The sequence below is a fragment of the Macrotis lagotis genome, chromosome 1, assembly GCF_037893015.1.
Source record: "Macrotis lagotis isolate mMagLag1 chromosome 1, bilby.v1.9.chrom.fasta, whole genome shotgun sequence".
Classification (NCBI taxonomy): Eukaryota; Metazoa; Chordata; class Mammalia; order Peramelemorphia; family Peramelidae; genus Macrotis; species Macrotis lagotis.
Genome location: NC_133658.1, coordinates 719,340,234 through 719,412,322, shown reverse-complemented (window position 1 = coordinate 719,412,322; position 72,089 = coordinate 719,340,234).

Below are 72,089 nucleotides of genomic sequence, written 5' to 3'. Positions count from 1 at the left end.
ACTGAGCCTTATCTTTCAGGGGAAAGGATGGACATTTAACATAATAGGTGATGTTCAAACTTTCCAGATGAAAAGACCAGAGTTGAAAAGAAAATTTGATCTTCAAACAGGAAACCCAAGAGACCCATCAAAAGGTAAATGGGGGAAAAGAAAAAAAAAATCTGTTATCCAATAAGATTAAACTGTTTACATTCCCTACCTTGGATAAAGATTCTCATAACTCTTGAGAATTTAGAGGATATATTCTTAGACTGAAGATTTGTATATTTATGGAATGATTTGAAAAAATTATTTCATTTTAAAATGGGGGGACTGCAAAGAGACAGGAGGAAAGGGGAGGTTTAATGGAGTAAATTACATCACATGAAGAGGTCAAAAGATTCTATTGCAATAGAGAGAAAGAAGAGAGTAGGTAAAAATCATCTGAATCTTACTCTCATCAGAGTGATTAATGCATATATTCAGCTGAGTTTAGACATTTATCTTAACTTGGGGTGGCTAGGTGACTCAGTGGATAGAGCACCGGCCCTAGAGTCAGAAGTACCTGAGTTCAAATCCAACCTCAGACACTTAATAATTACCTAACCGTGTGGCCTTGGGCAAGCCACTTAACCCCACTGCCTTGAAAAAAACTAAAAAAAAATCTTATCTTTCAAGTATTAGGAGGTAAAAGGGGAAGCAGGGAAGGGGGAGACTGATAGAAGGGAGGAAAGAAAAAAGGGAAAAGGAAAAGGAGAAAGAAAAGGGATGATGATGGCTGTGACCATGAATGGGATGAACTATCCCATAGAAGGGAAGTAAATAGCAGAGTGGATTAAAAACTAGAATCTTACAACATGCTGCTAACAAGAAACACATATGAAGCAGAGAGATATACACAGAGTAAAGGTAAAAGGCTAGAACTGAATATATCATCCTTCAGCTGAAGTTGAAAAAAGCAAGGGTAGCAATCCTTATCTCAGACAAAGTAGTAGCAAAAGTAGATTTCACTGAAAGAGATAAGGTAGGAAACTATATCCTCCTAAAAGCTATTATAGACAATGAAGTCATTTCAATACTTAAAACGTATGCACCAAGCTGTATGGAATGTAAATTCTTAGAGGAGAGTCTTCTGGTAAGTTATCTCAACCTCCCTCTCTCATAATTGGATAAATGCAACCATAAAATAAACAAGAAGGAACTTAAGGAGATGAAAAGAAATAGAATGTTAGAAAATTTAGATATCATAGACCTCTATAGAAGTTTGAATGGGGATTGCAAAGAATATATCAATTTTGTCCTGTGGTACATGGCACCTGTACAAAAACTGATCATGTATTAGGGAATGCAGATCTCATTATCAAATGCAGAAATGCAGAAATATTGAATGCATCCTTTTCAGATCATGATACAATAAAAAAAATCACATGCTAAAAGGTACAAGGAGAAATAGACTGAAAATTAATTGGAAACAATAATTTAATTTTAAAAAATGAGTGGATCCAACAACAAATCATAGAAAGAATTAATGATTTTCATCCAAGACAATGATAATAATGAGACAACATACCAAAACTTATCGTGAAAGCAGTTTTTAGAAGAAATATTCTATCTCTAAATGTTTACATGAATAACATAGAGACAGAGGAAATCAATGAACTAAGCAAGCAACTAAAAAAAGTTAGAGAAAGAACAAATTAAAAATCCCCAAGTAAATACCAAAATAGAAATTCTGAAAATTAAAGTTGAAATTAATAAAATTGAAAGTAAGAAAACTTTTGAACTAATAAATAAAATACAAAAACTTTTGGTTAATTTGCATAAAATCAAGTGGGGAAAAAACAAATTACTAGTATCAAAAATGAGAAATGATGAGTTTGCCACCAATAAGGAGAAAATTAAAATAATAATTCAGAATTATTTTGTCCAAATGTTCGCAAATAAATTTGATCATTATAAATGAAATGGATGAATATTTACAAAAGTATAAATTGAAAAAGATTGAACAAATCATCAATGATCTCCCTAAAATATCTCCAGGGTCTGATGGATTCACAAGTGAATACTTCCAAACCTTCAAGGAACAATTAGTTCTAATTCTATATAAACTATTTGAAAAAATAGGTGAAGAAAGAGATCTATCAAATTCCTTCTATGATAACAATATGGCACTGATACCTAAACCAGGAAAAGTCAAAACAAAGAAAGAAAATTATTTACCAATTTCCCTAATGAATATGGAGGCAAAAATTTTAGATAAACTATTAGCTAAGTGATTACAGCAAATTATCACTAGGATAATACACTATAATCAAGCAGGATTTACACCAGGATTGCAGGTTTGGTTCAATATTAGGAAAACTATTATCATAATTGACCCTATCAGTAACAAACTTAATAGGAATCATATGATTATTTCAATAGATGCTGAAAAAGCTGTATTTAGATAAAATACAACACCTATGAGAACAGCTTGTTGAATTATAGAGGTAAACTTCCCTGTTGATGAAAGGGTAGAAAAAGAAACTGGGTAAATTTCTTCTTGACTTCAGAAACCAGGCCATTGGGTTCTGCACAAACTCAGTTTTTTGTTAAGTCTGCAAATTACCAATGGTCTGCCTGATAACTTGGGGCCTGCAACTGCAAATGGTTTTAATAATGATTTGGAAAACACTAGAAAGAATAGGAATAAGTGGAATGTTCCCTAAAATGCTAAGCAGTATATATTTAAAAACCATCAACAAGCATTATATATATATATGTATATATATATATATATATACATATATATATATACAAAATATAAAATGGGGTTAAGTTAGAAACATTCACAATAAGATTAGGGACAAAATAAGGATGCCTGTTATCACTTCTATTGTTAAATATGGAATTAGAAATGTAAGATTTAGTAATAAGAGAATAAAAAGAAATTGAAGGAATTAGAATCAGTAATGAAGATACAAAACTCTCACTCTTTGCAGATGAGAACTTAGAGAACCTTAGAAAATCATCTAAAAAATAACTACTGAAAACAATTAGCAACTTTAGCAAAGTCACAGGATATTAAAAAAACCCTCAGCATTTCCATATATTTCTAATAAGTTACAGCAGCAAGAAATACAAAGAGAAATCCCATTTAAAACAGCTTCAGACAACTTAAAATACTTGGGAGTCTACCTGCCAAGGCAGACTCAGAAACTTTATAAAAACAACTATAAAACACTTTTCACACAAATCAATCAGATCTAAATACCTGGGTAATTGCCATTTGCTCATGGGGTAGGCTCAGCTAATATAATAAAAATGATAATTCTACCTAAATTGATTAGTTATTTAGTGACATACTAGTAACTAAATCCATGTGGGTGAACAAAAGGACAGGAAAATGAAAAAAAAATGGTTGGTTGGTTTTTCTCCTACATTATGTAAGAAGACCAAAATGACATCAGTAAGTTTGAGACAAATCCTACACTGTATCCAATTATGGTTGTTCAGATCAATATAAGCTAGGAATTCTCTACACAGGTTGGGCACAAATAGTCCATGGAAACACCTAGGGTGGATACTGTAAACTTACGTATGTCATGTTTCCTTTGAACTGCTTCAATTCTGTCTTCCTCATTAAGTGCAGCACCCTCAGGTCAGGCCATGCTAGGCAGTCCTGTGCCAGTCTCTCCCAAGCTGTACAATCAATTTTGAAGTTCTTCAATGTGATCTTCAGAATGTCTCAGCATACTTCTGACCCCCTTGTGAGCACTTGCCCTTTGTGAGTTCTCTATAAAATAGCTTTTTTTTTGGCAAGCATATGCCTGGCATTCTGACACTGTGTCCAGCCCATCGTAGCTGCATGCTCTTTTTCAAAGCAATAGGGTTAAGTGACTTGCCCAAGTTCATTTAACTATGTATTATATGTCTGAGGCTGGATTTTGAACTCAGGTCTTCCTGACTCCAGGGCTGGTGTTCTATCCACTGCACCATCTAATAGTTTCAGGATTTAGAATTAATATCATAAAACAATTAGGAAAACAAGGAATAATCTACTATCAGATCTTTTCAAGAGGAGCAGTTTATGACCAAAGAAAAGATAGAGGACATTATATAAAAGAAACTGGGTAATTTTGATCATATTATATTAAATAGCTTTTTCACAAACAAAACCACTGCATCCAAGATTAAAAAGAATGTAGTAAGTAAGGAAACTGTTTACCACTAGTATTTCTGACAAAGGACTGATATTTTTTTTGTGAGGTTCTTTTTTGTTTTATTGATTTATTTTTAATTTTACAACTTTTCCCCTAATCTTGCTTCCCTTCCCCATCCCCCACCCCAAAGAAGGCTTTCTGTTAGTCTTTACATTGTTTCCATGGTATACATTGACCTAAGTTGAATGTGATGAGAGAGAAATCATATCCTTAAGGGAAAAAAAATGAAGTATAAGAGATAGTAAAATTACATAAGATAATGGTTTTTTTTTTAACTTAAGGGTGATAGTCTTTGGTTGAAATTGAATGTGTTGGGAGAGGAATCAAATCCTTGAGGAGACAATAAATAATTAGAGATAACAAAATTATGTAGTACATATTTTTTATAAAATAAATTGAAGGTAATTGACTTTGGTTTTTGTTTAAACTCTACAATTCTTTCTTTGGGTACAGATGGTATTATCCATCCAAGGTGCTCTAAAATTGTCCCTGATAATTGCATTAATGGAATGAGCAAGTACAATAAGATTGATCATCACCCCTATGTTGCTGTTAGGGTGTACAATGTTCTTCGGGCTCTGTGCATCTCTCTCATCATCATCAGTTCATGCAAGTCTTTCCAGGCTTCTCTGAAATCCCATCCTTCCTGGTTTCTAATAGAACAATAGTGTTACATAATGTACAAATACTACAATTTGTTTAGCTATTCTTCAGTTGATGGACACTCAGTCAATTTCCAATTCTTTGCCACCACAAACAGGGATGCTATGAATACTTTTGTATGAGTGATGTTTTTACCTTTTTTTCATGATCTCTTCAGGGCATAGACCCAGTAGTGGGTCTATAGGATTTGCACATTTTTGTTGCCCAAAGGACTCATTTCTAATATATACATATGGAGAGAGACAGCGAGACAGAGAGAGACAGAGAGACAGAAAGAGAGAGAGGGGGGGAGGAGAGAGAGAGAGAGAGAGAGAGAGAGAGAGAGAGAGAGAGAGAGAGAGAGAGAGAGAACTGAGTCAAATTAATTTAAAAAGTCATTCCTCAATTGATAAATGGTCATAGGATATGGAAAGACAATTCTCAGATGAAGAAATCAAAACTATCTATAGTCTTATGAAAAATTGCTCTAAATCATGATAAGAGAAAATCCAAATTAAAATATCTTTGAGGTACCATCTCACAGCTCTCAGATTGTCCAATATATTTGGAAAGGAAAATAATCCATGTTGTAAGGGATGTGGGAAAACTGGGAAACTAATGTTTTTTTGGTGGAATTGTGAACTGATTCAGCCTTTCTGGAGAGCAATTTGGAATGATGACCAATGGCAATAAAAATGTACTATTACTGGATCTGTATCAAGAAGAGATCATGAAAAAAGGGTAAAAATCCCACATATAATAAAATATTCACTGCAGCTCTGTTCATGGTGGCAAAGAATTGGAACTTGAGGGGATGCCTATCATTTGGTGAATGGCTGAACAAATTGTGGTCTATGTATATGATGGAATACTATTGTACTATAAAAATTCATGAGGAACAGGATTTCAGAAAAGCCTGAAAAGACTTGAATAAAGTGACATGGAGTGAAATGAGTAGAGCCAGAAGAACTTTATATGCACTAACAACAACATGGGGTGATGATCAGCTATGATGGACTTGTTCATTTCAGCAAATCAAAGACAGTTTTAAAAGACTTGTGATGGAAAATATCTTTATCCTGAGAAGAACTTTATGAATAATGAAGACCAAAATTTCTTATCTTCAGTTTTAAAAATTGTCTTATGTATTATGCCTTCTTTCCCTTTCTAATTTTTTCTTTCTGCCATTTGGATTTGAGTCTTCTCTTAAAACATGGTCAATATGTTTTGTGTAGAATACTGCTTTCTGTCCGGGGCGGGGGGGGGGGGGAGGGAAAGGGGGGGAGGGAGAAAAATGTAAGACTCAAAACCTTGCAAAAATGATTGGTAAAAGCTAACATTGCATATAGTTGGAAAAACAAATAAATAAAATATTTTAAAATGACTATGAACTTCATAGAATTTTAGATCTAGAATTGAAGGTGATATTAAGGTCTATGAGTCTAACCTCTTTATTTTATAAATGAAGAAAGTGAGACTAAGAGAGGTTAAGTAAACTTGCTCAGAGTCACATAGCAAGGCAGTATTTGATGTTGTATTTGAACCCGGGTTTTTCTGACTCAATTTGCAATTTACCCTATTGCCTGATTTAGTTATTCATTACCCCATATTATAGTTTGATTGTTTTTTTAGTGTGTATATCATCCCCAACCAGAATGCAAACTCCTTGAGACCTTGAGATCATATTTAGCAATCTGATAATTGGTACTTAATTGATTAATGAAAGACTGCAACTATTTCTTTCCATAAAATATCACTTGCTGCCACAGTCAAAAATAAGATATTAGGCTAAATGTGACATTGTTTCAGCCCAATATAATAACCTAATTTTTATGATGAATATTAAATAGTAGAAGTAGATCTTAAACAATATTACAGTCATAGATATCAAAGCAATTTAGCACTCAATAAGATCATTTGGAGCAATGGTAGATTATAATATTGTTCATTGGAATATATCAACTATATGATATGTAGAAACAAAAGAACATGGAAATCTAGAGTTTGATATACTCAAAATCTGTCAAAATGGGCAAAAAAAAATCACTAGGTGAAAAAAGATGCTGAGAAAACTGGAGAGTAGTCAGGCAGAAACTAGGCACATGTCAACATCCCACACTAAAGACCAAGATAAGCTCAAAATGGGTACATGATTTAGACATAGAATATTTTAATCACAAAAAAGTAGAGGACAATGAAAGAAATTACCATCAGATCTATGAATAGGGAGAGAATGATAAAAGAAAAAAATTATGGGAGGCAAAATGGATCATTGTTATTATATAAAATTAAAACATTTTCTACCAAAAAAACCCATGTAGTCAAAATTCAATGAAAAACAGGAAAGTGGGGAAAAAATACAGGAAGTTTCAATGATAAAGGCCTTATTTCTCAACTAGATAGAGAACTGAATAATACATACATACACACACAAACACACACACATATGTTACACATTTACAATTATTTATAAAATTAGGAGCCATTCTCCAATTGATAAATGAACAAAAGATATAATTAGTTAGTTTTCAGAAGAAACCAAACTATCAATAGTCAAATAAAAATGTTCTAAATCACCAGTAATTAGAGAAATGTAAATTAATATAGGTCATATGCTGTCTCACACCCCTTAAATGGGCTAAAAAGAAAAGGAAAATGACAAGTGCTTGAAAGAAATAGGTATACGAATGCATTTTTGATGGAGCTATGAAATAGTTTAACCTTTCTGGAAAACAATTTGGAATTGTGCCCAATAGGCTATAAAAGTGGGCATATCCTTTGACCCAGAAATATTGCTAATACAGATCTAAGAAAGTACCTCAAGGAGAGCAGAGGAAAAAAAGAAAAAGATCCATATGTATAAAAAATTATAGCAATATTTTTGTGATGGCAAAATTGGAAACTGAATGAATGTTCATCAGTTAGGAATGGATGAACAAGTTATGGTATATGAAATTTGATGGAATACTTTTGTGCTATAAGAAATTATATAGGAGATGGTCTCAGAAAAATCTGATAGGATTTCTATGAGCTGATACAAAGTGAAGTGATCAGAAACTTACCCAGTCACAGAAATACTGTAAAGATAATTAACCAAAAAAGACTCAGGAATTCTGATCAATATTATAATCTACCATAGCTCCAAATATTCATACTAAAAAATATCTACCTCCAGATAGAGATAATATAGACTGAAGCATATTTTTTCCTTTCATTGTTTTTCTTCCTTCTTTCTACCTCCCCAATCTGACTAGTGGAGAAATATGTTTTATGTAGCTGTGTAAGCATAATGGGTATTTATATTTATATTTTATATTTTATATTTATATTTATATAAAAGATTATTTCAATGGGTGGGGCAAAAAGGTAGAGAAAGGTAGAAAATTTGAAAACAAAAAAATACCAAAAACCTCCCCACCACCACCAAAAAAAAATTTAAAACTCAGAAAGATTAGATATTATTCCCATAATTAAAAAGCTAGTCACTACCAGCCTAAGAACACAAATCTCTTGACTCTTAAATCAATACTCTTTGGGAAGAAATACAAGGAAAATATTATGGCAGGTATCTAAGGACGTGGATTTAATTATAATTCTGCCACCAAACTGATCCTTGACTAGAAAGAAATGCATAAAATTTCTACATTTCAGTTTTTCCTTTAATAAAATAAAGACTAGTTCCTACTGGATTAATGATTTAATGTTTGCAAGTCACTTTGAAGTCAGCATATGAAAAACATTAAATATAGGCCATCAAATGACAAAAATATTAATAGTTTATATTTGTGTTATATAAATAGTTAGCCTTTATATTAAAATATTAGAGATGAATATACAAATACTAAATGCAATAAAGCCAATAAAGGTTACTTCACTGCCAATTATAACTGACCCACATATTAGTAGCTCAAAAAAAAGATATAAAAATAAACAAAATTGACCCAGACATGGACATCATCTTTCCCTAGTCCAGGCCAACTGGCTAGAAATCTATTGGCAAAATTTTCAAATGTAAAATATTTTGAATCTCAAAAGCATACAAGTCCCAGATGGTGTGGTTGGCTGATTATCCATTTATGATTATGTTGTCTATGCAGACACCTTAGAGTGTAACTTCCATAGCTCTGTTATTCCTTTCCAAAAGTATCCCAAAGTGATTGAGTCAAAAGGACTAATAAAGCTGCACATTTGTGTTTTTATTATGAAATGTAAAACGATCCAGATATTTTAGTGAAGTTTCATGTCCAGAAACAACTTACATGGCAGTGAAATGTAGACAGAGATTCAATTTTGTCCAAAAAGTATTGGCTTCAAGACGGGACAGAGATGATCCAGATGCTCATTGGCTTTCAAATGTATATTATAGAACTATTTGTACTTAAGGGGAAAAAATTCAAAAGATTATCCATTTTTCCCAGCCTACTTGGAAGGCCCCAAGTTTTTAGTCTCAAAGCAAAATTCAGAGTTCCAGTGATAATAGGAAATTAGAAGAAGGAAAAAAAACTGCTCTGAAATATCAACTTTTAGACAAATCTTATGGTATCAATATTTCCACTGTTTTAAAGCAATTTCTTTTTTGTTTCTTTTAGTTTTTTTTGCAAGGCAATGGGGTTAAGTGGCTTGCCCAAGGCCACATGACTAGGTAATTATTAATGTCTGAGGCCGGATTTGAACTCAGGTTACCCCTGACTCCAAGGCCGGTACTCTATCCACTGTGCCACCATCTGCCCCCTAAAGCAATTTCTTTTACTTGGATAAGAGGCAAAATGTTTAAAAGAGATCCTTAATTTAAAAAAAAAATCACAATTCTGCAAAGCTCAAAGACACCATGCTTATTTGTATGTTGTTCTTCCCTTAGTACTTAAGGATCATTAATTGAATTAATTTAATGAGCATTTATTAAATTCTTAGCTGTGCATCAAGCTCTGTGCTAGATGCCACAGATTAGAAGACAAAAAAATGAACCAAATAGTTCCTTTCCCTTAGAAAGTTGGTGTTCTAAGGAGAGGAGAACTAGGGAGGGGAAAGTCACAAATTGGGAAACAACATGTATAGAAAAAGTAGATAAAAAGAAATTGTGGGTGGGGGATTACTAACCAATAAGAGGCATCTGAAAGATTTTATCATAGGTTATATTTGAGCTGTCTTAAATGGATGTGCCATTCCAAGAGTGGAGGTGAGCCTGCTCAGCATCCTAGGTGAAGGAAAGAGATAGTATATAGGTATGGGGGGAGATGTCATCTTGAGTGCCTGTTTAGCTGCAGAATAGAATGAGATGGGGATCAATGTGAAATAAGCCTAGAGAGATAGGTTGAAACCATATTGTGATGAACTTTAACTGCTAAAAAGAGCAATCATAAAGATACCCTGGAAGCATAGGGAGGCGATGAGACTAGAAGCAGAGAAGGGATGACATAATGAGAGTTGGCTTTAAAAATATAAATTGAGTAACTGTGAGAAGGAGAGGTGAGAAAGGGGAGAGAACCGATAACTGGAAAAACCAATTAGATTGTTATTACAATAGTCTGGGTGAAATTCTTAGCCATTCCCTTCTTCATTCAGCTACCTTCATAATTAACATCTTTATCATTTCTCTTCTAAGCTATTATGAAAGCTTCCTAATTGTTTTCCATCTCTCCTCTATAATCTTTCCTCCATAAACTACTGAACTGATTCTTTTATAAATACAATACGTATCACTGAGAGAAAGGAGGGAGAGAAAGAAAAGAAAGAGGAAAGAAAGGAACAGAGGAATGAAGGAGGAAGGAAGAAGGAAAAGTAGGAAGGGAGAAAGGAAAAAAAAATAATGCCTTCCCCATGGCCTCATTGCCAAAAAGAGTTCAGGGAAATATGTGATGGTGGATCTCAATCTCTCAAAGACCAACATTCTTTCCACTTGACCATACCAACCTCTCACAAACACAAAACAAATAACAAGGCATCCAACAAAGATTTGAAAAAATTAGTTTTGATAAGAGACTCTCCAGCTAATAATGCTATAATTTGTTATTTGAAAAGGAGAGAGAGAGAGAAATACTAATGTAATATACTTATAGATTTCATTCAGTTCAGGCCAAATGTTACAGAAGACAGGAATAGTAGAAATAAAAAGACATAACAATTGTCAGAAGAAAGTTAAAGAGAATAGGATGAGGAGTAACATTTGAGGACTTAAGTGGCCTAATATGAACACACAAATTATGGGTAAGAAACAATATGTGAATTTAAAAATTTAACATGAGGTAAATATTAACTCATAAGTAGTCATACAAATTTCACAGAGAAGGAAATTGAGAGCAGTCAAGGGGGAAACATCTGAAAGACAGGAAATGTTTAACACAAAACTTGACTGTGGACTCATATAGACTTTTTTTTTAGGTTTTTTGGGGGGAAGGCAAATGGTGTTAAGTGGCTTGCCCAAGGCCACACAGCTAGGCAATTATTAAGTGTCTGAGACCTGATTTGAACCCAGGTACTCCTGACTCCAAGGGCCAGTGCTTTATCCACAATCTTTCCCATTTTCCCAAATATCTTAGTAAAATTTTTAAGTTATGTATGTTTATGAAATGCTTTTTTTTTCACCAAAAATCATGCACATAGATAATTTTAATTTTTGTTTTTGTTGTTTAGAAATTTTCAGTGGCAGCTAATTCTTTGAGACCCCTTTTAGGACTTCCTTGGCAGAGACACCACAGTAGTTTGCCATTTCCTTATGGAACTCATAAGATGAGGAAAGTGAAGCAAACACGGTTAAGTGACTTGCCCAGGATCAAACAGTAAGTTTTATGGCTGTATTTGAACTTAGGTCCTTCTGACTCTAGGGTCAGCACTCAATCCACAGTGTCACCTAGATGGCCCCTGAATAGATAATGCAACTATCATTTTCTATGTTTGACCTAAGAGGAAACTGAGATTCAGAGCTTAAATCACTTCTCTGAGGTCATGCAATCAGTATGTATCAACCCCAGATGTCTTCTAAATTTAGAGGGTTTTTTCCTCTTTACTAAATCAGGTTGCAGCCTATTTCCTCCTATCACCATTGTTTGATAGATGGTACTCAACTAAAAATTAGAAGGTGAACATTGCATAGAATAAACAGATCTGATAGACTCAAATTTCCATTTTTTTTCAATAGTGGAAGAATATCATTACATAAAGTTAGTTAAGTGACATCATAACTAGGAGTGCTGGACTTGGAGTCAGGAAATTCAAGTTCAAATCACTCCCCAGATGAGTGACCATGGGTAAGTTACTTGATCTCTCTTAGTTGTTCTGTAAAAAAAGTGATAACAATAGAAACAAGTCATCTTCCCTGGTTATCTTCTTTTGTTCTTTCTCCATGTGTCAATCCCTTTCTTTATCCCTCTCCAGACAAACTTTTTTGTTTCTTAGGAACCCTAATCAAATCAATTGTAACAGAACTTCTGGAAAGGACAAGTCAATAAGCTCCACTCTGGGCTCTACTCACCATTCCTGGGACTTTTCAGACCAAAATAAACTTTCCTGGTCACCACTCCCCAGTATGTGTTGTTCTCCACTCCCTTCTATCATCAAGTTTCAGTTGTTTCATTTATGGTAAAGGAATTCTAGAGTACTTCAACATTTAATCCTCTAGCTCATTTCATAGATATGGAAACAGAGACAAATAGGAGTTAATTGATTTTCCCAGGGTCACATAGCTAAAATGAACATGCCAGAGATTCTTCTTGACCAAAGCTATAAAACTATAGAACTACTATAAAACATTATTTGTCATGCATTAAGAAAGTCTAGTTGTGATTAGGACAATTAGATGATGCAGTGAATAGAGCACTAGCTCACAAGTCAGGAGGACATCAATTCAAATCCAAACTTAGACACTTACTAGTTGTGTGATCCTGAGTAGATCACTTAACCTTGGTTACCTCAGGTTTTGCATCTATAAACTGAGCAGAAGAAGGAAATGGAAAACCATTCCAGTAATTTTTGCCAAGAAAACCCCTCAGGGCTCATGAACAGGACACAACTGAAATACAATGACAAATTCTGATTAGTCTCTTTGCTGCTGCTCTTTAGTTTATTCCATCAACAGGTTGATTTCTGTTTATATTTAATGGTTGTTGAGTTATTTCTCCTCTATCCTCATGAATAGCCTAGAGCTAAACAACTAAAACATGTCGACAGGTTCGGAAGGTCTCACAGAATTGTTTATGAAGTATAAGGGGAAAAGCAAATAACTCTCTTAAAAGTGCAGATCTCCAGAAAACAACAGAGAAGCTACATGTTTGTTCTGTAAACTGTCTTGGGAACAGCAGGATGATTTTTTTAAAGAAAAAAATACAAAAAACAAAAAGGAAAAAACACTAAAAATTCTTGACATTGACTGTTTTGCAAAACCATAGCCTAATGTTTCCTTAGAATAAAATGTAAAACTAGGCAGAGACATGAAGAAAAATTGTCTTTTCATTGGGTTAGAAAATGCTTCCTTGCTGAGCAAAGATAAGGTAGCAAGCTCCCAAACTTGCTTCAGAATTTGTCTAGGAATGGAAATAATGGGGAAAAAATGACTATGGATGGATCAGAGGTAAAATTTTCAGAAGAGACCACAAAAGTTTTGGGCTGAAAAAATTTTCTTTTCTTAAGTCTCCATTGAGGGAGAGAGGCAGGGAAGAACAAAGAAAAAAGAAGAGAAGAAAGGAGGAGGAAGACAAAGGAGAAAGTGGAGGAGAAGGAATAAGAAAGGGAGAAGAGAATAGAGAAGGGAGAGAGAGAGAGAGAATTTTAAAAGAGAGTTTAAAACATACTTCAAGCTCAAAATAATTTTAGAAAATGAACTTTTGGATTATAGAATATTTGTTAGTTGGGGGAGTTAGGAACTAGAAGTTTACTATTAAATGGGATAAGTTATTGTATCTTAGTTTAAATGAAATAACCATTCCTAAAAATAATTGGGGGAGAGTGGAAAGGTGAATACAGTACTTTATTTGTAGTATTTGAATAAAAATTAAAGAGAACAGGAGTTAATAGCTCATTAGAAGATCATGTTAGGAAAAAAGACTAAAACACATCAGATAAAGAGATATAAAAACTGTGATTGAAGATGCTAAAAACAAACCACTTATTTTATAATAAATAGATGCTTAACTTAAATTTCACAGTATAATTTATAGGATGACTAATTTATCCTGTCTTCCACATCTTTGACAATCTGTCTCTATACCTTTCCAATCTTTTATTTATTTTATTATTCACTCATTCAATCATTTAACTATTTCTCTATTTATTTATTGGTATGACTACCTTTTTTTTTGCATTCATTGCTCTACCTCTACCAGCTTTCCCCCCCAAAAAAAACAACATTTTATTTCCTCCCTCTCTCTCTCTCGCTCTCTTTTCACAATCCATCCTCCCTGTCTGGAATCTATTTTCAAAACTTTGCCTCTTAGAATCAGTGTCCTGCAAAGTTCAGTTACTTATTAAGAAATCAATGCATCCCATGGGAACGATGTAAAGACTAACAGATTGCCTTCTGTGGGGAGTGGGGGGGGAGCAAGATTGGGTGGGGAGGAATTGTAAAATTCAAAATAAATAAAATATTTCTAAAAAAGAGAATTTTCTGATCTATATAGATATTAGTGCTGTCTCATCAAATTACCTTATCGTCTTCTGTAGAACCTTGTTACAATAATAAGCTCATTTTAAGTCTAGAAGTGGACACCACTAAGGTTCATGTCATTCCCTTCTCTTCAACTTTAAGCTTTTTTTAAAGGAGTTATAAATTCAGTCACAATTGTTCTAAGTTCCCACTTAGAGATCAGGTTTTGGGCCTAACTTTGTATTTATAACTATCTCAAGATAACCCCTTGCCTCATCGTGCTTGAGTCAAAAGTCAACTTACTGGAAACATTTGGAGACAACAGAATATATTATAATTTCTGTATAGATAGATAGATAGATAGATAGATAGATAGATAGATAGATAAGAACCAGCTCTATGGTATATGAAGAACTGATATCCTTCTTCAACATCTCCCTCTTTTCAACAGCTCATTCCTATCTTTTTTCTCAAAGATAAGCTGGAAAGTTATACTATATACTATATCCTTATATGCATATGGGCTAGTATCATAATTCCTTCTTCTTCTCTACTTGTAGAATAAGTTACAGATGATCCAAGGAAACATAACCAAATTTCTATTTTTCCATGGAACAGAATTCCATTTCACTTTATCTATTGACTCTCAGAGACTTCATCTACTTTGGTCAAGGATGACAACAGGCTACAATCATGAGTACCACATTTAATGACAAAATAACATGTGGCTGAGGATTTGTAGTTTCAGAACAGAAGTCCTAACTTATATGCATTTTAACTAACTTTATATGTATTTTTAAAACTATTTCAGTATATTTTATGGCAAAGGAAGAATACATGTCTTTAAGAGGACTCAAGATCTTATGGGGAAAGCATGGTATCATGGAAAGAGGGCTCGGTTTAAAGTAAGGGATTTAGGTTTGACTTCTGGTTTTGCCACATGGATGACCTTATGCAACTGATTTGTTCTCTCTGGGCCTCATTCTCTCCAAATATATAAGTTGGAAAGGTTGAATTAGTTGACCTCCCAGCTTTATGTTTATGATCTGAAAGTATTAGTGTTTCTCAAAAAAGGAGATTAGGGTATTTCTTTTCATAACTATGTTTTGACTTTATATACATAGATATATAATATACACATATACATGTAGCTAAAACACATATATATATGAGAGGCAGCATGACATAGTGGATAGAAGAGTAACTTTATAGTTAAGAAGAACAATTATCGTCTTCTGAATGACCAGGGGTGTGATACTCAATCAATGATCTGGAAAACTACGACAATTATGTTGGAGAACAGCTACCAAACCTTGGTGAAGAGGAATTTTCTTTCTGATAGGTCCCTATTTTGAATGACTCTTTTTCTATTCTTCCTTTTTTTCTTTTCTTTCCATTTAAAAAGGATTTTATTTTCATTCTTATAGGGGTATACCCTATTCCTATCTCATTCTTGACCTCCCATACATATTTCCCCTGCTCCATGCCAAAAAAGGGAAAAAAGAAATTACTGGTTGGAATATATTCATATTTGTGTCTGTGTATATTTATATATCTATAGATAGATAGATAGATATATGGACAATATACCAATTTGTATATACATATAAAGATACACTAATGCGTGCTATATTTTTATATATGTATATACTAATTTTATATATTTCACATATGTAAAACACAAACATACCTAATATGTATATATAATACACACATTCATGTGAGTTACCCTAGTTTTTATTCTTTCACGATTTTACTTTCTGAATATTCAGTCAATCTAACCCTTCAATTAACATTTTATAAATGAGTCCAGTATAAAAAATGCTAAAATCCTTTCTACTACCTCCCACTTGCTCTTCTGCCTTTAAGGACACTTCCAGGAGCTAAAATGTCAAAAAATGCTGGGAAATCCCACCTCCTTTGCAGAAGCATGTTTAGCATTGTGTGGGTGGCAACTAAGAAATATGTTCTCTTAATTATATAGCCAGTGATTCTGTTTTGCCCAAGCCATCTCGAACCTTTCTGAATTCTCATCAAAACATTACACTAAGTGGAAAGATTTCACTAGCATCAGGGGAACCAATAAAAATAGCTTTCATCTTTCTTCTGTCTACAGTGATCCTAATGAAGAGCCATTGGAGGAAATATTCAAATCCGTCATGGAAGGCATGGCCTGATTAATCAACTATAACCATAGCACAAAAGACTTTATAGAACTTTACAAATTAAAACATAAACAATATTTATAGAATATATATTTGCATACATATATACATATATATATATATGGAAACAACAAGGGTAAGCAATCTCAAAGAATGCTATTTATTCTGAGAATATGGTTTGGGCCCAAATCCTAAATGTACTTTGGAGAGACCTAACTAAATAATTTTGAGAAGGTTGCTTATAGTCTTAGCTAAGTCTATCTCATCACATTATAGGTCTGATGAAAAATAGGCTACTATAGTGCACATAACAATTTTTCTTTTACATTTAACTTATTTCCACATTACTACAATAGTCTTGTTCTTTTTTTGTGTGAATTCTTTTTTTTAATTTATTTTTTATTCTCATTTTGTACAAATGTTTTTTTTTACACTAATAAAATATTCTTGTTTACAAGTAAACAAAATAGCCCTCCACCCCCATGAATATAGATAGACTTGCTTGGGCGAAAAAAGTAAAGAGGAGAGAAAAAAATTAAAATAAAAAAATAATAGTAATAATTGTAGGTATGGCCAGGTGGCACAATGGGCGAAGCACCAGCCCTGGAGCACCCGAGTCCATATCCAGCCTCATAAATGCAACAATCACCCAGCCGTGTGACATGCAACCCACCTGATCCCCACTGCTCTGCAAAAACCAAAAAAAAAAAAAAAAAGAAAGGGAAAAAAAAGACCCAAAATAAAATAAAATAGTAATAATAATAGGGGTGGCTGGATGACAGATAGAGCATTGGCCCTTGAGCCAGGAGCACCTGGGTCCAAATCCGGCCCCAGCCACCCAAAGATCACCCTGCTATGTGGCCCCAGGCAGGCCATCCAGCCCCACTTGCCCTGCACCCTCCCTGCAAATAATAATAACAAAAAATATGCTTGAGTCTTTGTTCCAACACCAACAACTCTGTCATGGGTGGATCTCATTCTTTATGATAAGTCCATCACAAAAGTTACTTCCATATTTTTCCAACGTTGCCATTGCTGATCACAACTCCCTCCTTTCTTATTTCTCCACTACCATGTACTCTATTTTCTCTCTCCTTTCACTCTGACTCTGCTGTAGGGTCACTGAGTGGTGCAGCAGACAGATCCCTGGTCCTGGGGCCAAGAAGCCCTGAGCCCCCATACCACCCCTTAGGCCCAGAATCCACCTGGCCCCATGGTCCTGGGCAGGCCTTACAATCCCAGCCCCTTGCAAGAAATAAGAAAGAAAATGTGTTATATCTGGCCACTCTCCCACCATGGTCCATCCTCTCCTCCTTTATTCACATCCCCACCCCTTCCCCCTGCTCCCCATTCCTTCTTACTCCAGATGTCTATACCCCATTGAGTATATATGCTGTTTCCTCTCCTAGCCATCTCTGATGAGAGCAAAGGTTCCCTCATTCCCCCTTGCCTTCCCACTTCCATATCATGGCAATAGCTCATTCTAATAAAAAAAATCTTATGTGAAATATCTTGGCCTATTCCCCCCTCTTTTTTCTTTCTCCAATTCCATTTCCCTTTTTTTCTATTAACTCCATTTTTACACCATATTTTATCTTCGAATTCAGCTTTCTCCTGTGCTTCAACTATAAAAGCTCTCTGTACCTGCTCTATTAACTGAGAAGGTTCATATGAGTATTATCAGTGTCATTTTTCTATGCAGGAATACATGCGGTTCATCCTCATTAAGTCCCTCATATTTCCCCCCTCTCCTCCAATCTCCATGCTTCACCTGAGTCCTGCATCTGAAGATCAAACCTTCTGTTCAGCTCTGGCCATTCCAAAAGGAACCTTTGAAATTCCCCTGGTTCATTGAAAGTCCATCTTTTTCCCCTGGAAGAGGACATTCAGCCTTGCTGGGTAGTTCATTCTTGGCTGCATTCTAAGCTCTTTTGCCTTCCTGTATATTGTATTCCAAGCCCTATGAGCTTCCAATGTAGCTGCTGCTAAGTCCTGTGTGATCCTGACTGCAGCTCCACGATATTTGAACTGTGTCTTTCTGGCTGCTTGTAATATTTTCTCTTTGACTTGGGAGTTCTGGAACTTGGCTATAATATTCCTAGGGGTTGGTTTTTTTGGGATCTCTTTCTCTGGGGGATTGGTGCATTCTCTCCATTTCTATTTTGCCCCCTACTTCTAGAATATTAGGGCAATTTTCCTGTAGTAATTCTTTGAAAATGATGTCAAGGCTCTTTTCCTGATCATGACTTTCAGTTATTCCAATAATTTTAAAATTATCTTTCCTAAGTCTGTTTTCCATATCAGTTGTTTTTTTCAATGAGATATTTCACATTTTCTTCTAATTTTTCATTTTTTTTTGTTTTGAAGTATTGATTCCTGATTTCTGGTAAATTCATCAATCTCCCTGAATTCTATTCTTTGTCCGAAGGATTTGTTCTCCTCAGAGAGTTTTCTTATCTCTTTTTCCATCTGGCCAATTTTGCTTTTTAAAGCATTCTTCTCCCCAATAACTTTTTGAACTCTTTTATCCATTTGACCTAAGCTGGTTTTTAGCATGCTATTTTCTTCAGCATTTTTTTGGATTTCCTTGACTAAGCTGCTGACTTCATTTTCATGTTTTCCCTGCATCTCTCTCCTTTCTTTTCCCAGTTTTTCGTCCAACTCCCTCATTTGATTTTCGAAGTCTTGTTTGAGCTCTATCATAGCCTGAGCCCAATTTCTGTTTTTCTTGGAGTCTTTAGATACAGGAGCTTGTGCTTCCTCATCTTCAGACTGAGTATTTTGATCCTTCTTGGGCTCATTTGCAAAATATTTCTCAATAGTCTTCCTTTTGTTTCTTTGCTTGCTCATTTTCCCAGCCTGGGCCTGGTTTGGGGGTGCTTCCCGAGCTTTTGGGACATTCCCACAAGGGTCTCAGTGTGTGAGGCTCTGTCCTCCTTCCTGGTCTGTGAATGACCATAAGTGCCCCCCTCTGCCATGGGGCTGAGGTGGGGGGGGGGGGCTGCTTTTCTATTGGGGGCCTAGACTGCTATCAGGATCTGAATGTGGTCAGAGCCCCAGAGTCCTGTTCCAGAGGCAGAGGACAGAGCTCTGCAGTCTCTCTTCACTCCCCTCCCTCAGCTCAATGGGCTCATGCCCTGGGGGCTCCTGCTTACTGGCTCAGCCTGCTTCTGTTTCCTGGATCAGGGGCTGGGGAAAGACCATGCCTGGCTGGCTGCGTGCCCTGAGGGCTGGGCTCCACGTGCTGGTCTCTGGCAGAGGTCCCCTGCTGTTCCCCCACTTTGTGCCCGGTGCTCCTCAGGGTGCAGCTCAGGAGACTCCCCCACTGCTGTGAGCTGAGACTCCCAGCGCCCAGGGGCTGCCTCCAGGAGGCTGAAGTTCTTTGGCTCTGGCGGGCCACCCCTCTGGCGGGCCGCCTCTCCAATCCCGGGGAGCAGAGACTTTCTGCTCTTTTCCAGGTTACCTTGAATAGGAGAACTGCCTCACTGGGTCCCTTTGTGGATTCTGTCTCTCGGAAGTTTAGTTAGAGTCCTTAGCTGATGAATTTTATCAGAGAGCTCCCAAGACTCAATCCCTTCTTGTGGCCAACTTGGCTCCACTCCCCAATAGTCTTGTTCTAAAAATTAACATAATTCCCCCTCCCCTCACAGACAGATAAACTTTAGAAAAATAAAGTGAGAGAAAAAAAGTGTATTTCAGTCTGTGTTCAGATATCATTGTCTCTGTTTTCTGGGATGGATTGCAATCTTTATCATAAATCCAGCAGAAAAGTTTCACATATCAATTTTAGTCAGTCAGAAAGACAGAGAAGCAGTTCATTGTGTTCATTCAAATCAATTTAATTCAATAAACATATTGTATTTTCTTGTCATCTGCCAGTCATTTTACTACATGCTAGAGGTGCAAAGACTGAACAAACTAGTACCTGCCTTCAAGAACCTTACATTCTACTAGAATCATCCTGTGAATGTTCACAATTAGGTGTTTCTATCACATTGAGAACTTGCTTTCCTTAAACACTACTCACTTTAAAATATTAGCATGGATTTTAATTTTTTTTTAAATTTACTCCTAATGATTTTATAGCATTTTTTTAAGATTTTACTTTGAGTTTTACAATTTTTCCTTCCCTCCCTCCCGCCAAGGCAGTCTGATAGTTAATTTTTAATCATGATCTTAACAAATGCAAACTAAAAATGGTTATTTGAATATACAAAGTAGAATAGAAAAAGAGCATTGTGTTGAAAATGCAGGTGTGTATGATGTTGAGGGGTTTTTTTTCTTGTTTAGGATAATATTCAACCTTAGCTTTCAAAGTTATCTTTTTTGACTTCCTTACTGATGATCCTTCTGTTTTTCAGCTCCATTTTTTATTTTGACAGAATTTTACCTATTCTTATTTCTTGCTTGACCTCCCTTTCAAAATTCAAGGGGAAAGGGGGGAAAATTCAAAAGTCTAGTAACAAATATGATTAAGAATATCAACTTTCATAATGACTTTTTCCAAATATATAGATATCATCCTACATCTTAAGTTCATATACTCTCTATCAAGAACTGGGTAACAAGTTTCATCATCAGACCTCTGAAATCAAAATAGGTCATTTGGTTTGATCATCTGAAATCTCATTTAAAACTAAAAATTAAGTCATAATATCAGCCATGAATTTTAAATTTAAAGATTTTTTTAAAATTTTGTTGTAACATTTATGAATAACCACCAGTCTCATGATTTGTATTAGATTTACATCAATCATTATTATTATTATGCAGCTGCTCAGCGTAAAAAAATATATAGCATTTACTGCAGTATAATTTACCAGGTTCATTATGGCATAAAAAGTTCTGTTATATTACCTCTTTTCCATTTTCATTTACTGAATAATAGATAAATGTTTAGTGAAAATGAAATTAAGTTATTTATTATGTTTGTCACTCATTTTTGATATTACTTTACTTGACAAGGAAATCAGAATATAATGTTGAGAAACAGGGAAAAAAAATGGACATTTAGACAAGCTTTCTCTGAATAAGAATGAGACAAATGCTGCATTGCCATCCATTCAAAAGAAGATTGCTTACAAAATGGGGTGGATATGGCAGCTAGGTGGTGCAGTGAATAGAGCACCAGCCCAGGAGTCAGGAGAACCTGAGTTCAAATGTGGCCTCAGACACTTAATAATTACCTAGCTGTGTGAGTCACTTTAACCCCATTGCCTTGCAAAAAAAAAAAAAAAAAAAATGAGGTGGATGCCATACACTGAGAGTCAATGACAAGGAGCTACAGTTTACAACTTGCCTTTGGTGCAAGGATAGGAAAAACTCAATTGTTTATGTTTTACACCAGAGGGCTAGTGAGAAAATGTTGCCCCACTTAGAAAGTCATGTCTGGTTTCCTAGTCAAACTGTTGTGCCTACACACAGAATCTATAGAGTCCTAGAGAAAAATAGAATTCATTTTGGACTATATAGACTTACATTTAATTAGCATCATATTTGAATGTGTTTTATAAAAAAAGAATGCTCTATATTCAGCTGAGGGGAACTATCCTATGCAATATAAATCTTGAGAAAAAATAAATTAGAGTCTAATTCTTTGTAATCCTTGTGAAAGTCACAGTCTAATTCTACTTCATCTGTCAATTCCCTTTATTATTTCATTCTTCAATGAAATTTAAGTGATCATAAGATATTCACAAATCTTGGCATACATTCTTTTCCCAAGAAAATCAATTATTTTTCAATTTAGTACCACTAGAGGCATGTAAATGTTCCTGTACACTAGAGAAAGGAATACAAGACTTTGGTCTCATTATCTGCTGGGGCTCTGATGGCAAAGGTATTAAGAACAGAAAAAAAAGACAAATGCTATATAGAGTGATGGACTAACCTAGAGTGTAATGCAGCTCTGAATGATCAAGAATTTAGGGAAATAGATCGGAGAAGAATGTACAGCATAGTGGATAGAGCATGAAACTGGGAGACCTATACTTGAATTCTGCTTCTATTACTAACTCTGACTCAGTTTCCTTATTTGAAAAAATGAGAATAAAAATAATACTAATCTCACAAAGGGTATATTGTGATGGTCACTTGAGACAAAGCATAAGTAAGCTGTTTTGCAAACCATAAAGTGTTTTGAAAACTTCATAGTGCATAGAAAACACCTAGCTATGTAATTTCTCCAAGGATGATCTACCAATCATGTTGATTCTTTAAAAAAGGTTCCTTCTATAAATTAAATGCAGATTTTGGAAAAAATAATAAACACAACCACATTTTTGGTTACTTTTCAAATATCACAAGATTAGAGGAACTTCTTCCATATGTGCTCCTGACATTGTTGGAAAGTACCATTCAGCTTAACCCATTCCTTTCTCAAAAGAGAGGGCACAAGCAATTAATTCTCTGGATGAGTAAAGAGTGAGGAGATTTTGAGGCTGCCAGGCACTGCTTGGCCACCCTGAGAAGCAGCTGGCCACCACCATAGCTATATTTTTTCCTAGCTAGCAATGATCTGTGAATCAGCACTGATGTGAAGTGAGGTCAAGGAAGGGACAGGAATAAGAAGCCAATTTGTCTGTGAGCAGAACTTTCTTAGCCACATACTCCTTGGATATCAGTCTAAAAGATAATTTCCCTAGATAGGGAATCTCCTTCAATTTATCATTTTTCTAATACTCGTCCCCATGACTAGTGCTTGGATAGAATCACTCACAGCTTGGGTTTCCAATTTTGATATACGCAAAGGTCGACATGAAGATTTCTTTAAAAATAAATTCTTAAGTGGGTCTTTCTAATAGATAGAAATCTACATTTTTTGAAAGGGCTAAATTCCCTCTGAGATTTTTTTTCATTAAATATTCTTTGTTCCATAGAATATCCATTGTGACTGCTTTTTTATTATTAATACCTTTAGACAACTCAGCTGTCATTTTATACTGTCTTTCTTTAAGTAGAGTAAATACCAGTATGGCATTATAACTATTTTCCCTCTAAAATACATTTAGCTACAGTAGTCATATTTGTACTTTTCTCTATAAGGGCTTTGAATTTTGTATGACAGGCTAGTGTGATCCCATTTTTTGATTACTTGTTGCAGTTGAGAATATAAAATCCTACATGGTTCTAACCCAATAATGTGAACTGTATAACTAATTGAATGTGTGATGAGAGAATAAGATGTCAAAGAAGTGAGCAAGAGAGGCCATTTATAATCCAATTTAAAATTTATTTAATGTCCACTATCTGTTTAAAACATGGGTGGCAATGCTCTCAGACTAACTGTTGAACCCTTTTCAGCATGTAGGAGGCAGCTAGGTGGATAGAGTACCAGGGCTGGAGTCAGGAAGACTCATCTTACCAAGTTCGAATCTGACTCTAGGATTTTACTAGTTCTATCTGGTATTGGACATTCCATAATGTGATGTATGCCACCACTCTGCTTCTGACATAGTAGACAACCTTCTGTTGGTCACTTCTGCCTCTCTCTTCAGGGTAGTTCAATTCACTATAGAGATAATATGTATTATGGTGGATTTACTCAATCAGAAATACCTCTCCTGCCCACATATTTATCAGACTCCACTTTTCTGATATAAGAAGGAAAAGGAATGTAGACAGTAGAACATAGCTTACAACTGATTTTCAACACATTCATTCAATAAGCACTGGAGTTACAAATAAAGGTAAAAAACAGTTCTTGCTCTCTTGCAAGAGATCCAATTATATATGTATGGGATAAATCAGAAATTATCAACAGAAGGAAGACTTCCCATAGAAGGTTAAGAAATTGCCTAGAATTTGAAGGAGGCCACAGAAACCAAGAGGTAGAGAAGAGGAGGGAGAATACTCTATGCATGAGGGACAGTGGTGAAAATGTCTAGTCAAGAGATGGAGAATCTTATTTTAAAGAACAGTAAAGAGGCCAATATCACTATATCAAAGGGTATTGGGAAATGAGAGTATTTGAGGTATAAAATACTGAAAAAGTGTGTGGGGGGACTTTGAATGCTAAATAGAATTTATATTTGATATTGGAGGTGACTGGGAACCTCTAGAATTTAATGAGGAGGGAGGAGGAGACAGTAAACTGTGCTTCAGGAAAATATTTTGGCAGCTGAATGATGAGTTAGGGTAGGTAGAATCTCATGTCAGGGAAATCACCACAGGGTTATTGCAGTTCTTCAGGCAAGAGGAGATGAGGGACTACATCAGGGAGATGGTAATTTCAGAGGAGACAAATGCAGGAAGTATGTGAGAGCTGTTACAAAGGCAAAGCCATGGTCAAAGAAGGGAATATTGGAAAATGAAAAGGGTTTCCAATGACTCCTTAAATCATATCACCTAAGCATCTGTTCCATTTATCATACTGCTGATCCTTCCCAAGAAAGAATGCAGAGTTGAAATTATGCTCTAAAATCAAATCAAATGAATTCATTCAGCATGAGATGTTCACTGACATTCTCCTAGCTATTAACATGCTGTGTACAAAGAGGGAACACTAAATACCATTGTCATCAAATCTTATATCACAGGTAAAGAAAAGGAATTATTAAAGATATTCCAGATGTTTATTGGCTTATGACTGCACTATTCTAAATTCATTATAGGTTTCCTGCTTCTCCATAAGACCATGAGACCATGTAATGTTCCTTCCTGGGAAGTATATCTGTTCATAAGAGGGAAGGGGAAGAAGGGATTGGAAGAAGTGGCATAGAAAAATAAATATATCAAATCAAAAACTAGCTATCCAGATTATGCAACCATATGGACTCAGGCTGACTTAGTAACAGGATGCAGATCTGCAGTACACCTGTTGAATCATTTTCTCTGACAGGTAACTTTTCAGTGTTCACATATCTATAGAATTATCAAGATAACATACTGAAACGTGCATTATTTTATGATAATAGTTAAGAACATATATTTTTGAAAACTAGGTACAGATTTCTTGCTTCTATTACATTACTTTGGGTTGGTTGATATAAATATTACTATTACTTTGTGTTTCATTCCTTTCTTCCCCGTTTCACATGTCCTTCTTGAGTCATTTACTTAGTGGACTGATTTAACTGCCTTTCTTTCCTTTTAACTAAGTCCACATGTCAGCAATCTTTTTAGGGCACATTTCTGCTTGTCTTTTTCATATTGTCTTTTTTTTATAATTTATGATGAAATTATTAAATATTCTCCATACTTCACTACCACCCACCTGTTTCTGAAGGATGAATGTACTTTGTCACTATTATTTTAATGCCCATATCAATATAAATTCTGATGAACAAAGAGAAAAAAATCATTGCTTCTTGTTCATGAGTACCCCAATCCTTTACTTAACCCCCCAAAAGTAAAAAATTGAAGACAATATCCTACATGTGACAAAATATTTATATCAATACTTATAAAGGGAAAAGTAGATACACATTGATTAGGAAATAGATGAATGAATCATTTTAGAATAAATAATATACTGTAAGAAATGAATATAATAAATTTGTAAAAAATTATTAAGATCTGCATGATGAACAAATTAAATGGAATCAATAGAACAATTGTCAAATTGACCACAGTACTATAAAGGAAGCAACCCTCAGAAACATTCACACCCAGTTAACAGCTCTGATTGATCATGATTTCAGAGAACTGATGCTTATACATCCATACATTCTCCCAGTAGATGGGTAGTTGAATATAGATACAGAATGAAGTATACTATGTCATATATGATTGGTATGCTTGGTTTTTTTGCATGGCTATACTTTATTGTGATTTAGAAAGATTGGTTTGGGGGACCTGGGGAAAATATTATTGAAAAGTAATAAAAAATATGTTATTTCTCACATCAAGGAAATTTCTAAAAGCATGTATGCCTTATCCATTGCCTCTTACAAAGGGTTTTCTCCATCAAAACCATGAGGTGACAGTGGATGAAGCATTGACCCTAGGGGTCAAGAAGACCCAAGTTTAAATCTGGCTTCAGTCATGATACTTACCAGCTGTGGGATCCTAGACAAGTCACTTCACCTCTACTTTCCTCAACTATAAAAATGGATTTAGTATTAGCATTTACCTCTCAGCATTGTAGTGAGGATCAAAGGTTATAATACTTTGTATTGTGATTTTAATGAGGTTTGGATTCGTTCCTGTAAATGACACTCTCACAGAGTTGAAAATGAAAGTATTTTAATAATGCAAGGAATAGATTGCTTACAATAATATTCTATATAGCAAATAATATATATATATATATATATATATATATGAGAAAGGATTATTAATACTATAACAAAAGTAGAAGAGAAAGATAAAGAAAACCACCAATTCGGAGGGGGGGCACTAACTCTTAATCAGTTTGGCTGGATAATTCTGGTTCAACAGCCATGAGTCCCAAGTGGGAGAGTCAATGGCAGAATGTCTTCTCCATGGGTAGGATTCCCTTTCTTCTGCTTCTTCTCCTTCTTCTTCATTTTCATCTTCATAATAATGAAGGATTGGAGTCTCAGGATATTTATTAGGGAAGAACAAAGGTTTGTTGCCAAATTCAATTGGAAAGGATCCCAGAATTCTTATTATGAACATAGGAAGTCAGTAAGTGTTATGATGTTAGGAAGATGTCATATGGGGCTGCAAGACACAACATAATTAAGGTCAGTACTGTGAGAATAGCCAGTTCTTTCCAGTACTGTTTATGTTCCAAGGAATGGCTAGTTCCTGGGACTCTAAGAACACAGTCAAATCACATAGGACATGTTCCAGGGGGGGAAGGACACATTCTCATACAGGCTCGAGTGAACTTACTCATATAAGAATCTTAATTTCTTATACATACTTGTATAGGGTGTGTTCATGGGAGACTAGTACCTCTGGTGTGAAGGCTGCCAAGTCCTTTTCAGGACTGATTTCCACCTTCAATATCCACCTGTGTCACCTAACTCTCACCTCAAAAAGTGTAGCAAGTACAGTGGCCACACCCCAGTAAACAATTTCAGTAGAAGGGTTAAATCAGGTTGAAGGTAACTTAGGGGTCTTATGTTTGTCAGTGAGTTGGGGGGTATCTATCCCAAACATGTAAAGTCTCCCACTGGTGGAATGAGTAGAATGCCATAAAGACAATTGAAGTAGGCACTCAAAATTATCCATTGCATCTAGAGCTATTACCAGTTGTCTTGATTTTGTCTTGCCACTGCCAAAGACAATGTGATGAGACAGTGACTTTGTACAACTCTACCTCATTTAAATACAATTTAAGCTCAAATCAAAAGATATATTCCCACAGCACTGTACCATTTCTATGGCATCAGGCAAATGATGAAGCAGTAGGAGCTGAAGTCACAATCTTGAATATAGGTGGCCCAGGCCATGGATTATCTCCTCATTGGAAGCAAAAGTGAGGATTGACAGCACCTGGACATCTGAGCATCCTTTTAAGGATCACACTGCTCACCTGATATGAGGAAGGGGCCAGAAAAGGTGTCCTAAAAATTATCTGCTTACTCAATCCTGATCTGATTTTTGTGTCAGAGGAGAATCCCACCCAAAATTTGAAACACAAAAAATGTACAAAAACTTCTTCAAGAAGATTCCACTCACCGTCAGAGCATGGAATGTGCACACACTCACAGACTACACAAGATCCAATAGACCTAAAAGACAAACAATCCTTATTGCAAGTCAACTCAGCAGGTATCACATCCAAATAACAGTTCTGAGTGAAACAAAACTTGCAAATGAAGGTCACCTTACTGAAGCGGGAGCTGGAGATACATTTTTCTGGAGTAGTCACAGTGAAGGTGGGACAAACTTTGTAATCAAAACTAATCTGATCAACAATGGCTCCTGAAAAGAGTGAATGATAGATTCATGCCAATAAGATTACTACTTGCAAGAAAATGCCATGTAACCATCATCAGTGCCTATGCTCCCACTTGATAAACCCTGATGAAATCAAAGAAAAATTTCATGCAGACCTGGAGACCCTCATCATCAATGTACCGAAAGAAAACAATCTTATAATTCTGGGTGATTTAATGCTAGAATAGGCTCAGACTACCATACATGGCAGGGAGTCCTTCAGAGGAATATCACTGGAAACAGCAACATTTTACTACTGAAGACTTGTGTCTCTTATGATCTTCTTGTCACAAACACTGTCTTCCATTTACCTAAACTCAATAAAACCTCCTGGACTCACACTCACAGCAAACATAGGCATCTAATAGGCAATGTGATTGTAAGGAGAAGAGACAGATAGGATGTGAGAGTGACAAAGTTAATGTGTGGTGCAGAGTGCTGGACTGAACACAGACATTCTCTCTAAGCTAAATATTCACATTCAACCAAAGCAGTGGTACCAAGTCAAAATGACTACTAGAAGAATTAATACCAAGAGATTAGTGTGCCTTTTTAAGGGATAACAGTTTATTGCTTACCTGAAGGGAAAGTTGGGTTCCAGTGGAGCAGAAAAAGAATGAGCAGCCTTCATGTGTACATCACTACAGTTGTTCATCTGGGTCAGAACACTTGTAAACATCAAAAAATGATTTGAAAATGATGGGGGAAATACAGATGCTGCTAAATGAAAAACAAGAACTCCATAAAGTTTACCAGCAGGATAGTTTATCCATTTCTGGGAAAACAACATTTAATTCCAACAATTGAAGTTTAGAGAGTTGGAGGATTCTAGGCTCAGTAGGAAGACAGATGAAATTCTGTTTTATGTGTATAGTATCAATCCAAAGTGCTTTTATGATTCCCTGAAGGCTATTTATGAATCAGTGCTAATGGAGCCACATTGTTTAGTGATGGAACTTGATCCTAGAAAGATGAACCGAATACTTCCTTAGTGTCCTTAAGAGACCATCATCAATCAATGCAGGAGCCATTGACTATTTACCTCATTGAAGTCAATCTGTCCCTACCTTAAGTACCAACTGAAGAAGAAATTTAGAATGCCATTAGGGTCCTTTCATGTGGTATGGTGCTAATTCTATTCCAGTTGATATTTACAAGGTGGGGAGTCCATTGTTCATACAAAAGCTGGTTGAAAATTTCCAGGTTATATGCCATGAAGAGGTTATACCCCATAAAGGTAAAAGGAATAGCTTGTCCTGTGACCATCACAGAGATGTTTCTCTTCTAGCCATTTCTGACAATTTTCTTGCCAGAGTCCTCCTTTTGGACCTTCTCTTGGAAGATGGTCACCTACCTAAAGAGCCAGTGGGGCTTTAGAAAGGGCCAAGAAATCATTAATGTTGTATTTGCTGCCCAACAAATCCAGGAAAAAGGTTGAGAAAAGAATAGAGGTCTGTATACAATGTTTGTAGATCTGGCTAAAGCCTTTTGTACTATCAAAGGGCTTAGGGAAAATTAAGTCAAAATTTGGTTGCCCAGAGAAGTTTATCAGTGTTGTATATCAATTTCATGACAGCATGCTTGCCATCTGCTTCTGAATAGTGGATGAAGGTCTTGTGATTTCTTGGTCACCAATGGAGTCAAATAAGGCTATTTCCTTGCTTTCATGTTTTTAGAAAGATGTTTTCAGGCATGTTATCAAATATCCTCACTGAGGATGAAGATGGCATCAAGGCCAGCTACCACACTGCCAGTAAATTCTTCAACTTGAAAAGGCTACAAGCCAAGATCAAAGTGCAGGGAGTATTAGTGCATAATTTCTGTTTCCAGATGATTGTGACATCAGTGCAGTCTCTGAAAACTGAGATGCAACAAAGTATGGATCAATTTTCTGCTGTTTGTGCTAATTTTGCCCTAACAATCAAAAACAAGAAAACACAGGTGCTCCATCAGCCAGCACCACACCATCATATGTGGAACCCTTGATTACAACAAATGAAGTTTTGAGTACTGAGGACAAGTTCACTTACCTTGCCATGTACTTTCCAGGGAAGTATGCATTGATAATGAGTTTGACACACACAATGTCAAAGCTAGCTCAGTATTTGGGAGGCTCTGAAAGAAAGTGTTGGAGAGAAGAAGCCTTAGTCTGACTACCAAACTGAAGGCCTAGAGAGCCATGCCAGGAAACTGAATAGCTTCTATTTGAATTATTTTAGGACAATTCTGAAGATCACCAGGCAGGAGAAGATACCAGAAACTGAGGTCCTTTCTCAAGCTAAACTGCCAAGCATTCCAACATTAGAATAAAGAGTGCAACTCTGATGGACTAGTCACAATGTTCAAATACCAAATGTATGTTTACCAAAAAAAAGAATATTTATGGAGAACTCACAGAGAGGTAAGCACTTACAAGTCAGTCAGAAGAGTGATCACTCTTAAGAACTTTGGAATTGATTTTACAGCATGGGAGACACTCGCATAGGACCACCCAGCATAATGTGCACTCATCAGAGAGAATGCTGTGCTCTATGAGCAAGGCAGATGGAAGCAGTTCAAAGGAAATATGAGATGTGTAAGTTAAGAGTATCCATCCCAGGTATTAATATGGAATATTTGTGCCTGACCTGAGGGCATTCCAAGCTAATATTAGACTGAAACATTGTATCTTATCTCTAACATAATGATGTAATTTTTGTCTTCTTCTATAACAAAAGACAAGAACTATATACCAAAACATACTATTCTGTATTATAGACTATCCTGGATATTGATGTAGAGTTCTTGATTTAAAGTCATACAGTGAATAACTAATCCCCTAACTTTGAGGGTATATGGGGAATTCCTTTATAAAGTGTGCACTACTTAAACATTAGTTTCTAAAAAAATTTCAAGGGAAAACTTCAGGCATATTTCATCTTTACTACCTTAAAGGATCGTAGATCTGTAGTTATGTTCCTTTGGGGGCAGGGGAATAGTTAGGAAATAAGAGGGAAGCATGCTCACTTCTAAGAAGCACCCTTATTTGTCATTAAATCTATGGAATTTTCTGGCAAAGAAATCATGATCCCTTAGAAAGAACATGGAATCTGAAGTCTCAGTTCTTGAATCATGGCCTACCTGTCACAATTTCTGTAAGACCTCAGAGAAGTTATTTCACCTCCCTAGGCTTCAATTTCTCATCTTTAATGAAGGGGTTGAATCCAGATAGAATGTGAGCTTCTTTTCAACTCTAAATCAAGAATTCTAAGATAAAATGAATTTGGAAAAGAGATTTCCTTTAGCTTTTCCTTGTGGCTCTTAAATCTAGGATACCACAAACCCTGGTCTTGCTAGTATATTCTGATATGAAGAAAAAGCACAATATTTTCCTCAATTATGCCCAAAGAATTGTTAAAAATCTAATGTGACACTAAAGATGAATTTCTTCCATACTTTTAAGGTCAACCCCCCCTTCCATAAGAATCTCTTTTGTAGGAAACTACTCAGTATGGCATAGGAGCTCCAAGGGACCTGTCCCTAGTCCATTTTTCTAGACTGTCCATTCCACTATTGGACACCTCTAATTATTATGTAGCTTTTCTTGACATTAATTTTACATAAATATCTCCAATGTTGTACAATTTACATAAATTTACTCTTTGCAGCTTCCACTTAAGCTCCTGGTTCTGCACTCCAAATCCAAGAAAATAGTTGTAGTTTCTCCTTAACAGGACAACCCTTTGAATATTGATTTCCCTTGAGTAATTTCTTCCTCTAAATTGTTGCAATTCCCTCAACTGATTCTCATGTGACATGGACTCAAGGTCCATCACTCTCCTTGTTATCCTACTCTGGGAACTTTCTGCCTTAAAAATAGTTTTTTAAATGGAAAAACTGAAAACTGAACTTAATAATCTAGATGAAATCTGATGAAGGAAGAGTTCAGTTGGACTATAACCTCCTTTTCCTGGTAAGCTATACCCTTCTTTGGCAGTTAAGTGCTTAGCAGATTGTGTGCCAGAGCTGAAGTCAAGAAAACTCCTTTTCATGAGTTCAAATTTTACCATAGACACTTATTAGTTGCGTGACTCTGGACAAGTTACTTTACTCTGTTTGTCTCAGCTTTCCCATCCATAAAATAAGCTGGAAAAAGAAATGGCTAACTATTATACTATCATTGCCAAGAAAACTACAAATGAGATTATGAAGAATCAGATGTTATTGAAATGACTAAACAGTTGCAACAAAATGCCCCACTTAATGGTGTCAGATATTGCATTTGCTCTTTTGATTACCTCATCACACTATTTACTCATATTGAGTTTACTGTTCATTAATCAATCTTTTTTTTAAAAAAGAAAATTTGATCTATCTATCACTCTCTATAGATCTTTAGACTTAGTAGAGAATATAAGGTATACTTCAGACCAAATTGATGAATTTAGAGAAAGGTTGGTTTGAATGATTCTATTCTACTGTAGCAGCCACTCATGGAATGTCTTAGGGAGGAAGGGGATGAATGGGTGGAAAAATCTTCAAAACTTGTCAATGATGAACAGTATATATTCCTTGCTCTGTTTTCATCGGAAAGGGGTAGATATATCAGATAGAACATGAGCAAAGAGGTGTATATATAATAAATGATACATGGGTTGAGGGCCATCAGTTAGTCTTCCATCCTTCTAGGAAAAAAAGTTTTTTCAACATTCATCCATACACATATGTATATTTTTGTGTTTTAAAATTTCCTTCCACCCTCCCTTCCCACCCCTCTTCCCCTCAGTAGCAAACAGTCAGGTTAGCATTGAACAAACATATTTTTGATAAATACGTTAACAAATTAGTCATTTTCTGTATGAAGAATTAGGATTAAGGCAAAGAGATACATAAGAGATAATTTTTATAAAGTGTTCCTTAGATTCTGAAGGTTTTTTTAGTTTTGTTTTGTTTTTTCTTCCTCTGAATGGGGATAACATTGTCCATAGCTGGTCTAATTCTGCTGTTCCAGCTCTCTAAACTGCTGAGAGGAGTTGCTTCTTTCAAGGTTGATCATCTCACAATGTTGTTGTTAATGTGTACATTGTTCTCTTGGTTCTGCTCCCTTCACTCAGCATCAGATCTTGTAACTCATTCCATGCTTCTCTAAAGTCTGACTATTTATGTTTTCTTATAGAACAATAATATTCCAAAGTACTCATGTGCCATAACTTATTTAGCCATTCCCCAATTAATGGGCATCTCCTCAATTTCCAATTCTTTGCTACTACAAAAAGAGCTGTTATGAATTTTTTGGAATATTTGGAACTTTTCCCATTTTTATGATTTCTTCTGGATAAAGGTATAGAATTGGAATTTTTGAGTCAAAGGGAATGAACAGTTTTATTGCTCTTTAGGTGTAATTCCATATTGTTCTCCAGAATGGTTGGATCCATTCACAACTCCACCAGCAATGCATCAATATCCCAATCCTCCCATAACCTCTCCAACATTGATCATTTTCCCTTTTTCTTTTCTTAATCTCATAAGTTTTTTTTTTAATTTGTTTTCATTAGTTCTTAATGATAAGAAGAGCTCACATTTACAAAATATTTTAAAGATCTGCTTTTCTCAAAACAACTATGTGAGATATGGAATGTGTGTAATATTATACACATTTAAGATGTGAGAAAATTAAACCTCAGAGAAATTAAATAACTTTCCTGTAAGTCACACAACTAGAATATGGGGAGTAAAAATTTCCAAGAGATAGAGTTTCTTGGTAAATTTTAATCAATTTTATTAACAATAGCTAGTAGCAAGTAGTCAATAAAAAAAAACTGGTTCATTTGTCCTCTCCATGATCAAAGAGGCCTAACTTGTGGAACTTTCAATATTTATAAAGCCTTTGGGAAAGAGAGTATATCTGAAGGTGGAAATCAAATTTTTTTTGTTAAATAATAAGAGAATGAACATTATCATAGGAGATGGGATTATAATAATGAGGGCCTGGTGGATGTGACTCTAATCACTCAGTCCTGATCAAAGAGACTTTCTATATAAGCACCTCTAGGGTAAACTGGACCCAGATCTGTCTGAGAAAAATACAATGGGCCAAAATCTATCAATTTACCTAAACTAAAATTTGTTTTCCTTTTGAACAATCTGAGATTTCCCTTTCAAAGGCTGTCCGAATAACTGACAGGGGCTGATTTCTGAATAAGGAAGTAGAAAAGGGGAAAAAAACATAGTCCTAATTCAATAATTGGTTATTATTAAAAGAGAGAACTAACCATTTCTCTCATATCTATTGAAGATGAGACTGAAAGCCAAGTCTTCTCACTCTAAGTTCAGTATCCTGTCCACAAAAATGTGTTGTTTTTCATATCATATGTCATTTTTTTGGTTTTCTTCTCTTATCCTCATTTATCTCCTTATACCAATCTATATTATGAGGAATCCTAGACAGCTGTTGTACCTGTAGAATAAGCTGAAATCTCAGGTGTATGGGAAAATAATGATCTTATGAAACTCTTTAAAGTCTCTTGAAATTATGGGAATATGCTTGGTCTTTCTCTCTCTCTCTCTTTCTCTCTCTCTCTCTCTCTCTCTCTCTCTCTCTCTCTCTCTCTCTCTCTCTCTCTCTCTCTCCCCGTGTGTATGTGTGTGTGTGTGTCTTTGCAAAGAATTATCTCTTTCTGGAAGAATATGAGAGGTGCCACAGGACTGGAGATCAAATGACCCAGTTTTTGAAATGAAAAGAGTTTGAAAAAAATAAAGATCAGTGAATATGGCTTCTATTTCTGGCAAAATTCTAGGGCACATTATTGTGGGACTGATGTGTAAGCTCTTAGAAATGGAGGCAGTGATCACTAAAAGCCAGCATGATTTAGCTAGTACAATGATATCAGACTTACCAGTGCAATAGGTAATTCTATAAGACTAGAACTTGCAAATAAGGTACCACCAACATCATTGGAGGAAGTTTTATTTGTAATAATAATCATAATCATAATGATATATGCTCCTCATCTTGATCCTCTCTAAAAGGTACTCATGGATAGGAGAGAAGTGTTCAGTGGTCCTGAACATGGACTATAACCTGAGACTTTTTTTCATAATGGTTTTGGAGAATTTTCTCATCTCTTCTCTTTCAAGAAATATATTTTTAAAAAACATTTGACTCCTAGGAGGATGGAAAGGTATAAAGGAAAATCTAAATGATATAAAGACAAGAGATTTTTTTAAAAAAGGAACTTAATAAAATTTATCAAATTAATAAATAATTAGCAATAATGTAGTACCTTATATTTAAAAGGAAATATAACTTTTACTATGTTTGATGCTTACAATAAGTATCAATAACAATAAACATGGTTACTATTTTCCTCATTTTACAGATTAATAAATTAAGGTTCAGAGTAGATAAAAACGGCTTGTCTGTAGTTCTAGAGCTTGTAATAGAAGTAGGATTTAAAGCTGTCTCTTGATAGTGGGTTGAGGTATCTTTTTCCTAAATCATTTTACCTCTTATTTGGCTATTTAAAAAGCATGTGAAAGCTTACAAAGTGCTTTATATTTATTATCTAGTCTGATACACACAATAGCCTTGTGATATCAACAGTAGAAGCAGCATGGGGGGGCCAGCTCCTCTCATTATTCATTATCATACAGTATATCTGTAATTGTTGACAACTTTTTATCCTCACTGGAAAAAATACACTTTCAAAAAAGAGACACCTTCATAATAGAAAAAATTATACATATTGACCGCAGGTAGTTGATTAGTCTTTAAAACTCTTCTTCTTATTTAACAGGAGCAAAGTCTCTGTCCCAATGCTCTGATTGACCTAGGGTTAGAAAATCCTTGCTACTCCTTAACTCTCCTATGATGATTTTATGCTCCAGACTAATTATTTTTGAAGAGTGAAGTATCTGCCTAAGAAGCTCCTCAAGTGTTATGAGAGTCAGAAAATCAATTTCCCAATTCTTGTGGAGGCACTATATGATCTACATTTTTTAATAATATATCTTTTCTAGACCAGAAAGATTAATCACTGACATAGAATACTCTCATACTAATTGAATGACCCATTAAGGACATTTTCCCCCATCCCATAACTGAGCAGGAATTTCCTTTCACAAAATCTTTGTGCAGAATAGTTGCAGAATAAGGAATTGATTTTTTCCCAGTTTTTCATTCTACTTATTTTAATTTTATTTTGAATTTTAAATGTCAAAGTGTCTTTTACCTTTCAATTTCTCCTCTACCCATTGAGAAAGTCAGAACTTCAAATGCATATATACATATGCGCACACACACACACACACACAGGTGCATGTACATATATATTCAGGCAAAACATATTTCCACATTACTCATGTTACATTTCAAAAGCAAGAAAAACAAAGAAAACAATAAAATATGCTTCAAACTGGACTTAGAATTCATCAGTTTTCTCACTCTAGGTGGATGTATTTTTTTATCATGAGTCCTTTGAAAGTGTAGTGGATCATTGTATTAATCAAAGTAGCTAAATCTTTCTGGTCATCAACTAGATATCATATAGTAGTGCTATTACAACGCACAGTATTCTCTTAATTCTTCTTTCATTTGCATTACCTCCTATATAAATCTTCATGTAATTTTCTGAAACTATTCTACTCCCTATTTCTCATGCCACAATTGTATTCCATTTTAATCATATACCACAACATCATCAGTCAATACCCAATTGATGGGTATTTCATTGTCCAATTCTTTGCTACCAAAAAAAAGAGATGCTACAAATATGTTTTGTACATAAGGATACTTTCCCTTTACCTTTGATTTTTTGAGATGTAGACCTAGAAGTACTGTTACTGAGACAAAGGATATGCCCAGTTTCACAGTCCCCTGGGAAAGATTCTAAATTGTTCTTCAGAATGGTATAATGAGTTTATAGTTCCATCAACAGGGCATTAGTAGAAATTTTTTCACATTCCCACCAGCATTTGTCATGTTCCTTTTCTTTCATCTCAATCAATTTGAGGGGTGTGGTAGTAAAAATCAGAATTGTTTCATTTTGCATTTCTTTAATTATTAAGGATTGAGAATTTTTTCATATGATTATTGACATATTTTATTTCTTCCTCTGAAAGTTTTCTGTTTATATTTTTGTACATTTTTCAGTTGTCAGTGGTGGCTATTTTTAACATTTTGGTTCTCTATAATTTATAATTTAGTTCTCTACATATTAGAGAAATGAGACCCATATTAGAAAATTTATTGCAATTATTTCCTGGGTTCCTGTTTATCTTCTAAATTTGGCTATATTGGTTCTGTTTATTCAACTTTTTAAAAAAACTTCTGTAATTAAAATTGTCCATTTTACCTCCTGTGATCCTCTTTATTTCTTGTTTGATCATATACTTTTCCTTTATCCATATATCTGATTATTTTTCCATAGTGCATTAATTTATCATAATATTATCTTTCATGTGTAAATCACATACTCATTTTGAACTTATCTTGGAATAGTGTGAGATGTTAGTCTATGAATAGTTTCTGCAAAACTGCTTTCTAATTTAATGGCAGTTTTTGCATAACAATGGATTTTTAGGAAGTTTTTCCCACTTTCTAACCAAAAGTCACAAAAACAATTAAATTGTTATCTTCAGTTGCAAAATTGTACAAAAGTCATGTAAGATCAGTAAATTAATCAATTAATAAAGTTTCATTTAAGACTGGCGTATTTTTATTTATATAAAATATTTCCCAGCTGTACCTGGACCTTCATCTAATTTGAAATCCTACAGGCCTCACATGTATGAGTTTTAATTTTTATGAGTCATTTTAATCTTTTTCTTGTTAATGTGATCATTTTTCTACATGAAATCTCTGTACATTGAGAGGGTAAAAAAGTTAATGACTATGGAACCAGTACAATAAATTTATAGAATACTGGAGTTGGAAGGAATCTTGAAGATCATCTATGAGAAGCCCATCATTTTATAGATTAAGAAAATGAAATGGACATGGTGGTACACATATGTAATTCCTCCAACTAGAGGAGGCTGAAGGAAGGAAGGAAGGAGGGGAGGAAGGAAGGAAGGAGGGGAGGAAGGAAGGAAGGAGGGGAAGAAGGAAGGAAGGGAGGGAGAGAGGGAAGAAGGAGGGATGGAAGAAAAAAGAAAAGAATAAAAGAAAATGAAGACAGGTAAGATCATTTTCTGAAGGTCACAGAACTGTTTAATAGCATAGCCAGAGTCTCTAAATGCCTGATTCAGCATATCAGAGACAACTAAAAAATCATCCATTTGCTTAAATTGACCCCATGCTTACATAGGGGAAAGCATTTAACTAGTCTATGTAGAAGTGATTGTTCTTAAATAATCATCACTGTGATTTCATAGAGATCTTACTCGGCAATAACACAGTAGGCACCTCTGAATTCAATTTATCCCTGTGGTACAATTCCTTGAAATGGGTGTGTATCATCATTGCACATTTTCTCTGTCATCTCTAAGCTTCCTCATTTTCTTTTGTTTTCAAGTATTATAACCTACTCACAAAAACTACCTAATATCTAAAACACAAAGAATGTCAGAAGAGAGAAAAGATTTTGATTTATCTAAAATAAAAAAACAGAAACTAGTGCATTTGTAAAGTTCTGTCAAAATGAGTAACAGAGGTTCACAGACCTAGCACATTTTCATGAATTTGAAATAGGATTAAATCATTGGGAATAGAGAAGGTACATGCTCTGATTCTGGGATATCAGTGATAAGTAACTTTATATACCTTGTATTATGATATTATGCTCACATTATATTATGTGCTTTGTATGCATCTTATGTAACATATATGCAAACATACCTGAAAACCTGTCAAGCTATTGTCTTACTTCTTTTTTCCTTTCAAATGTCAAACTTCTCAAAAGAGCAATCCATACTTACAACTTCAATCTCCTGTCTTCACTCTTTATTGGTTTGACATCTGAAGACCATACCTAATCACTCTTCTGAAAACTATCTTCTCCAAATTGCCATTTACTTTTATTCACCAAACCCAAAGAGCTTTTGGTCTGTCCTTATTGTCTTTCACACTTCAGCACACTTTGACTTTTGTTGACCAACCTACCTTCTAAATATACATTCACCCCCTTTTCTACATTGTCCCAACATGGTCTTTTACCTGCCACTCTTACTTTACCTACTTTGATGGCTTCCCTTCTACCACCTCTTCAAAGTCCCTCAAGTAATGTGCCTTTGGCACTCTTTTTTTTTTTCTCATTGGGTAATTCCATTCATTTCCATGGTTTCAATCATTGTTTCCTTACAAATACTTCCCAAATCTACACACTCTCTAAATCATCAGGCTCTTATCTCCTACTGCAAGCTGATATTCATGGAAATAGCATATTTAGATCATGATTCTACATTATTCAAGATAAAAAATTCACCTATATTCATTTCTTGCATTTTTCTCTTAGATTTAGCCTCAAAGAACACAGCATACAAGATTCAAAATGTATCCATTACATGTAACTGTTGTTTTCAGTGGTTAAAAAATAACAAACAGAAACCCAACAGCCGAGAAATTAATCTTTCAACTAAAAGCAATTTTATAAAGCTCTTTAGAGGAAAAATATATTGAATGCTCAGAAAAGAACAGCCCTTCAGAAATAGACTTCTTTCACTGATGGACATATGCTAATAGCTCACATTTGTCTAACATTTCCCTGAAAACAAATAGATGAGGAAGTATAAGTACAAGAATTATTATCTGCTTTTTACATATGAGGAAACTGAAGCTTACAATCACATGGTTAGTGAAGGACAGAACTAAGACCTGCACAACAGGTTATCTAACTTAGGGACCAGTTTTCTTTCAGTTATCTCACCTTTCTTATCACATTATGGAAATACTTGTTGTTAATGCCTCAAGAATTTTCTCAAGTGTTACAGCTAGTTTCTAATGCAGCCATTAAATAGAAAATAAACTCAAGTAAAACAAAGTGTCTAATAATGAAATTAGCATATTTTAATACTATATAGTGAAATTTTATATGCATTAAGTTATACTTTAGAGAGAAAGAACTTCTTAATCATATTAAAGTATACTTCTAACCATGCTTACCAACTTCATGGACTCTGTCATTCAATTGTTAATAAAAACAAGTAGCCATATTATGCAAAGAATGCTCAACAAGAATACAGCATTTCTCCATATGAAGACAAAAGGCCTGGTTAGCACCAAAAGATGTGGTCAATTCTACAGCCTTGGAATAGCCACAAAGTCTAAAGGACCTGAATCTGTATGGATGTGACTTTAAACCAACATTGAAAAATACACTTAAAGAATTTATAATTCAAATGCGTTAAAATAATAATAAACAAATATAAAAGTTTTTATGAGTATATACATAACAACACTGAAGAAATTAATAAATTGGTTAAAGTATTGGCATTTTATAAATTGTCATCACAGTCTTCTCAAATAATCAAGTAATTGCTCTTCCTAAAGTGTAATCTCTATGACAAGATGATACTGGCTATATTACTCAGTCAAGGACCATTGTAAAAAGGGGTCCATTTTCAGAGTTCTATCCAAAAAAGGTAACTCATATAATTCAAAGAAAATAACTAATGAAAGTACAGATATTATTTTTTTTAAATAATAAATTAAGCTACTGAAAAATAGATTATTTCCTTGGAACCCAATACCTATTTTTCATTTACTTCAAATATGCTCTTTAGGAGTTAAAAAAAATCAATGTTTCATTACTTGAAACCTTGTGGAGTGCTCAGAATATTTTTCTATTTTTGACACCTCATTAAGATTATTTAACAACTAGGTAATCTATTTGCTTTCTGGTGCTAAAGTAGAGATATTCTTCAAAATAAAATCTAGTGTTTTCAGAGGAAAAAAACATATAGTGTCAATACCTGTCACTGAAAGGTGTGGAGAAAAATATAAGCATAAATAAGTTTAAGCCAAATCAATAGAAAGTGGTTAAGAACTAAATCGTCATCTTCTAATGTTTCCATTTTGATAGAGTGAAGATATAAACTATTGATTTTTGGAGAATATTACTATTAAAATAATGCTGCATTTTAGTAATTAAATATTGATATTATACATTTTGAGTCATAGCTCAAACTAAAGTTTATTTATTTATTCATACAAACCTATTATCTTTCCTCATCAGATTGACATTATCTAATCTCCTTTAGGCCCTTATACTCAAGGCAATTATCTCTTTCTTTACTAATTAACTCTATAACACTCCCCCCAGTAGTTCTTGTAAATCTAAACATCTTTTTTTTTTCCTCATCAAGACCCTTGAAACTGCTTTTACCTCCTAAAAACCAAGGTCTTTGATTTTTACTTACTCAGATAATTGAGTTCATCTACCATGAGTTCCCTCCAGATCTATAAAACCTCCTATATTATATTTCTCTGATACATAGGTATTCTCCTTGCTTAGGCCAGCTCCCTTCTTAACTATTTATCTTATCTTTTTTTCTAACTGCTAGGACTTTGTCATTTGAATCATTCTTTTTTTCTTTCAATACCTTCAGAATTTTCATATCTACTTCTTCACCTGAGAAAGATATTTCAGTCTTCCTGATCTTTATTAAACCTGCACTTGACCCTCTCTCGTCCTTATAACTCCTTAAATTGACCTTAAGCTTTTTTCCATTTCATAGTCAAACTCTTTTTAAAAAAGAGTGTAATTGTTTATTTTCAAGATTTCCAACTACCCCTTAACTTAAATTTCATGACCATTTATCAGTGCTATTCCAATTTGACCTTTACTGATTATTGGCACCCACTCTTCCTGTAATTTTTCTTCTCTTCATTCTTTTCCTGCATATCAGAGCTCTCCTTTTTTGTCTCATTTTCTGGATCATTATCTATCTGCTGTCAAGGAAGATTTTATGTCCCCCAAGGCTCTTTTCTGGACCCTATTCTTTCTCCAAATTTCTTCTGTTATTTCATGCAACCCTATGGACCCAATTATCATCTGCTCTCAGATGACATTTAAGCTTATCCAACCCTCATGTATCCCCTAAACTTCATGTCCTTATTGCTAAATCTTTTTTAGACACTTAACACTTAGAAGTCCTGTTGGCCTCACAAACTCAGCAAATTAAAGACAAGAGAAAAAAAACCCTCAGAAAACTCATTTTTTCTTTCCCCAAAGAATACTTGACTCTTCAATAAATTTCTTTGACTCTACTTAAGTTGCTATCATCTGTTCAGTTACCCTTTTCTTCAACTTTTCTATCTCTGTCTCTATCTCTGTCTCTGTTTCTCTTTTTCTGTCTCTCTCTTTCTCTGTCTGTCTACCTGTCTCTCATACACACATATACACACAATTCTACTTTTCAAATATCTTTTTTATTCCACTCTCTTTTCTACACAGAATGCCAAAATTCATCTCTGGCCCTCATCACTTCTCACCTGTTATAGTCTCCTAATTGTTATTGCATTATCTAGTCTTTTCCTTCTCATATCTCTTTTCTTTAGCTATCAAAATAATTTGTGTAATGCAAAGATATATATATATATGTGTGTGTGTGTGTGTGTATATCTCAAACCAGGCTCAAGAATCTTCCATGGATCTCTGTTCCCTCTAGGAGTCTGACATGTATTTAGATATTGCATACTACACTGTTAACTTAAATTATTATTAGATTTCACCTATATTCATGATACTCTAAAGCACTAGAAAGTTTATAAAGATGTCTTCCTCAACCTTCAGCAGTTTAATCTAGTATTGAAATTGTTAAATATACAGTATCAACAAAAAATATAACTGGAATAATTGTGTTGTGTTTTTCCAGTGACTCATGGATATTGGACATTGAATATGATCACTTTCTATTTTCTTGACTTATATACTCATTATGACATGAAGATGGCCCACTTCGATTTAACCTCCTCTCGGCTATTGAATTGATCTTCTTAAAATTCAGCTCTAACCATGTCACTCTTCTATCTCATTCAGTAAAGCAAAGTGGCTCCCTAGTACCTCCAGAATTAAATACAAAATCCTGTTTGACATTCAAAACTCTTTACAATCTGATTCCTTCCTTTCAATCTTCTTATAATCTACCCATACTACTCTAGAATCCACTAACAATGACTTCTTCACAGTAAAGACACCAAAACTTCTGTTTGAGCATTTTCACTGATTATTACTCATGCCCAGAATGTTCTTTTACCCCATGTCTGCCTCCTGAATTCTCTTGGTTCCTTCAAGTCCCAGTTAAAAAACCCTTTCTTCTTCAAGAAACATTTTCCAATTCCCCTTAATACTATTGCATTTCCTTCACTGATTATCTGCATTTTATTCTGTGTATAGCTTGATTGTATATAGTAAGCTGCATGTTGTCCCCATTAAATTGTGAGAATAGGGCCTATTTTTAAATTTTTCTTCATATTCTCAGCACAGTAAATTGCATGATGCATAGTAGGTATTTTAAAACAAAACCTTCTGATGGACTTAAAAAAGGTACTTTTGACATTGCCTACCATTTGGCTTTTCCTTTGGGGATGGAAAGGTTTGAAGTCTAATAGCAAACTCATTCTGTTGATAAAAGATAAGCCTCACTAAGTTCAATGGGAGAACATCACCAAAAGGATTGCCATGAAGTATATTTATTTTTACTGCCATTACAATTCATCTAGCTAACTAATAAGACAGGTAGGGGTTGCAATCTGAATATATGGAATGAACATTTGAACTTATGAAAGCTTAGGTCACTAAAGATTTGGAAATACATTCAGTTACATGTGATAGGCAAATTTGTAAATCTAATATCAAATACAAACAGCATAAGACAATTTATTTCAGGAAAAGATGAGATAAGATGGGAGGATGTTGGCTTCCTAGGGGCCTTGGGCACAGTTTCTAGGTCATGCTGAGGCTGAGACTGGATGAGTTCAAAGCCAGGATGTAACCATGGCAATCTGTCTATGGGGAGCAAGTAGAGACAGGCAAGAACTCTGACAAGAGATCTCCAGTGACAAAACAGAAGGAGAATATAAGAATATAAATATAAAGAACTCTTCTCACTCCACTTCCATCTTTCCATATTTATGAGACTGTCACAAAAGCTGTAGCCATTGCACATTTTCAGATACAGTCCCCTCCTTAAAAATTAAGTTGGCATATTCATTATAGAATGAATTACAATTAGATTTGTAGATTTATAGAACACCAGAATCTGGAAGGAACAGTCAGGATGGACACCTGACTCTAATTTACAGAAGATGGCTCAGAGGAATTAAATGGGAGTTGAAGCTGATTGGCTGAGGCTCAAAGCATGACTTGCTCAATGTCAAATCACTAGCAAATGAGAGGAAAAGTAATAGAACCCATTTTAGCTGATCTTCATTCCAGTGCTCTTTCCCTTTACTACTTTTAACGAATTTCTGCCACATACTCGGAGTCCTCAGATGATGTTTCTTTGTATGGTGAGTTTAAGGAAACTTCTGTGAGAGTTGTGATGGCATGGGGCAGAAGTAACTTAGAGAAGCATTGGACCATATGACCATATGTAGACTTTCTGCAGATGGTTCCTAGTCAATTGACCATGTGATAGTGTAAGTTTTTTGAGAGCCTTCAGAGACATTCAAAAAGGCTAGCCATCCTTAGCATTGGACGTTTGACTGCTACACTCACAGTCTGGCTCTCTTACTCAAGGGTCCAGCCAGAGATAATGCTGTAAGGACAAAAGCCTTATGTCATTTTCCCAACAAAGATATTATGCCCCAAGAAACAGACCTTGATCCTTGATCTCTACATTCGTCCTTTAACATTTTAGGTGAAGGAGATTGGAGCATCTGATCTTGTGAGCTCCAAACAATTAATAGTGTGCTCCTGAATCTCAACAGAGTAACAATGTCCCAAGAAACAAAGAGTAACCTCAAAGAGTGACCTTTGAGACCCAGCCAAGTGGTAGGAAAGCAAGGACTTATCTTGTTGCAATAGGTTGTGCATTTGTTGGAACTAGTGGTTTTTTGTCTTTTGATCTTGATGAAAAAAACACTACATCGGGGATGTGATGCCATGACATGCAAGTGAGTTAGATTTAAGTGGAGTGCTGTATAAAGTCACCAACCTCACTCTCTCCTGGAACCATCTGGGTCCAGTGGCCAGATATATTTCAGCATGAATGGAAATGGCCCTGGGTACCAAGGGAGACCTTGATTTTGTTTTTGTCTTTGCAAGGCAATAGTGTTAAGTGATTTGCTCACATTTGCAAAGTAAATATCAAGTGTCTGAGGCCCAATTTGAACTTAGGTCCAGTTGCTTAGCTGCCCCAGACCTTGACTTTTTTAAGCTAAATTCTTTAACAGGTTTCAATTTGACTGAGTCCATTCAGTGATTAGAGAAGGTAAAAAAACAAATGAAAAAACAAATGGCCTCTGACCTAAACTCAGCTACTCCCCTGCAACCAAAGTGTTATAAGGGTAAGTATATCACAGAGCTGTCAGAGGAAATATTTATATTTTGTTCTTTCTATATCTTCAAAGTAATATTCCTTTGTAAATGTTCATCAGCATTAATTATTTAAGAGGTACCAGCCATTGACACCTAAATAAGACAGTGGAAGCTTAAACTTTTAGCAGTAAAGACAAAGCATCCCAAATACCTCAAAACAACCTGGAACCCCAGAAGAGGGTATAGTCATACCCGACTCTGAGAGAGTGAATCAGAGGATACATTCTAGGGAAACTCTTATCTAACCAAAATTTAGCCTTATCTAGTCATGTGTACAGGGGACATGCACTGAGATGGAATTCACTTAGAAGCCTTATATTCGAGGGCAGAATGGGTCCCAGATCATTTGAAAATAACAGCATCCCACAGTGTAATTATACGATCAAGGAGTGACAGAATAATTAGTCTTTCTAGTATCAGAAGGTAACAACTTTTGTAAATTTAATTAGAGCATGTTCTGGTGTATGTAATACACTGCAAAGGTGCTAAACAAACTAATTGTTAGCACTTTAAGAAGATGACAGAACCCTAGGAAACTAATATCGATGAGCTGTGTACCTCACTTAGTGAGCAGTGGGGGATAAAGGATAAAATAGTGCAGACTATACTGGAATTATAACCATTATTTTATACGACAGCCCAGACAAAGCAGTGTGTCTTTTTAGGAACCCATATATTATAATGCAGAAAATCCATCAACTTTGATTTGTACTTCCCTTTCAATCCCTTTCAATTCAGATTGTGTTCTGGAAACTAGCTTATCTCTCAGGACATATACCCCAGTCAAAACATTAACTTGTCAAAAGCCTCAAATTCTTATTTCACTTCTCAAGCGCACTTGACCCTGATTGTGGACTGTCTTGACAATGAGGGCTGATCCCACACCTTCAAGAGTTTTGACCCAGTCATTAATGTCTCCAGATAATCCCTCAGGTAAATTTTAGTAAGACAGAACAGTATCTATGGTGATGGAATGAATAGAGTGCCAAGTCTAGAGTCTGGAAGACTCATCCTCCTGAATTCAAATTCAGCCTCAGATATTTATTAGCAGTGTGATCCTAGGTAAGTCACTTAAGTCTGTTTGCCTCAGTTTCCTCATCTGTAAAAAGAACAGGAGAGGGAAATGGCAAACCACTCCAGTATCTTTGTCAAGAAAACTCTAAATGGAGTCATGAAGAGTCAGACACAATTGAAAATGATTGAACAACAAAAAGGAAGAGTTTTCTATTTAATATCTCTCTAATGCTCACAACTCATATTCCTCATTCCTGAAACAATAGCTACCTAAGCAAAAGCATTATCACCCTCAATATTTTTTATTTGGCATAAAAAGATAATTTGGACTTTCTCCAAGTTTTCAGATCTAATCTAGGTCCTGTCTCAAAGTTTTAGTTATTTCCCGCCAAATTTTTGCATTCATAAATTTCTTGAATTTTTAAACTTGAAAAATATCTTTGGACCTAACCTATCTCAACACATTTGTTTAATAGATAGATAAAGTTAAGCCTATCTTTTCATTCATGTTACTGTTGGATTCATTACTCAACAAAAAAAAAAGGGTTATAGGTTTAGTATTTTACTTCAGTTTCCTCATCTACAAAAGAAAGGATATGATCCAAATCATAAGGCAGTTAGCTAGCTAGCACAGTGGATAGAACACAGCCTGGAGCCAGGAAGACTCAAATTCAACTCTAGTATAAGACATTTACTAGTTCTGTGACATTTAGCCTCATTTGCCTCAGTTCCATCATCTGTAAAATGAACCAGAGAAGGAAATGGCAATTACTCCAGTATATTTTCCAAGAAAACCCCAAACTAAAATAAATCATAATGATGAAAAAATGATAGTTTTTTGGTGACATAGTTGATAGGAATATCAATATTGTGAGTTTCATTTCATAATTTAGAGAAAGGTTGATCTGAGGTATTAAAAGCCAGATATTGCCTAAACAAGATAAAATAGAGGAAACTGGGGAACTAGGGACAGAAAATGTTGAAAAAAAGGCAAGAGAAGCTGCTTATAGAAGACTAAATACTGAAGTTCACCAGAATTGAATCAACAGGCAGACTCTTCAGCTGTATTGATTGAAACGGAAACATTGCTTTACTGAGAATGGATTTCTGGAAAAAAGCTGAGAGAGCTAACTGAAACCTAACTGATAAGTTCTGTAGCTGCTATAAGCTCAGAGGAGGAAAGTTGCAAAACACTGATGGCTCTTGAAGAGCTGCCAGTTTACTTTTCTTTCTCAGCCTGTAGATAATGTTGTAATGAAGATAATTAGGAATTCTCAAGAGTTTCTATGTTGCCTTTTCCTGACTTATATGATTTAAAAGGAGGAAAGGAGTAGAGGGAGTTATACTGTTCTTTGGGTATCTATAGAGACAGATGGACAAGAGACAGAAAGAGATAAAGAGAGGTCAATACATAGAGAAATTAGTAGTAGAAATTAATAAGAAAATACATGCCCTTGGTTTTCAGGATGAATGGGAGCACTAAACAAATTTGGTAATTATATTTTTACTTCTATCTCTCTCCCTGCTTCATGGTTACTTTGGGTATTGACTGGATGGTAAGGCCCCTGCTCTCACCCTCTAATGAACAAACCTTTTATGTTTAAGAGTTAATAGTATCATTGTCATTGATTTTGTTTAAATGGAAAGTGAACCAAGTCAGCTAGGTGGTGCAGTCAATGGAATGCCAATCATGGTGCCAGGGTTACCCCAGTTTAACTCTAGCCACAGAAACTCTGTGACCTGGGTCAAGTGTTTTAACCCCAGTTACCTGGGGTTTTTAGTTTTTTAAACTAAATTTTAAAAAAAATTTCCCTAAACCTATTTTTGTCAACTAGGTAGTACAGTTGGTAGGACTGTAGAGTCAGGAGGGCCTGAGTTAAAAATCCAGCCTCACACACTTACTAGCTGTATGACCCTGGACAAATCACATAAAAATTGCTCTGTAAATTTTTAAACTTAATAGTATTTTCCCCAATTGCATGTAAAGATAGTTTTGACAAATCATTGATTTTACAGTCCTAAGTTTTCTCTTTCTTCCTTGTCCACCCTCTTCAAGACTTCAAATAATCTGATATAGTTTATACATGGACAATGATGTTAAACATATTTCCACATTAGTCATGTTGTGGAAGAAGGAGCAGAAAAAAATAGAAAAACTATAAGAAAGAAAAAACAAAAAAAGTGGAAATAGTATGTTTTGTTCTGCTTTCAGATACCATAGTTCTTTCTCTGGATGTGGTTAGTCTTTTGGAACTGTCAAATTTGTTAACAAACTGTTAATCCTGTTTACCTTAGTTCTCCATCTGAAATATAAGTTGGAGAAGGAAATGGCAAACCACTTTAATATTTTTGCCAAGAAATCCCGAAATGGGTACACAACTGAGAAATGACTAAACATCAACATTTAAGAAAAAGAGCTGTTACCAGGGTTACTTCAAGGATTTTGAAAACTGGGAAGAAACTCTGTGATGATGGCCAAGGGATACCTCACTACATTCCAACATGGTTGTAGGTTGGAAATGAATAAGCCAGATAAGAGAAGGAGAGTAGGGTACAGGTATTATGTGATACACCATGTTTGTGGATCAAACTATCAGTATGCATAGGTTTGAGGCCACACTGGACTATACTGATCTAATACAGCTCTCCATGATTAGTGTTAAAGGTCTATATATATATATATATATATATATATATATATATATATATATATACATATATGTATATATATATATATATACACATATATATACTTTCAAGGGGTTAGAGAGTCTTAGAATAAACTATAATAAATAAAAGGTCAGTCATTTTCTCAAGGAAATTAGAATTAATTTTGTTTTTCTCAAGTTTATTTTGTTGGAAAGTAAATTAATGTCATATTACTTAGATTATATAAATTACCTTTAACACTTAGACTCATAGTAGCTACTTTAAAAAATATTTCTTGATTGTTATATTAATTAATTGCCCAGGACCATCCAATTGAATTGCTTACCACAACTGGGTACTCTGTATTAGCCTACCTTAGGTTATTAGATGTATGCTTCCAATAACTGTTAACTAAGCAAAGGAATCAGTAAAAAACTCTCAGAATGAAGTTTTGGAAACAATACAAGCCCTTTTGATAGCCTTGCTCAATGAAATTCCTATTGTAGGATGCTGAGAATTTATGCTTCCTTCCAGCAAACCCAAGGCAGTGGTCCAGTTCTTAATATAGAATTCACAACTAAAATGATCTCCAATTTAAATATCATTTTTTCCAGTCATGCAAACTGTGTTGGAATCTATACAGAAAAATAAAAGTTTTTGAGGGAGATGACAAGGCAGTTTAATTGTCCATTATTTTTTGGAATCATGAAGACACATTAAACCAAGGAGGCCAACTGCTTAATAGAGACTAGGGGAGGAAAATCAATGAATATATATATTGAAAATCCTTCCCTTGTTCCAGGCACTACACTAGCTCTTAACATAATTCAAATGTAGGTCTTCCATACAAAGAAGGAAAATGTTTCTTTTAAAGCATTTTCTCAGTCACACTAAACCAGATTATGCTGTTGGATTCTGTTTCATTAGTACATGGTTAAAAAGGGAAATAAAAACTAACCACATCATATGTTATTAACATTCCTTAACTTAGACTTAATAATAGAGCATGAACCAGACTTCCATAGCTAAAAACGCTACTCTCAATGATAGTTGACTAGACTTGATCACCATATAGAAAGAGCAGTAAAAATCCCTCCTCTAAAAGCAAACATATCACTCAGGTAGCATAATCTAGAAGATATAGAGTCTGAAATGTTATTAAGTTCTTAGACAAAGTTCTACCTGATTTTATTTTTTTCAATGTATTTATAAACCCAAATGGAACAAGAAAATAAAGTGTCAAAACAACAATTATGCTGTGTATTAGAACTAGATCAATGGGAATTATTTCTAATTAACAAATATAACAAAAAATAAACATTGTCAGTGTATGTTGGTGACTCATCCAAGATGAGCATAAGCCCAACTGTGTAGCTGGGATGCTTCAGTCTCTCTCCCCAAAGATACAGAATCTGCTTCTGGAGGATAAAATTGACATCTGCTGCTAAATATGTATGGTTCACAGGTGTCTCATCATAGTAAATTCCACATCTGTTGTCACTTGGGAAGAGCAATCTTCTGGCCATAGGTAAATAATTCAGGCTAAAGCTGCTATTGAAAATCTGTAAGCACTGATGGTTTATATTTAAAAATAAAATTTGAGAGACAGATTTCTTTTACATTAAGTTGCAGCTGTCCAAAAACAACAACTAAATACAAAGGGCATCTTTTTGAGATGTACTGGCCTCTATTACCTTGATTTACCTGATATTTACCCACACTTTACCCCAAACCTAGACACTTTCACTATTATAACTATAAATGCTACTTCTTAAGCACTAATGGGTTTCTATGGGTCATTCCTAATTTTGCATGAAAAAAATATATTTTCAGTATTTTTCTCCTTCCCTTATATAATTTATTCATAAACATTATTGAATTCATTGATATTTAATCACAATTTAGTTAATATTTCTAAAGCATGAATGAATAAACATGAGTTTAAAATATTATATGTGATGATGTTGTAATAGAGTACATTGGAAATACATTTTTTAATCTCAAGGATGTAGTCTCCCACAGAGATCCTTCAACACCTTCCTGCCAAAGTTTTCTAGAATATCCATGCTCTATATACCCCTTGGCTTAAGATAGATGGAAGTTTTAGACATGCTAACATCTTATTGTAAGATCCTTTTGGTATTTCAGTAACTGACTACCCTGAGAAGATGTTGGAGAGGAACCATTCATATTCTAAAATTCTTCCCAACAACAAAAATAACCTCAACAAGGTTGCCAGTGTGCATATATTCCACTTAGTAGAAAACAGAAATCTGTTTTCCACATTTTTCCCAGTAAGGAGTATTACAAGATGTATCACTGGGGTTTGAGTTAATCCACTTGGAATTTTTGAAATTCAGAGCAAGACTATGTCATTTATTCTAATGTGACCATATAGATTTAAAGGTAGGCAACTTCAACATAAGTAAACTGCTGGTTATTGTTAGTAGGCATATCAGGAGCCAGCAAACTCTAATTTGCATGAATACCAGCTGCATAACAACTTATCAGAAGGCCCAGAGATCAGGGTCGAGAAAAATCCCTTCCTTAATTATAAAGATGTATATGCAGGAGCAAATCAGCATTCATAGGGAAGAGCATTCTCTGATAATAAGCTAATATTATTAAGATTCATTACATATTCCTCCTGTGCACACCAATAATTTTAGTGATAATACATTAGATCTCAGACACTAAGTTTGTATGGATAAACTCCACAGAGACTGAGAAGAGATTCAGCAAGGGAAGCCTGGAGAGGTCCAAATAATGCTTTGAGAGATTTTAAAAACCATGTTTGCAGTGATTATGAATATTAATTCCAAATTTGTGTCAGATGAGTTTTGACCAAGTATCTTTTGTTAGAAACTCTTGTGTGGAATATAGGGAACCATGTTCTTCATATTAGAGTATAAAAAGGGACATGTAACAAAAACAAGAAAGAAAATAAATTGAATACTATTCAAATCAGCTATAAGGTTTTTTTTCTGAAATGGGAATTTTTTTCTCCATTTTTTTGTCTTCTGATATACAATATCAAAGTCTCATGGTATAGGAGCAGAATTAAGATTATTTGGTCACATCCATCTCTTACATTCATATCTTTTAATTTAAATGAAAATTTCATTTGCAGCCAAGAAAATAAAATTGTTCAAAAGAATGTGTGTTAGCTTTGGAAACAGCATGTATGATCTTGGGGAAAACCATGCCTTAATTATCCCATTTGAATCAGTTTGCCAATCCTCATTACCAGAAAGATTTTTTAAAATTCTTAATATTTTATGTATTCATTTTCCAACTCCATGAAAAGATCATTTTTCAACAATAATTCTCTTGTAAGATTTCGAGTTTCACATTTTCCCCTCTCTTCCTAACCTTCCCCTTCCCCCAATAGAAAGCAGTCTGATATAAGTTATACATATATAAGTATGTTAACATATATTCTAATTATTGTTGTTGTTTGTCCCTTCTTGAAGAAGATCATGACATCAGGGAGGTAATGCTATTACATGCACATGAGTTGGATTTGAGTGAGGGTGTACTGAGCAAAGTCACCAGCCACACTTTCTCTTCTAGAGTCGTCTGGATCCAGGGATCAATACCACTGGAGACAGACCTGGATGCAAGGCCATCAGAGTAAAGTGACTTGCCCGAGATCTCACAGTCAGTTAGTGCCAAGTGTCTGTAGTAGAATTTAAATTCAGGTCCTCCTGACTCCCAGGCTGGTGCTCTATCCACTACTCACCTAGCTGCCCTTTATATCCATATTAATCATGTTGTGAAAGAAGAATCAAGTTGAAAGGGGTGGGAGAATAGAAATAAAACACAATATATAAGATAACTTTTAAAAATTAAAGATAGTAAGATTTGGTTTACATTAAACTCCATGATTCCTTCCCTGAATATAGATGGTATTTTCCATCACAATTCTTTTAGAATTATCTTTGATTACTGTACTGCTGAAATGAACAAGTCCATCATAGTTGATCATCATCCAATGTTGCTGTTAGTGTGTACAATGTTCTTCTGGTTCTGCTTACTTCAGCTAGCATAAGTTCATGCAAGCCCTCCCAGGTTATTCTGAAGTTCCATCCCTCATGATTTCTTATGGAACAATAATGCTCCATCACATTCATATTCAGAAATTTGTTCAGCCTTTCCCCAACTGATGGGCATCCCTTCAGTTTCCAGTTCTTTGCCATTCCAAAAAAGAGATACTGTGAATAATCTTGTACATTTGAGTTTTTTACAAAAATGATATTTTTTTAAATAGTGTTTACTTCTGTGATTTAATAGCATAGAGATGACCCTGGATTCTCAACACCTATACCAATGGAGTATAAATTTTTCATTATATTTTAAAATATAAGACATTGCTACTTATTGACTTGAAAAACGTTTCAGAATCAGGTACCTGAGTATGGTCAGATCACTAACTGAAAAGGGTAAAATTGAAATCTATATATTGGAATATGTATTAGAAGAAAAGATTCAGATGAGAAGGCATATCTGATTATAACAACTCTAAATAGCACTGTTTAAACAGTCTAGGCTCTTGAAGACAGAAAAATATACAGAAGTGAAGACTGCAGATATCACATTTATTAAAAATGGCTAAACCCATTCAGAAAAGTCACTTTAATGAAAGAACAGAAAGAACCCAGAAACTACCTTAGTTGGAAAACATTTTCTCTCTTTATTAAGGCAAATAAAAGTGACATGGATTTGGGGATTGAATTCATTTTCAAATTATTACAGAGGAAGATGCAAAATATTGTAAATAGTATCTGAGTAAAGACAAAACAACAACAACAAACTTAATGGATGATTGAAAGGAAACAATCTGCAGAAAGCTCTGTACCACATCCAGTTAAGCTGAATTATCCCAAGAGCATCTGATGACACTGGAAGGAGAACAACAAATAGATATGAAATGAAACATACCTGTTGATAGTTTTTGGTGACCTATTTTCAACAAAACAGTTTTTAAATTACTCTGTATGGATACTACCACTTCAAAAACGCAATCCAGATTATTATCTGTGATCTATGAACCTATGTGAGACAGTAACCATAAAACTAGAAATAAGGTCAGAAAGTATAGCTAGAAGTGATCATGAAAAGACAGAAGAAATTTTTATGAGAGTCAACAAAACCTGGAAAAGTACCCAGGAATTGTTTTTTTTTTAAAACCTCTCAAAAGAAATTAAAGATAGCATAGGTACAAAAAATGATGGAGGTAACTATGGATCTATTTGTTTACTTTCTCATTTCTGCAAGCTAGTTTATGAAAATGGTATAAGGAGACTTCAAAGAGAATATTTATTTTTCTTTTTTATTGTTATGAACTTGAAAGAAATCAACAAACACAAAACATTTCCTTTTTAATGTATTGTATATAATCACTAAGAATCTCTTTCACAGCAGATTAGTTGATAAAGCTTGGACCTGGAATAAGAAAGACCTCAAATTTGACTTCAGATATTTGCTAGCTATGAGTCCATGGGAAAGTCACAAACCTTTATTTTCCTCAATTTCCACTTATATGTGTGTGTGTACAAATACATATGCATATATTCATACTTAAATGCATATTACATGTGTGCATATATGTACATATATATATGAATTTTTAATTTTATTTTAAATGGTTCATCAAAGCACTTCCTTTTCTTATCTTCTTCTTCTTCTTAGTATCCCTAAAACTACCTTTTCACACTTCACATTCTTTTTTCTTTTTGTCTGTCTCTTGCTATCTGTTTCTGTTTCCCCTCTCTCTCTCTCTCTCTCTCTCTCTCTCTCTCTCTCTCTCTCTAAATATAGATGCATATACATTTTGTGTGTATAGATATATATGTAACCTATACATATATATATATATTTGTTTTGCTATATCATATATGGTTATATATGATATATAATATATGCCATTCCTTATAACAAATGAGTCTAATATTTAAGGATAAAAAAATCTGTCCATTAATTGGCCCATTAGGCAATTCTGAAGATACTTGTCTCATACTGCACCTTCACTTTCACATCTCTCTGTCAAGAAGTGAAAATTATGATACTTTTTTGGAATCTTGCTTGATAGTTGTATTGATCATAGTTCTTAAGTCTTTAAGAATTTTAAAATTTTACCCAGACATTTTTGATGAAGCTATCATTCGTGAAAATATAGAAGATAGGCTTTTGTGGACCTTGCTCTTTAGTCAACAATAGTTTCCTAGTCTCACTATAACTGGGAGGTATAAGAATATAAAATTTTATTCTGTCTATTGTTGATTGATTATTTTTAAAAAAAAGCTTTTGTCCTTGTAGGACAAAACTCTGCCTTACAGGTTTTTTATAACAACCATGTGTATTTTATGAATACATTAAGATCATGTAAGATTTCATGATGTGATTATCAATATACATTTTATTCCACAATCCATATTATATTAATATCAGGCAAAACATAAGATAGAATCATGTGGGAAAAGGTATGTGCCATAATTATAGAGAATGCCCTGTTTCAAGTTCCAGTAGAAGAGTCATTCCTTTTTGAAAGTTCTACAGATGCTCTTTTTTTATATGAGTGACATTGTTCTTTTTTCTAAACCAATCCCTTTTTCTTCTGAAACAGGCAGTGCTATCTTTCCATTCATTCAGGTTATAACCTCAGAGTCATCCTATACCCTTCATTCCCCTTCACCTCATATATATCCATTATCTTACAATGTCTTGTTGATTCTGCCTTTTTCAGTTCACCTTTTCCCCCAGTTCTTGCTGTTTGTTCTTGGTTCTCAAAGGATTTGAGTGAGGCAGAGCTATGCAAAGTCACTAGTCTCGATTTCTGCTTCAGTACCATTGGAATCCCATGGCCCGTTACAAATCAGGATGACTGGAAATGGTCCAGGATGCCAGGCAATCAGAGTTAAGTGAGTTGTTCAAGATCAAACAGTTTTAAGTGTGAAGTGATTGAATTCAGATTCGAACTCAGGTCCTCCTGACTCCAGGGCTAGTGCTCTATCTATTGTACCACCTAGCTGTCCAGTATGTCAGTAGGTCCCAGATCAAGCCCCACTTGGTTATTATTTGGGTCCTGATTGACTCAGAGTGTATGTAAAAAGCAATTTTCTTATTTTGACCAGAAAACTTGAGGGTCATACCCTCCTAGACATTTTTTTAAATTAGACAAAAGGTCAATCTTCCTGATTTCTTACTAACCTTAATCACTGAATGGGTCTTGCCTTAGTCAAATTAAAACCTTTTAAAAGACCCTAGTTTAAAAAGACCAAGGTCTCCCACTGTATTCAAGACCATCTTCGGTCATCATGAAAGGAGGAGAAAGTGAGCCTGATGACTTTGCACAGACCCCTCTCACTTAAATCAACTTTTCTTGAACATTATGGCATCACCTCCCTGATGTCATGGCCACAGTCTCTCCACTCACACAGCCTCTGCCCTAGTTTAGGCTCTACTTACTTCTCATCTTCCTAATTGGCTTCCCTGACTCAAGTTGCTCCCTCTCCAGACTATCTTCCCAATAGAGCTTAAACATAGGTTTTGCCATATCACTCCTATTAAATTCCAGAGATTCCTTTATGATACTAAGAGAAAACATGAACTTAAAAAAAAATTATTGGAGGCAATAGGATTTCAGTGACTTGCCCAAGGTCATAAAGTTAGATAATCATTAAATGTCTGAAGTTGTATTTGAACTCAGGTCCTCCTGACTCCAGGGCCATTGTTCTATCCACTGTTCCACCTAGCTGCCCAGAAAATATGAACTTCTTTGTATGAAATTCAAAGCTTTCAAAAATCTGGCTCCAGCAAATCATTTCAAGTTTATTAACAGTATCCTCCATCACAAATGGAATGTCCCTGCCAAAAGCAAAATTTCTTAGTGGTGCTCACATACAAAATGTCATCACCTCTCTTTGCACAGGTTGTTTTGCATGCTGGAATGTACCGCCACCTCACCTCTGCCTCTTAAAATCACTAGCTTCCTTCAAAGTTCAGTTCAAGAGTTGCCACCTGCATAAAACCTTTCCTGATCACACTCTGATATTTCATGCTTATTTTTTGAATGAAGAAACCAGAGACATAAAACCCACCTGCATAAAACTCTGCTTATCAATGAAGACTGATTACTCCATTAGCCCTTGCAACTTCACTCTCTAATCCAGAATGTTTCCCTTCAAGAATCACTGTATGAAAATAATCTAGAACCCCCTCTCTATGATTTCAAAGTCCAAAACCAGAACTGTGAATAATCAATGGGAAGAGTCTTACGCAAATAACTTTTGAGCTAATAGTCATATATATATATATATATATATATATATATATATATATATATATAGTCAATTCTCAACATTCATGGATTACCTTTTAATGACTTCAAGCCTTTGCTTGATTTTATTAGTCTTTTCCATTTTCTCTTTCAAATTGGCAACCATACACCCTTACAGCTTTGCTCAGTAAAGAAAGGAATGAAAAAAAATTAATGCAAGTTTGTATTCTAGATAACATGCCCAGTAGAACATTTGTAGCAAGCAGTTGATATGGGTGTAAAACCAGTTTTTCTGATCATAAATCCAATATTCTTACTACTAATTCACACAGATTTCATGTGTCAAAGATGTGTAGGGATCTTTTTCTCTTGTGGAGTTGGGTTGTTGGATGGGTAGTGATAAATGAATACACTGTGCTTAAACATAAATTAGAGAGAGAGAGCCCATGCTTCTGTAATATAAATGGATAAGAGAAATTAAATTGATTGTCTACTTGCCAATTATATGAATAATAATAATAATAATAACAGCTTCTATAAAGCACTTTGCTTTACAAATTACTTTACAAAAAGAGCTCACACTTTACAGATGAGGAAGCTGAGGCTAAATAGAAGCTATATGGAGGTTAAGTGAATTGCCTATAGTGAAAAAGCCAAAAAAGTATCAAGTCTTTTTGATTCTAGGTCCTTCACTGTATCCACCATGCCACCTGGCAGTCTCATCTTCATTACAGATAAATAACTTGAAGAATTTTCTCCAAACTTTTAGAGCAAAGATCCTTAATTTGGAATATATTTATGAGTATGTGTATGTATACACACATTATACACATACACACATACACACACACAAAATAAATACTTTAAATATAATTGGCTTCCTTTTTTATTCATTTGTAGTTTATGCATTTTAACTTAAGAAGGGATTTATATATTTCACCTGATGTCTAAATGGGTCTATGATTCAAAATAAATGTTAAGAATTCCTAATTTAGAGAAAATGGAAATTTCTGTTAGTTACCTTATCAGAAGGACAAAATCGTTCAATTTAATAAAAAAAGCTATTTGTTGCTTTGAATTCTGTTTTAATTGAATTTGGATGTATGAGTATCATCAAAATTTTAGCACAGGAAAATTTAGAAAGGATCTATATTGCTTTATTGTTGATTTTTAAAAATAGAATTGTCTTTCTTCCCTCCAAGAAAATTCTCTTAACAAATGATTCTTCACCAGGAAAAAGATGACATTGAGCCAGGTGAGATATTAATATCCTTTTTAGTTCTAAAATTCTCTTACCCTAATTTGAATTTTTTGCTGGAGGAAAGGATTTTAATATTGTATTCTTGCAATTGCAGTTCTTAACAAATTATTCATTTTTCCTGTGAGGTACATTTCAATTGCTATATTTCTTTTATCCTGCATCAGATAAAATCAAATCACAGAAATTTCTCTTTTAACTCTGCAATTTCAGAAACTATGCATTTCATTTTTGTCTTTTGCCTAGATATTTAAACATGTAATAGACCTGTGATGCATTGTCACTCCTTCACCAGTAGCTGCTGCAATTTGAGTAGATCAGCTTGAAATGTGATTAAATTAGAGAAACAAAAATACATGAATTTTTAATTATTCACCTACAAAATGTCTAAGTTTCAAAATTATTATAGGGCTTCATGATTTCTCCAGGAAATGATTTTATACAATAAGCAATATGACAGTAGAAAGCATACTGTTGTTCAGAAGAGACCATAGGATTTTATGTACTTAGATGTTGAGATGTTTTGTGATTTGCCCAATGTCAGCGTGAATTAAAACTATATATGAGTTAGTATGAACAATTATTGGTCTTCCAGTGTGTGTCTTCAGTGATTAGAAAAAATACCAATACATTTTTGTAATGGTGCAATGAAGTTTACTTATATAGTTAATTGGGATTGTGAAATGATAATGGCTGATGAAAAGTTACATGTGGAATTCTCTCATTCAAAATAAACCAATTCCCTATTGTATTTATTCTGTGAAAGTGGAAAAGTGTCTAAAGAATCATTCTTGGGATCAGGAAGACCTGGGTTTAAGACCCACTTCTGAGATATATTATCAATGTAACCAAATCACTTTATTTGAATGCCTCTAGAAACCCTTCAAGACTATGAATTACAGGTAAGTTGCCAATTTGTATTAGTGGAAGGACTTTTCATATTAAGGACTTGTCAGGATTTTCCCCCAAAATCAGTCCTGCCAATTCAAAATTCTACATACAGTAAAGGTATATATGATTTCTGCAGGGGGAGGGGGGGCACAGTGAGGATTGAAGAACAATATGGAAAAGAATCAAGTATTCTATCAAACAGAAGTTATCACTAACCAGAACTTCCTTACTTTGCTAGTTCAGAATAATGACTGAGCCACATTTTAATCATTTCCAGAATAGTTTTAGTGTTAAATACACTAACTAGGTTTTAATATTTTACAAATTTGTCATGTACATGTTGCATTTACATTTTTTTCTTCATCAGAGTACATAATTAGACAGCACATTCCATTCCTTAGTTCCATTAGACAACAAAGAAGATTCAGGGATTTCCCTCTCCTGAGGAGAGACCAAAACACACTCATTCCATTCTTTCATCTCTAAAACAGTGGTAATAATTGTAATTCTTCCCAAGGAAACTCAATCATTTCTTGTATATAAAGATAAGCAAAGACTCATTTCTTAGTGTTTTATGCATTTATTTTCATTCTCAAACACTAAGAGAATCTTATGTGTTTTAGGTCTATAAAAGTATTCCAGGTCACCTAAGACTGACATCTCTGGTTAGCAGTTACTGAAAAATCATTTTTTTCCTGCTGATCATGCAAATAATGTTAAAATTATTCATTATAAATCACCAATATGTATATATTCTGCTAGCCTTCTGACAAGAAGAAAAAAAGGAAGACAGATATGATAATACACTGATTTATTTAAAGTCTAGAGTGGAAATTTTATACACTGAGGAAAATAGTCACCAAATGGTTCTGTGTAGTTCTTGTTCATTGTTCTGAGAACTGCATTTTAATATTTTGTAATGATGTATAGATTTTTTGAGTGAAAAAATTTCCAAATGATCATATACCCATATTCCAACATCTCTGAAAATTACAGAGTTTATCCCTTTTTCATCAGGGGAAACAAAACAAAACATTTTCATGAGAAAAATAAATTATGATAAAACTATGGGAAATCAGAGTTTTCAGAATGATTTAACATAACTTATGTAAACATGAATATAATGAATTGGTACAAGCACATTCCATGCTACAAATGATATTGATCTAACAGAGAACTCTACAATAACCATTTTTTTGGAACTTCCCTTACTCCTTTTTGTGCACTTTATCCCAATCCCTAGCACTCTGTGCCTTAACACAGATCTCTCTCACTCTGACTTCCTCTAATTGCAATTATGATCTTCTTTTACTAGATTGCAACCTGACTCTCCACATTAAATTTCTTCCCTAACCCCTAAAACACTAGTTCATTCTTAGAAACTTAAAGGTATTTTTAGAAAGAAAGCAATTTATTAAAATAATCCATACAATTGAGGAAAATGTTATTGCCTTTTAAAAATAGCATACTAGTCCCAAGGAATGACTCTCTAATGAGGAAACTTCAACAGAGGTATATTCTAGAGATACATTGCTGAAACTCTCAAATCACAATAAAATGTACAACCATTTATTCAGTTCACTGGGAGAACTTTCCTTGAATGTGTTTGAAGTTTGCTTTTATATTTTGTTTTCCCCATCACTGACAATAACCAAAACCCTCTCTCCCTAAATAAGGCTTCTGACAATGTTGCTCTAATTGATTTTTGATACATTTTCTACCCTTTGAATCTAGAGGCACTTTTTTCCCTTTCTTTGCAATAAATTTCATATGGGATCATATTTGGGTCTAGCCACATCACACTGATATTTTGCATTAACTTGACCATTCAGTGTTGTTACATACTTATGATTTTGCAAAAGACATTTGATTGACATCCACTATTTTTTAGCAGTTGTTATTTTGTCTCCTGAAGTATTTCAGTTTGACATTGCAGAGATAATCTGTTGCTAATTCTGCTTTGTGTATTTACAATATTAGAATTACCATTTTCATTATTTTTTTATTACTAATGTATTTTCAGAGTCCCCGTCATTACCATGAGTATTGTTTCATTATTTACATTGTGAATGCTATTATCTGTGAGGTTGACAGCAGCAGCATTTTAGATAATTCTCTTCCAGCAGTCATTACCTAATATGGATCATCATCCTCGTGTTCATATAAATCATTGTCTAACTCTTCAGTTTTTTTTTCCTTTTGAGCTCTCATTAAGTTACTCTAAGCTTGCAGGGGAAAAAATGGAATGTCACCTGCCTTCATCTGAAGGGTTGAAGGTATACAAAGAGCCTGAAAGATGGGGCACATCAAGCTTGGCAGTGAAAGCTTTTCTTTTGAAAATAATGGAAAATGCTAACACATCATTTCAATTATGTATTTACTTTAATAAAAATAACCTTGATGGTAAATATAGGGTTTTTAAGATTTTTGATCACAACACAGCAGACAAAAGTGAAGTATAATAATCACCTTATGTTTCCAGAATAGTGGCTCTATCATAGGAATCAAATCATAAAACACAAAAATCTTTCAATAGTTGATTTCAGACTCATTAGTCATGTAGGTCTAGACTGCACCTATAGATTACCAATTAGCAGAACCTCTACTGCTTATCTCATCAAACTTAGCCCTATTAAATATGGCCTTGCCCATCCAAAGCATTAAATAAACGTGAGTTGTTCACTGATCGATCAGCCCTGATGTCTGGAAAGTCCTCTTTCCTTACTTTTGCATTCCTGATTTACTTTAAGTTCTGACAAAAATCTAAATTTCTATATGAAACCTTTCCCAGTCCCTCTTATTTCTAATGCTTTCCTTCCATTGGTCATTTCTAATTTGTCTTGTACTTAGCTGGTTATATATTGTCTCCACCATTAGACTACGAGCTCCTTTTGAGGAGTAAACTGTTTTTCACCTTTCTTTGTATCCCCAGAATTTATCACAAAGCTGGAATATTGCTGGTATTATAAATATGCATTGACTGATTTTCTTAAATGAGTGAATAAATGTTTGCACATTAAAGAAAATGATTTGTCCCCCCATCAAAGATGTATAAGTTAAGAATATCTCATTTAATTCAGGTATTTGTGGTATTGTTCAACTTGCTTCCCTTAAGTCTGGTCCAGGTAGTAGACTTAAATCCCAGGTAATGATAAGGTCTCAGTTTTTATAACTCCTCTTTTCTCATGTTCTTGATTGACACTTATTCAGTAAATATATAATAGGAATTTTTATTCCTATTCTGAGGGATTGAAAAGGAAGAAGATTGTCTTTTTTCAGAGAATTTTAAAGTGTAGGCTATGCAATTCTTATTTGATTCAACCCTCAGTCAATTAAAGAGAGATTGACTTACATTATCCATTTGGACAAAAATCTATGCTGATTATGTTCTGGGAAATTTTTCAGAATTGCCTTATGATAAAAGTAGGAGGCTTTGCTACGATCTCTACTCTGTTGAGCTTAGATTTTCCTATTCCAAGACTGCTAATTTGCCCTAAATTATTCCTCTTGTTTATCCTATTTCACCACTTGGTGATAGAAAGTCTAAGGGGTCTAGATGTTGGAGCCATTGGCTCAGACTATAACAACTAATTTCAACATGAAGTAATGAACTGTAATACCTGTTTAATACCTGGAATTGAAAAAGGCAAGCAATTAGAATCTAGGGAGCCAATATAAAGTCAAACTAGGGATAATAATAAACAATAATCTGGAAGAATAGCCAAAGTAGAGGTTTAGGGAATATTTAACCTGGTAAGCAGTCAGGAATTGGAATTAGGAGGATAAAGAGGAAGAGAGGAACTACAAATGTCAAAGGAGGATGTCAGGGGCAAATTCTTGAAAAGAACATAAAGAAATGGAACCCACTTTTTTAATTGTGTGTGTATATATATGCATTTGTGTTGGTAGGGGTTATGGGTGGGGTAAAGATTACTGGTCACATCAACTATTGATGCCTTCTCTAAAATAATTCTTAATCTACTCAGTATGTATCTTATATATTCCTAACAATTTATTAGTTGTCTTTCCCATTAATATAAGAGCTCTCTGATGGCAGGAACTGTTTTTGTCTTTTTTTGTAATCCCATTACATAGCATAGTGACTGGAACGTATTAAATATTTATTAAATGTTTGATGAGTAGCATTCAGAAGAAAAGACTACACTTTCAAAAGAAGACTGCTTATCTCAAAATATTAATATATCCCAATATTTTGCTAATAAACTGGAAATTTCATGTTGTTTAAATTCTTAAACCTTTGGTTATATGGCTCTTGAAGACCACTCTTCTTTATCCTCTGAAAAAATACCAATAGAACTATAGCCATCTTAAGCAAAGCCCTAGAATTGTTATATAGTCACCTGTCAGTTATGGAACTTTACTTTGTTCTCTCTGAGCTTCAGCTGTATTTAAAGAGATTTATTTTCTCAGTTGAGGTAATCTGAAGCTGAATTACATAACCTATGAAACTTGTAGATAAGAACTTCCGGAAGACAAATTCTTTTGCCTAGCAGTTAGAGTATCATAAAGCAGTTTATTCCTACCAATTGAATCAAGTACAATGGCTCAATCTAAAAGGAAAAAGAATCACAAAATATTCATCCTTTCTCAAGCTAAATTAATAGTATGCCATTACAGAACCTCTAACAAAGGCATTTTTTAGTATTTTGTATTAGAGTCTTTTCCAGAGTATGACTTGTACACATCAATCAAAATGAAAGAGGGCATAAATCTCTGAAATAAAGAAAAAGGAACTTTGGACAGCATCTACTCAGTGATATACAGTAATTTAAAACCAGACACTGGGACAGCTAGATGGTGTAGTACAAAGAGAGCTGGACCTGGAATCAGGAAAACTCAGTATCCTGAGTTCAAATCTGGTCCCAGAGACTTAGTACCTATGCCATCCTGGGCAAGTCATTTAATCTAGTTTGGATCAATTAAATCATCTGTAAAATGAGTTGGAGAAGGAAAGGGCAAGTCACCCTAGTAGCGTTGCCAAGAAAATTCTAAATGGGATCATGAAGAGGCCGACATGACCAACAACAATTCAGTGTCATCAAGATCCAGAAACCATTAACAGCCATCAAATGATTAGGAACCATTAAAGTGAATTGGTAACATTAAAACAGTGCTGTAGGGGGCAGCTAGATGGCACAGTGGGTAGAATACAGGTGGTGGAGTCAGGAGTACCTAAATTCAAATCCGACCTCAGACACTTAATAATTGGCTAACTGTGTGGCCTTGGGCAATGCACTTAACCCCACTCACTGCCTTGCAAAAAAAAAATCCTAGAAAAGAAAAAGAAAAAACCTAATGGTCTTAATTCAGAATTTGTACTTACAAGGTTAAAGCTGGAAGGAACTTTTGAGATTATCTAGTCCAAACTCCTCATTTTACAGATGAAGAATGAGGATCTGAAAGGTTAAGAGATAATATTTAAAATCATGTCCTCTGATTACAAATCCAGCACTCTCTTCATGGTGGCTTTCCTCATCATTTATTATCTATCTAGCTGTGAGCCTATCAGTGTGCCTTTCTGAAATCCACTTTCTCTTCTCTAAATGGGGATAATAATTCTTGTCTTAACTACTTACCATTTGGAGGTAGAAGGGACCTTGGAAATGATCTAATCTAATCCCTTTATCATATAACTAAAGAAACCCAGACAAGAGAAATTATAATAATAATAATAATAATAATGATGATGATGGTGACAATGATGATAATGATGATGTTTATGAAAGCACACATTTCTTCATTGTTTAATATTTACAAAGCACTTTATAAAATAAAAAATAGAATCCACATTTTCAAAGTATTTCTCCATAAAGTTATGATAGGTAGGACAAATGTTTCTTTTTTCCACTTAATAGTATTTTATTTTTTCAATTACAGGTAAAAATAGTTTTCAACATTCATTTCTATAAAATTTTTGAGTTAAAAACTTTTCTCCCTCTTACTTCCCTAAGCGAGCAATTCTATGAGCTATATATTCATGATCATTTCAACATATTTCCATTTAAATTATGTTGTTAAAAAAGAATCAGAACAAAAGTGAAAACTGTGAGGAAAAAAAATCCCCAAAAAGACAAATTTTAAAAAGTATGCTTCAATCTGTGTTCAGACTTCATACTTCTTTTTCAAGATATGGATGGAGTCTTTTGGAATTGTCATGGATCATTATATTGCCAAAAAGAGTTAAGTCTATCATAGTTGACAATTACACAACATCGCTGTTACTATATACAATGCCTGGTTCTGCTCACTTCACTCAGATTAGTTCATGTGAGTTTTTTCCTGTTTTTTTTCCAAAATCTTCCTAATCATTTTTTATAGCACAATGGTGTTCCATTACATTCATATACCACAACTCGTTCAGACATTCCTCAATATCCCCAAAATTTTCTATTCTTTGCCATCACAAAAAAGAGGTAATATAAATATTTTTTAAATATTTTACTTATTTTCAGTTTTACAATTTTCCCTCTAATCTTACTTCTCTCCCCCCACCCCCCACAGAAAGCAATTTGCCAGTCTTTACATTGTTTGCATGGTATACATTGATCCAAATTGAATATGATGATAGAGAAATCATATCCTTAAGGAAGAAACATAAAGTAAAAGAGATAGCAAGATCAGACAATAAGATATCAGTTTTTTTCTAAATTAAAGGTAATAGTCCTTGGTCTTTGTTCAAACTCCACAGTTCTTTCTCTGGATACAGATGGTATTCTCCATTGCAGAGAGCCCCATATTGTCCCTCATTGTTGCACTGATGGAATGAGTGAGTCCATCCAAGGTTGATCACCACCATGTTGCTGTTGGGGTACACAATGTTTTTCCTGTTCTGCTCATCTCTCTCAGCATCAGTTCATGTAATATAAATATTTTTGTACATGTGGGTGATTTCCTCTTTTTTATGATCTCTCTGGGATACCGACCTATTAGTGGTCTTGGCTGAATCAAAGGACATTCACAGTTTTATAGTCCTTTAAGACAAGATGGTAATTTGATACAATGACAATCAATTTGACTTACTTATAGATAGGTAATAATCATTTATTAAATTCTTACTGGGATAGGCACAGTGTGCACTGGGGATGCAAATACAGAAAAAAAAAAAGAGAGTTCCTGCCCCCAAGAGGGTTTTATTCCAGTGGAGAAAGAAAGACAGTACCTGAAAAGGAGATAAAAAGGAGATCAGGGAAGGGGAGAAGCTATCCACACAGGATCCCAGTGGTGAAGCCCAAAAAGTCAGAATCAAAAGTAAGAAAAGAATGAAGTATGTCTGGAATAGGACTATCATCAAAATGGTGATCCTAAAAGAAACTTGCCAATGAGAGAAAGGGCCCTATGAGATGGAGTGATTTTATAGTGTTAGAAGTTCCCAGACACTAAGGGAATTTCCAAAGTGAGAGGAAGCTTTGATATGGAAATTTTCTCCAAATGCAGATAAAACAAAAAATAAAGGCAGAAAACTTCTTTCTTGAAGGTTCATCCCTCTCAACTTCTTTTATACCTGCTGCCTATACCACATGCAAGCACTTTAGTATATGCTGTCAGACTCTGGGATGTCACAGATATGACACTGGACTCTGGAAGGTTATGCCAGTGAAATGCACATTCTGGTTTATCTTGCTAGACTGGGAAGACTGTGTCTTTTGTTCAAGAACTAATCTGGTTGAGCATGTAAACTCACTTTACTGGAACATTGCCTTTCAAGTGATGAATTTGTTCATCCTCAGCAATTCATAAAGACATTAACAAAAGCAGAGTGGGCTGTGACCTACATCAGTTGATGGAGTTCACACACTAATAAAATCACAAAACCCTAAAGTATTGAATAATCTAATGTCATAGAGCCAGCCAAGTGCACAAGTATACACTCTTTCCTTCCCTAATTCATATAATCTTTCTATCTCAGAGGTGCAAGGACCTCACAGGTAAGTTAATATAAATTCTACAGGAAGAAAACTGCCAACTTTCATTTTCCTGATAAATGATCATCCAATTTTTAGCCAGTATCTAGCACAGTGATTCACATATAACATATACTTGATGAATTGATTTGACTGGCTTAAATAGCTCCAGGGATGAAGAACTAAATAATTGGGGGCCAGACTGGCAAAATGACAGAGGGTTGGGTATGGAAATAAGAGATCTGAGATCAAATTCTGACTAAGACACTTAGTAACTAGGCAAGTAAATGAAACTCCAAGAACCCCAATAGCTTTACTGGCAAGATGAGAATAGGAACAACATCTACTTTTTTTAGGGTAGTGTTGAAGATTAAATGAGATATTATATAATATATATACATATATATAAAACATGTGATATATGTGTGAGCTATTATTCTTTTCAACTCCAGATGGTTTCTCTTTGTATAGCTTTAAATGTTACAAAATTATAGTATAGAGCAACTAGGTGGCACAGTGGCTAGAGCACCATCCCTGGACTCAGGAGGACTTGAGTTCAAATTCAGCCTCAGAAATTTAATACTTACTTTGCTGTGTGACCTTGGACAAATCATTATTGCTCTACAAATAAACAAAACAAAACAAAACAAAAACAATATTACACTACAATAAGCATTTGAGAAATGTCCACCGAGCACCATATTCAGCATTAAGGGAGTTAAAAAGTTTAGAAAATTTATAATTCCTACCCTCTAGTGTATAGAAACTTATAGTCCAATAATTGGGAACCAACAGAGAGAGTAATAATACCCATTACACCTGCAAGAATGAGGATGTCCCACACTATTTGATAACTTAATTAATGTAACTAAGAAGATGTTTTGTTCCTTGATATTTTCATCAAGAATATGTCTTTGGAACACATAATCAACCAATCAATGACCTCCATTTTTACTTTGTCTTAATAACTGAATGGATATTGCCTCAGACAATCTGAGACCTAGGAAAGACTTTGGTTTGAAAAGGTCAAGGTCTCTCTCATCTCTTCCAAAGTCATCCCTGGTTATCTTGATCTACATCTTGTGACTGGAGCCAAATAGCACAAGACTAGAGAATGAGACTGCTGACTTTGCACAGCCCTTCCTCACTTAAATCCATTTCTCTTATAAGACAAGACAACCTCTTCCTGAAGTCCTTCATCCTCTATAGAATGAAGAATGAACAAAAATAAAAACAACCAAACAATGAATCATGAAGGGTAAATGAAGTGAGAAATTCTTGGTCAACTTGGAGGAGAGAAGTGTTTGCAAATCTCTGGATAAAATTAGATAATGGCAACCAGAAAACAGGAGGGGGCGGCTAGGTGGCGCAGTGAATAGAGCACCAGCCTTGGAGTCAGGAGTACCTGGGTTCAAATCTGACCTCAGACACTTACTAATTGCCTAGCCGTGTAGCCTTGGGCAAGCCACTTAACCCCATTGCCTTGCAAAAACTAAAAAAAAAAAAAAGATAAACAGGAAAAATTGGACATTATAATCTCCCCATTTACTTTTCCTCTCTTCCCTATGGAGAATGAACTTGTGAGCTTCAAAAGGTAGTAAGATTTGAACCTCTTATCTAAGGTTAGTAGCAATTTCCTAGGAGTGGCCATGGCTCAAAGACAAACTAGATACAAAGTGAAGGCCCAAATTGTGCAGAGAGAAGTTCATCTATTAATTCTATAAAATCCTCAGAGCCCAGAAAAGAACTCAACCTCAGGAGAACTTCATTAGGTCAAAGGGAGGATGATGCCCCCTATAAAGCTGAGTTGTGAGTTTGTTACTTATTCCTAACTGATCTTATAAGCTTGTATCCTAGACTCCCTTGTGTAAACATGTAACTTAAATGTTTGAGGGAACTCTTTCATACTAACTGTTTTACTCTACAACATTACTAAAGACCACTTTCTAAAAGACAACTGACTCTGCTGGCAGATTGATATCAACTTATTAATCAGTACTTTGGAGTTTACCAGATGGCCCCTAAACACTCAGAGATGATCCTTTATCCCTAAGAGAGAAGTCATCTGAAATACTCTGAGGATACAACCCAGAAAGGTTACTTCATGTGATAAATGAGCCAGAGCAGTACAAAGGTCTTAGAAGCAGTCATTAGCAATGAGAATACATATAAATTTGGGGAATTTGAGATGTGTTTTAAAGAATAATAGAAATTCCATACAAGAAGATAAAAGAAGAGAAGAGAGAAAAAGAGAAAGAAAAGTGAAAGCATTTTTGAAAGATGGGAAAGTAAGAGCAAAGTAAGAGAGGCATGAAGTCTCAGCCCAGAATTTGGTTAAAGCTTTAAACTGACTTTCCTCTAATCACCTACTTTGTGGTGGTAGCTCTATACTTCAGAGTTAAACAAAAAGGTCCCCAACATTTAAAGATATGAAGTTCTCTCCAAGCTTAATCTTCCCAGAACATGAATTCAGGTCATCTGGTATCTAGTCCAATGTTCTTTCCACGTGTTGTTTATTGTGTTAAGACTTGAAATGAAGACTCCTTTCAACAGAGGAGACTGGAAAAAAATGTAAAATTTGAAATCCTGGTATCTCAGGAGTTTGAGTATGGAAATTTAGTACTTGTCTAGAGCCAACATGTCAATAATACTATTTAAATTCAAGTCTTCCGAATATCAAGACCATCCATGGACATTAGGGATTCTTAAATTTTTTTTGCCACTATTGTTTTTTGGGGCAGTCTGATTAAGTCTGTGGAGCCTTTTGAGGAGGGGGAAATTATTAAAAGCATAAAATAAAACAAATAAAATCAAAGATATTGAAATATAGTTAAGAATTACTCCTTTGTCCAATATAACATGTTATCTCTCATGTATCTTTATTAATTTAAAATGCATTTAAAAGGGAATACATTTTCATTCTTATGATTTAACATTATATATCTATAAAATATTTAAGACAAAGATTTTGTGACAATATTAAAAATAGTGATAAGGAATATACACCAATATCTCTGTCAATCAGTTAAGAATTATTTTATCACAATAGATACAAATATTTGACTTGTTTGCATAAAGAACTTAAACATACTTCATTTTAGCCAACTACCTTTGATTGCTTTAAGTTAGCCTACAGAAAAAAGTGAATAAAGTCTCGGGTCTTTTGATCTCTTTGAAAGCCTCTGGTTTTCCATTATTTCATGTCCAAATTTGGCATAGGCTATCCAAACCATCAGTTTGTAGAACACACACACACACACACACACACACAAGTGTGTATATAAAATATATATATATATATATATACATATATATATATATATACATATATACACACATCTTTAAATAAAAGAAAAGGAAAAGGATTAATTAAGGGTCTGGGAAAGGATTTTGTTGGAGGCTTCTCTATATAATACTTCCTTGACATCTGCTTTCCCTAGAAATCATATCTATAAAATAGTTATTGTTTTTCTTTTTTTCTCTTTTTTACAGGGGCTTAAAAGTATCTTTCTCCTCCAGAAAACACAACTCCATAGCCCAATCAATCTCTTCCTTTTATTACTTAACTAAAATTCACATCTTTTGGCCTCTCCTTGACCCTAGTCTTTTATTACTACCCTGGGGTTCACTTCAATCTGTTTCTAGTGTGCTTACCTCTTAAACTTTCTACTATCCTCTCTGTCTTTGATGTGCCCTAGGATTGACTACAAAAGAAAGAGCTCAAAGTTCCAAAGTTTAATAACCTAGTTCTGACATTATTCTACCTACATGACAGGGGCTGGGAAAGGTTTAGAGAAATGAGGAAGACTAAGTTCACAGATGAAACTATGTCTCCACAATGTCACTCATCACTTGTAAGAAAACAGTACATTCTCTTATCAGGGGGTTGTTACTCAGTTATTAACAAAAATAAGCAGTATGAAGAAATAGTAGTTCTGACAAGCAACTGTACTTCTGCAGAGTCAAATGTACAGCTCCTGTTCCAAGATCCAAACTTTAAAAACAGGCAATCCCAAAGCAGATAAAAGGGACCAATAGATTGGTTCAGAACTTATTCCTCAAAACCAAAAATGCAATTTGAGATACTTCCAGGAGATGTCCATCAGTCTAAGAGTCAATTCAATTTCATGCCATGCCAGGAAGGTAAAGGTGAAAACAAAACTGGTGGATTTAATTTGATTTTCTTAATGAACCTCTGTCAAA